At 34.1% G+C, this 72,089-nt stretch overlaps 1 protein-coding gene and 1 pseudogene across 1 annotated transcript; both read left to right on the top strand.

The window, feature by feature from the left end:
• Positions 1–28,928: 28,928 nt before the first annotated feature.
• LOC133201941 (uncharacterized) lies at positions 28,929–30,108 on the top strand (annotated as a pseudogene).
• A 543-nt stretch (positions 30,109–30,651) lies between these two features.
• On the top strand, positions 30,652–32,157 carry LOC133201940 (uncharacterized). Its single transcript, XM_061337729.1, has one exon. It carries the CDS (start codon positions 30,652–30,654, stop codon positions 32,155–32,157), a length of 1,506 nt encoding a protein of 501 aa, XP_061193713.1.
• Positions 32,158–72,089: the final 39,932 nt, after the last annotated feature.

Raw genomic sequence — 72,089 nt, 5'->3', positions numbered from 1 at the left:
TTTAGTGCATATTATTCTATAATATTTGGTCAATCAAGATTGTTTTCAACATTCTTGAACACTTTATCAAGTCTAATACGGCGATTTCCACTAGCCACAAGCAACAATTGCACAGCATTTTTTCTTAAGATCAACTTAACTTACTAGGAGTCGCCCACGTGGCGCAGCGGTTAGAGCATCTGCTCTAGAGTCGTGAGGTAAGGAGTTGATCCTTATGTCGCGGGTTCGAATCCCACTGTGGAACGTGGAGTCCGGTCCTTCAGATGAGACCATATAAACCGAGGTCCCGTGTCGCAGTAGGTGTTGGCATGAAAAAGACCCCTCACTGCTCAATGGCCGAGCATAGGACAAAATTTGCAGCTCTCCACCGGCAAGTGGTGGCGTCTCCATATGAGTGAAAAATTCTCGAGAGGGACGTTAAACAACAAACAAACAAAAACTTACTAGGATACTTCAGTAGACAATTTGAACAGCACATGAAGTAAAGGAATTATCAAAATTATCATTCTTCACATTATATCGAGATATAATGAGAACTATAGTGTAACTAAACTCATTTTTATGCCCCTGCTCCGAAGGAGAGGGGGGTGTACTGTTTTAGTCTTGTGTATGTGTCTGTCCGTCTAACCGCATTTGCTTGAAATTTTAGAACACTTTTTATTTAGGCATGCGATATGGTGTAATTCATTTTTGTACAAATCCGATTTCAACTTCCTGTTTCTCCGTGCGTGTTTCCGTACCATTCATAACAAATTTTCGGCGCAGTTTTCTCAGCAACTACTCATCGCAGATGCTTGAAATTTTAGCACATGTTTTATTTAGGCATGCCATATGGTGTAGTTCATTTTTGTACGAATCTGATGTCAACTTCCTGTTTATCCTTGCGCCTGTCGTAATTGAACTTGACATGTATATTCACATCAGAGGGTATGTTCACATCAAAGTGGGGGTATTACTAGTGATAGTAATATAACAGCTAGTCTTGTTTTTCATCAGGAACAAGATGAGAAAAATAAACTTGGATATATAAATTTTTGCATCGGATGAAAAAATGTTCTAAAAACTTCAGTAACAATTCATGAATCAATCATCCATCAGCCTCTTTAGGCAGGGAATATATTCAAGTTAGGTCACCCGCATGATGCAGTGGTTAGAGCATTTGCTCTAGAGTCACAGAGTAAGATCCAGTTAATCTTTACGTCATGGGTTTGAATACCAATGCGGGATGTGGAGACCGGTCCTTTGGTTGAGACCATATAAACCGAATTTCCATATAACAGCTGGTGCTGGCACAAAAAAATCCTTCGCTGCTGAAGTGCCAAGTACAGGTCTTAATTTGCAGTCTTCCACTGGCAAGTGGTGGCATCGCAATATGAGTGAAAATTTCTCAAAGGGATGTTAAACGGCAAGCAAACAGATATTCAAGTTAAAGTTCTAAATATGCTTCCAGTTTTTAACTCTTCTGGGCCGAGGACTCAAAGAACTAATGCTTTTGCCATTTGTGTGGTGTGCATAAACTTTTTGGAATATGGACCATATCTCAAGATCCGCTTGGCCAACTTTTGTCAAATTTGTCACAGAGTATCTTTGGCCCAAGTGCTCTTGTTTATACTAAAAACAGGGATGTGACCCTTAAACAAGGGGAGATAATTAGGGAAATAAAAACAAAAGTAGTGGTTGCTAAAAAAATCTTCTGAAGAACCACTGGGCAGATTATCACCAAACTTACATACAGGATGAGTAGATTAAAAAATGTTCAAGGCGTTACCCTGGGGCAAAGGGCGCGGTCTCAAGGTCACTTCAAAATTGACCAAAATTATGTTTTTTTTAAAACTTTGATATTGTGCTTACTACATGTATAAGGACTAAGATCATCAAATGTTGTCATTTGATGCATCTAAGGACCTCATATTGACTCAAAAGTAGGTCATAGTGACCTACTTTTTGAATTTTGCAGGTAATCATTTTCAATTTGATTTTGATGCATATCTTGGACACTTTGAAGCCTTTGATCATCACAACTTGTCAGTTTATGCATCATGGCACCTTGAAGTGTGTCAACCAAAAAGTAGGTCACCATGTCCTACTTTGTGAATTTTTTTGCTACTCATTTTCAAAACATTTAAGGTCATTATTTTGGATGTGACATCTCTATATGAGTGAAAAATTCTCAATGGGATGCAAAACAACATACAATCAATCGATCAATCGGATAATGAGAGGTTTAGAATCATCAAACCTTGTAAGTTGATGCATCTTTAGGACAAACATATTTATCAAAAAGAAGGTCACAGTGAACTACTTTTTGAATTTTATGGCTATATTTATATATTGCAGATACTAATTGGCATAGAAGCATCAAACTTTGTCAGTTGATGCATTTTGGATCCTTAGAGTATTTCAATCAGAAAGTAGGTCACCATGACCTACTTTTTGAATTTTATGGCTATATTTGATATTTCAGATACTAATTGGCTTAGAATCCTCAAACTTTGTCATTTGATTAATCTTGAGTTCTCAGAGTGTATCAACTAAAAGGTTATTCAAAGGGACCTACTTTTGGAATTTTATGGCTATATTTTAATATATCAGATACTAACTGGCTTAGAATCATAAAATTTTATCACTTTATGTATCTTGGGTTCTCAGAGTGTGTCAACTACAATTGTAAAGAGTAGATCACCGTAACTTACTTTTTGAATTTCATGGCTATAATTTAATATTTCAGTTACCAATTGGCTAAGAATCATCAAACTTTGTCAGTTGGTGTATCATGGGTTCTCAGAGTGTTTACCAAAATGTAAGTCACAATGACCTAGAGTACCAACCAGACCCAACCTGACATCTAAGCAGTCCCAGAAAGCAGTCCCCGGGACTGCTTTGGGACCGCTGTGGGACTGCTCTGGGACCGCTGTGGGACTGCTCTGGGACCGCTATGGGACTGCTCTGGGACTGCTCTAGAAAGCAGACCCAGCAGTCCCTAGGACTGCTTTCTAGGACTGCTTTGTTCATTCATGCATGAAAAAGGTTCTGAGTGACATGATTGCTCCGCCCCTTGTGTATTCTGAATTTGCAGCTCCCTGTTGTTGTTTTGTTTACTTTCTGCAGAGAGGTGTTTAATAGGGATGGCAACGAATATTCGAACATTCGAATATTCATTCAATGAGTTGATATTCGAATATGAATTTAAGATTCGAATATTCGGTGTTTTTCAGATTTCGTAAAAAGAAGTACTGTGATTAATAAATTTTGATTAGAACATGCAGTGCTGGAATTATCCCTGTTTAATTTACTAACGATCAATTTCGATCGCCTGATTTCTTTCACTACTTTCTTATCTTATAGATCTACTAAATTACATGTATTTTGTTTTGAGCAAGGTGTTAATGAATTGTACAATAATGCTTTATGTATAATACAAAACGTACTTTCATAGTTTTTATTAGTTAGATACTATCGGATCTAGAATCAAGGACAACAAAATGAAAACCTTCTTAGAATGTCTCAAAGACGCGAGGAGTATACTTTTCAAAATAAATTTAATTGATCATTGAATGAATGTCCGATAGAATTAGACAAGTCTGTATTCAATATTGCTGAATTTCAGAATAAATGTGTAAATTACTTGTCAATGATTATCTCGGGTTGTACATAATTCTAAATTTTATATTCATTATCGGGAAATTAGTTAATTACCTAGGAAAATTGTCTATGGAAATATTTGTTTACATTGTATCAAAGATTATAATAATATCTCTTATTAGGCAGATAATTGTAATTCATTACATGTATTGAAATCTGAAAAGTACACCGTTACGCCTACATCTCGCCTTTGGTAAGACGACTGGTTCCTCAGTTGGAGCCACTATAAATACACATGTTTCCTTTGTTAAAATTATACTTTTCTACATTGAAATCAATCATTTATTTCAAACATTGACAAATATCAAATGGAATTCCTTATTGTACACCTACAAAAGTCTTCATACAATTTTACTTCCAATATAAGTATACCTACACTAAACCTTTCATGAGAGTAGGATGATGCATTATATAAATTAAACAGATTTTATTTATTTTATCGAATATTCGAATATATTCAAATACTTGCATTGAATATTCGAATATGAATTATTGACAAAACTGACATCCCTAGTGTTTAAGATAAAAAAGTATTTCTTACAAAAATTTAATAAGTAGAGATAGTTATACATGTAATTACTAAATGTCTTCAGGGGCTGTAAATTTACACAATTGTAGTTTAGAATTAATTTTTGAAAATGAAAGTATAGTTAAAAAGGGAAGTAAGGGGATGATTTTTAACCCTTAAATTAAACTTCAGTACAGGTGTTTGAAAAAAAAAATTATCTAGGCCAATTTAATAAACTAATGCTGTCAAATTATGTATTCAAAGTTTGCATTAGTGCTATTTAAAACAAACAAACAAAAACACAAACTTGTCATTTCAGTAAGATATTAAGAGGGACGTACGTATTGGATTTTTTCCTTAATTGAAAAAGCTAATACCATGCTTAAAAAAGAGCACTCCATGCTATTTTTTTTACTGCCCTCAAAAAAACCTAATAATTTATTAAATGACCATAAAATAAAATTATTCTACCATTCTTCTGTCACATAAACAATGTGAACAATTATTGGGGGATTTCTTTATGAATTAGTTTTTAATTTACAAACAAGTTATTAAAAGAGTACATTTATATATATTTAAAAAATAAACATTTGAAAATATCGGGAATTGCGACTTATTTCTATTTAAAGCTAATTCTGGTAGAAAATAAACAATTCAAATTTAATTTTCTATATAAAAAATAAATATGAAAACCAATATCAATCACAGAAAATAAAGAAACTGATTTATTTTGGTGAAAAATAAATATACTGAATAATTGTCTTTAAATATTCATGTTTTTAATAGATGTGAAGATCTTCTTCGTTCAGTAATTATTATTTGTTTCTACATGCATACTGTGATTTTCTTAACAGTTCAGAAATGACTGTGCATAAGAATTGTAAATATTTGTTGATACTACTCAAAAAGAAATGATCATCGATTTCAACTGCCTTTTATAGTTACTTTGTTTTTTTGTAATCTCATTCTGACTAAGCTCCGCCCATTAAATTAATTAACCCCGCCCACTGGGACTGCTGGGACTGCTTTCTGGGACTGCTGTGGGACTGCTTTAGCAGTCCCAGAAAGCAGTCCTCGGGACTGCTCTGGGACTGCTTTGTGTCAGTTTGGGTCTGGTTGGTACTGTACTTTTGGAATTTCAAGGTTATATCTAAATATATAGAATACTAAGAGGCTTCAAATAGAAGTGATAGGTTGTACAGTTTATCAGAAGAGCAATTCAAGGCCCTTGGGCCTCTTATTTAAGTAGAAAGGACAAGATAGGCTAGGACCCCTTTTTGGCCCCTGGTTCCGGGTGTCTTTTAGAATGATGCAACAGTTTAAAAGTTAAAAACCTGTTGTCACCCCTGCCACAAAATGAGTACTGGTTCTAAGTTATGGGATACATAGAGGTCACAGGAAGGTCAGAAAATATGTCAATTTCCGAATTTTCTCATTTTTATGCAAATTTTCATCGATTTTACAGCACATTTTGGTTCAGAAAACATAGAGCACAACCTTGCCTATCTACCAAATTTATATATTTCATATACTAGCATCAGATGCATCTTATGTATAAAAGTCTCAGATAGGTAAGCTTCGTTGTGCTCTATGTTTCCCGAAGTGAAATGTATCTCAAATTTGACGAAATTTTACCAGAATTGAGGAAATTCGGGAAAATGTCCCACTTTTGCACCCTCTTGTGGCCTCCGTGTAAGCTTTGAATCAAAATTAGTGCTGGTTTTAAAACAAGCATCATTTTAAGTTCTTAACTACAAACTATCACAATTTTAACTGCATGTGTTCTGATTTTTACATCAAATAAGGGGCCAGATTGGGCAGCTACCATACATTGTCCTTAGTAAATCTATTATAATGATTTCTTTGTAATTAACAAGGCTGAAGGAAAAGAAATGTTGAAGCATTACATGGGATGAGATTTTTTTTTCAAAAAGGATTAAACTGTTCAAGATAATATTAATACATTTAGAAATGAGACTGCATGAATTCAGGTGAGTATTTAGCCCTTTTTGTTCCTGATAATTTGGAATCATTACAACTTCTGGGGGTCAATGTTTGTAGGCAACAAAGGATTATACTGGTTCTTGTAGAATATGGAATTCCATGGGTAACTTATTTATTCAAGAAATATTTAATGTACTTGACAAGTTATCATCCATAAGAATAATAATTTATGAACATAAGGGTGACACACAAAATCCATGAACAATATCCCTTCACCATCAAAGGTGATTCCATAGTAACACAAAAAAAGATGTCAGTCTTTTATCCTGCAAATTGGGGGACCCACGGCCTTGAGTGTCCGAACGGTATTGTTATTTAGACAATATATCTCATTACCTAACCTGAGCCAAAGACTACTGCTTTTTCTGTGTTCCAACTGTTGTTGTTGTCCTTTACATAAGCTTATTTTTAAATAGCTGCAATAATGTAGTCCTCTCCGATTTTTTAATCTGATATTTTATGGAGAGGGCTACAATTCCACAGCATCTCCGTAATGGTGCAAATATATTTTTTAGATACGGGCGGCTGCAGGCAAAATAAATTGTTTTTGCATTCAACTTACTTCCAATAAGATAAAAATTTTATTCACTGTCAACAGCATAGCCCATACAAAAATACAGAAGAATGCATGTATTTGGGTGGGTGGGAGGGGGGGGGGGTCTGATTCAGAACAGTAGGGCCAAAGTTCCTCAGGTGAGTTTTGTGCCCCATGGTCCTCTTGTTATGTATACAGATCTTGCTTTTAAATCATGAAGAATATAGTGTTATAATTAAAGCATAGCTAGGGTAAAAGTATATTCACTTGATTTCCTCCAGATGTATAGAAATAGAAATTAATTAAAGAACAATTAAATGTGGGTTCGGTTTCAACACAAATCTAGCCCCATCTTTTCTACAATATGAAAGTTATATAGGAAATTACAACTGGCATGCTTTTTTAAATCATTGAAGATCAATCATATTGTTTTTTGCATGTGACCTCCTAAATGCTAATTGTAACATCATTTTTCTGTATTTTCTTTAAAAAGTTGTAGAAGATATCAATTTTTAGAGGAATTATCGTTTTTAATAGAGAGATAATAATTAGGTCTACCACATACATCGCCCACAAGATTTTGAGAAATGTTTTTACACAATGTATATATCCGCAAACTGAAGTGAGGACTGGATGGACGCCGTTTTCTTATGAAAAATAACCACTGACGTGAGTTAATTTTAGGCTTTTACTGTTTAAAACATTTTTTGAGTTGCTGCTTGATTTGTACATGTCAGAAAAAATAAAATATTGCAATTAATCTTATATTTAGTAATTCTTTATTTAATGTATTCGTCCCATACGAAAGAGTCTGAGTGGCACTAGTTGCAAATCTCACAAAAAAGTGCGCTGTTTCTCGATTTTTTTTTCACCATTTATTTCAAAATATTACTAACTGTGTGTCTCTAACATACTCTTTTACTACTTCCACAACAAAACTGCATGTACAAGTCATACACATAGCGCATTAGACCGAATTATCTTGCCACCTATTATCAGGTCTAGCACAATCTCTTGATTTAGCTATATAGCTTGAAATAGCTATATAGCTTTATTAAGCCATTCAAAATAGCTTGATAAAGCTATTTATATGCAGTTTTTCAGTAAAAGGTTTTTTTGTAAGAAATAGACAGAAAGTCGCAAGTATTTGACTTTTCATATATGTACTATGGGCTATCAAAAGAAAAACCAAAATCAAAGATAGTTCTAACATTGCAGCATTTGAATACTTTTAAGCAAAAGATGTATTTCCATTGTTTGAGTAACTGTACACTACCTTAATTGTGTGCGTTGAGGAGTGGATAAGTATGATTGCTTCTCATTGTACTGAATTATTACTGATCAATTATCTTGTTGACCATAATTAGCCTCCTTTATAATTTCGTCGCAGAAGTAACTGTATCAATTGCTTTATATAGCCCCAAAACGTTTGGAACTTTGAGTACAAAGTCTTTTAAGGAGACAAATTGATGAGTGATTTTTACATGCATTATTTTCAGAAGAGTTCAAGGTTGAATATTATCAGTGCACCAAGGTGCGACTTTTTTTGCAAGCTGAGAAAATAACAGATTTAAGAAAAAAGTGTGGTAAAATAGCTAAATCAAGCTATTCTGAATAGCTTTATAAAGCTATATAGCTAAATCAAGAGATTGTGTCATACCTGATTATGGCAGTATAATAGGCGAAATTTTCGATGGTCTTAATTTCAGGTCCATTGGGGCTATAAACAATGGTTTTTGGAAATGTTTAGTTGTGGAAGTAGTAAAAGAATATGCTAATAGGAACACATGGTTAGGAAAATTTTGAGATGGCAGCATAAATAAATGGAGAAATAAACCGAGAAAACAGCACACTTTTTTGTGCGCAATAAATATACACTTTTTTCAATAGGTGGCACTGTAGCTCTCTGGTCGTCCTTAAATCCAGTTTTTTTCAGACCAGCTATGTAGCTACAGATCTGCAGCTAGAGTGGCACAAGCACGGATTCCACTTCTAGAAACCCTTGACTGTAGCATTCCTGCTCCTGTGTAAGATATGTATGGAAAACCATGCCAAAACATGATCGAGGCAGGGACAAGGCACATGATATTGGCCAAATTATTTAACTGAGATTACAGTTTTACAAAATTTCCCATTATAATGTGCAAGAAATCTATGCAAATTTCCTTATGCGGACTCACGGATTCTGAAAACTCGATCATGTCAGAAGCCTGCTGCTATATATATGTCATTTTCCATACATAGAGACAAGTATTTTTAGAAACCTGTGTCAAACAAGATGTGTTTGTGAAACACTGATGCCCCCATATGGCAACTTATAGCAAAGGTTAAACTTTCTCAAATGCAAATCAAATATGTTGAAACCCAAAGTAAGGTCATGTCTCGAGGAATAAACCTGTGAAATATGAAAGGCCTAGCAGCAACCATTGAATAGATATGGAAAAGGTTAAAGATTTTTTCCAAGTATGTCAAACATCAAGGTCAAATGGTCAAAATTAATGGTGCCAAAGGAAAGGCCTTCTCCCAAGAAATAAACAGGTGAAATATGAAAGCCGAAGCACCAATCATTCAAAAGTTATGGCCAAGGTTAAAGTTTTCCAAAAGTAGGTCAAACTCCTAGGTCAAGGTCAAAGGGTCAAAGCTGTTGGTATCCAAAGGAAGGTCTTGTCACAAGGATTACACATGTGAAGTATGAAAGCCCTAGCACCAACTGTTTAAAAGTTATGGTCAAGGTTAAAAGTTGGGTAAAATTTTGCAAAACTGGGTAAAACTCCAAGGTGAAGAAAAAAAAAAAAAAAAAAAAAAAAAAAAAAAAAAAAAAAAAACAAACAAACAAACAAACTAAATGCTACAAATTTTGAAATGACTTGACCACTAGTTGACTAGATGTTCAAGGTTGGAAATAAAGGGTCACAATTTAATGGAAAAGGTCTGCATGATGCTGAAATTCCAGCAATTACAATGTACTCAGTAAAAGACTCTTTTATTTTATAAAAACAAAAACAAAAAGAGCACATAAAGCAAGGGTCAGTTAATCCCATGAGGGGTCATTAGATCCTATAAATAAATCAAAGGTTTGCCTTCAGTTGAATAATAGACAGTGAAGTTTCTGTGTTTCTGTGGTTTCACAGGAGCTATACATACATGTATGTATGTGCAAAAGATGTTTGAGACAGGGAAAAGAATTCTTAAATTCAGAATGACCTTGACCTATGACCTTAACACCATTTCAAGGTATTCCGTCAGTAGGTTCATTGTATCTATTGGCAGTCAGGTGGATCATCCAGAAGGTTTAGAGTCTGGGGGACATTTGATTACAATAAAATATTCATTTTGAATACTTAATCTTAATACACATGTATATTTTTAGTTACAAAAGGGGACCCCCCCCCTCCCATCCCTCTCTGAAATCTGCCAGTCATTATGGAGTACATTATTTAAAGATTGGTCCCATTGCAGGTGGTCCCAGTTTTAAAATTTATGGAGTTAACTTAAACAGTGAAACTTTTACCGGGGCATTAACTCTTAAAAGGGATCATGGGGTCATGAATCTTTTCTTTCCAGTGAATGAATCGTAAATTCACGAAAAAAAATAAAGAACTTTGAAACAAACAAAAAACTTTTTTAATTATACAAGAGGTCAATTCCAACAGTAAAAAGTGGAAAAGTCTAATAACCCCCCCCCCCCCCCCCTTAAATCCAAATAAATTAGATCGGGATCGGAAAAAGATGTAAACGATAAATTGACCTTTTTTTTTTTAAATGAATATTAAAAGTTTCATTGTAAGATTGGTAATTATGGTGTAAAACATCCACAAAGTACTCAACAATATGTCATTATTTTATGTATAACTAACGCGCCCTAAATATTACTCAAGCGTTATTCTGCTTTAAAACAAGTAGGACCGTTCGCGGAAGTATCCATGTATTGTGGGATAGCAGAAACAAAGAACGACCCTTCTAAACACGCGTTATCAAGTGTCTGCTCAAAGGTAAGGATGATTTTATTACGTGGTTGTTATTTTCTTCGTAAATTTTGGTATCAAATCTTACTTTTGTTAAAAGTATGGGTGGTCACGTTCGTCCATTGTTCTTTTATAAAGTGTTTTTTATAAAAAGAAGAATAAGTCGACGATTACCGCAGTTTACCTTCTACTTTAAAATTCTACCCTATGTAGCTCAATCTCTAGTTTAACAGGTCCAGCACTATACCCCGATAAAGGTATATCAAGGTATTACAAATACCTTGATCAAGGTATTTTATGTAATGAAAATACCAAAAAAAATCCTAGAAAAATAAACATGATAAATACTGAAAGTCGAGTTCTGAGTTGTCAGTAAATTCACTCATGCGTGTAAAGTACTCAAACACAAAGAAATCAGTATAAAAGCATGTCGTGTGAGGAGACATTTTTCTATGCTGTCTTTTTGATACCTGCATGAGTACTTTTCATGCACGAGTGAACACTGACCACAACTCATAATGCGACTTTTAAAATTTATAATTTTTTAAGATTTTTTTTTTAATTTTCATTACATAAAATACCTTGTTATACCTTGATAAAGCTATATAGCTTTATCAAGCTATATACCTTTATCAGGGTGTTGTGCTGGACCTGTTTAATTTTAGTCTGTCACACAGTACCACTTAGCTAAAGGGTTCATTATCTGGAATAACATTGTACATAAAATCTATAGGCCCTAGACATCAGTTCAACATGAACATGATAAACGTTGGGCGTGCTTGATTTGTCTACACCATAGTACACCCGGTGTAAAAGATTTACACCTCACAGTCAAGGATGATGTGACATAACTGCTATCTGGGGCCCCCTTTTCTATGATGAATTATATATAATCTACAACGATTTTGATGGTTTTCATACATGAGTGAATAAATACGATGCCTTTTGAATAGTTTCTGAATCAATAGTTCCGACACATTTTAATTATAATTATAAAGATTACTGCATTATCTATGATTTTTTTTACCCTATGACAGCAAAATTTGGCCTGGTTTGTGACAATACGTTCTTTTATGAAAAGAGAGTAGGTGGGTCTTAGTACAATAGACAGATATGCATGTTTGAGGAATCTACCTTATATGGCTATTAATTGTTATTATTTCGCACATAGTCACTTACCGAGAACAATTGCCAATCCGATGACAGAATGACAAAACATGCTGGTTTACTATATGTTTACATTTTATCACAGGCACGTGGTTTAGGTCAATTTACACAATATCTTTACTACATTTCAAACTTTTAATGGTCAGCCAAGGCTATTTATACATAATAATATGCATGGAACCACAGTGTTTACTGTTTAGGGTCAAGAATGAAATTTCTATTCACTGATTCTCGGGAATACGGTGTAGACCTAGCGAATTGCCCACCGAACGCTTTACAAAACTTTTAACTATGTATATTAATAATCTTTTTTCCAAGCATAAAATGTCCTTAGTATTTTTCTGGTACTCACTAGTTATGCAACTCATTTAGCTGATTGGTCAGTTAGAAAGTATCGCCAGTGCCTCGATTAGCATATGAATTTATTCTTACAGCAGAAAAAATAGTTTTGTCGATCTGTTCATAATGGGAAAGGACAGCTAGATTTTACAATTTTTTTTAAAAACAACATGTGAGCACAGGTAAATTTTTCTCCTTTCACATATAGGTAGATTTCAATAAAAGACAGTGACCAGCCAAAGGAGAAAAATGTACCTACTTGCGCTGGTATATTTTAAGAGCTTTAAAGAGTGGGGCAGGGCCAAAATTCAATGGGAATTGGATGTAAACATGGTACCCCTACTCAAAATAAAGACATATCTCTTCCAAATCGTGTTTCTATTTTCGGTAAAAGTAGTATTTTATGAGGGTATACATATCAGTGAATAAATGCATGCAAAATTAGAGTAAAATTTAGATATTTAATTTTTTGTCAATTTACCAGGGGCCGTATGTCACATCATCCTTTGGCATAGTGTAGCATATTCAATATGGACTGCAAAATATCAACCAGCTGAAGGGGTCCTTTTTGCCGCAGATTTTTTAGAATATTTGTTGCTATTGTGAACAAATTTCTTAAATCCATTAAAAAAACAAAAAACAAAAAAAAACAACAAAACAATCTAGTTTATGAAAAGGCAAAGAATTTTGTATTAAACATATTTATATCCACCCATAAATAACCACTTTAACCAATTAAAATATCTAGCCATACTCTAAATTTTTATACCCTTATAAATATCTTTCTGCATATTTATTACAAATAAAAAGTCCAACAAAGTAAATGTTTTTTTCATCGGTCTAACAATTTCATTGTTGACAGGTCTGTCAGTCCAACATAAGAATTGTTAGACCGCAACGTCACTGATGCTATTTGAAAGATGGCGTCACGGGGAAAATACAGGTAAACTTCGTTATCTCGACATCGACGGGACCATCGGAAAATGTATAGATATCCGAGGTGTCGAATTATCAGAGATGAGACTTGACGTACAAGATTTCACTGCACAGCAAAACAGACAAGCTTATTATATGTATATGACTTCAATATAGGCTCTAGCTCAACATATTTAAGCAATCCCTCTATTTTTATTAAAAATCTAAGAAGTTATTTTTAAAAAGCTTGTATATAAAACATGTTCTTTATCGAAATCTTTCTAAATTTAGAAAGTTTCAGCACAAACTTACAGCATTCACATGTAACTTGCTTTTTTTTGTCAGAACAGGATACGAAATGCGCTCTATAAACTTCGAACCATATAAAGTCGACATCCAAAATACGGAAAAACATTAAATGCGTATTATTTTTTCCCCCTTATTTTATTCAGGAAGAATGTGCATTATAATCATTTTTTAAAGAGATTTGTTTATCTAAACTAATGTAGTGATGTTACAGATGCATGAATTACGGCTGATTCAGTTAATCGTGTTGTTAATTGGATTGTTTCCTGTTGAATGCATTTTAACTACAAAATATCATTTAAACATCATTTATTTCCTTAGTTTTAGTTATTCAATGTGTTTGATATTCATTGTAATTTAGTTATACTTACCTATATCACATGTAAAAATTATGCTAAGTTTTGATATCAATAACTGCCTGTACATTAACGCAGAATCATGTCAGTTTATCAATGATATTACCCAAGCTGAACATTAGCAATTAACATCTCAAAGACGCTGAGGGGGCTTTGGATTCACCTACATACACAGCCTATAGAATTAATTAAGCAGTGTGCAGTCAAAACTTGAGTGTGAAAGGTGTGAATTTTTGACAATGTCGAGATAACCAGAGTCGTCCGTGCGTGATGAGCGACCCTATCTGACAAACAGTAAGGTTTAATAGAGCAGAAAATTGCCGATGTCGACATATACCAGGTAAATTTTGCTTTTGGGACTGTGACTATACGTCGAGATCAGTCTATGCGAAAGTCTAAAATTTTTACAGGACACAATGTCTGGTAAAAATATATATTTTACCAGACCAAACATTTACTTACCAGACAGACCTTTTTTTCTTTAAATTTAATCATACATCATTATGATAGAGATTGTTAAAAGGAGGGAGGATTCTCACTGTTAAATTGAACCTCAAATAAACCCAGATTTGAGATTATAAAAAAAATTATTTTATTGAAATGATCAAGCTTACTATTAATAATTTTCCTTTTTAAAAGGTGATATACAATTCCATACAATTTTCTCTTTTTTCTGGTTATTTGACACATACAAACGAAATACACATTGTCAAATATTTTTTTAAGCTTAAAATGCACTTTTAAAATATATTTATTTCTTTCCTGCAGTTACTCTTGTTTAATAATGAAAATAATTTTGCTCAACTGAATCTACGTATGAGGTATCTAAGGATCTATGTTCCATGACAGAGGAAATTCGAGTTAGAAATAAACGATCATGACAGGATTCTTACAGATTAAAATTAAACATGTATTACTGCTAAATGGATCAAATAAAGGATATGTGTGGACAATAAGACCATATGTACATGTAAATTCAGATTTTTAGGCCTTAATTTTTCATCGGACAATTGGTCCTGTATCCTGAATTTTTTTACCGTCCCGAACCAAATTTTACCGGTAAAAACCGACGGTCCGGTGACTTTCGCATAGACTGCGAGGTAACTGGGGTTGTCGACATTACCGAGGTCGACATATCAGAGTTTTTGCAAATCATTTATATAGTAAATACTGCCGGGACCGCGGACGTACATCGACATATCCGATGTAGAGATACCGAAGTTTACCTGTAATGTTTTGTGATAAATAATTTCTGTGTTATAATAATTTAATGATTATTTTTTCATGCTTTGTTGTTGTCATTTTTATTTAAAAAGCCAAAATATTACTTATAAAGAAATTGTTTAATTATATGAGTAAATCTGTTTAAAGGTTTTAATTTTAGTGTTCTATCTTAAGTGAAGGGTATAACAAAACAGTTATAGACTGGGATTCGGGCATCATATGATTTGTTGGACCTGAAGGTGAAAATATTGCCCTTAGCCTGTGGCCTTGTGCAACATTTTCACCTTCAGGTCCAACAAATCATATGTTGCCCTCATACCTAATCAATAACTGTATAATATACACGATTCCTTTTCACAAGTTTTACAGAGTTATCGCTTTTTGCCAAATGGAGGCGTTGTCATGGGTCGCCATTATGGTGCTGACAGTGTGACAAGAGTGACACTATGCCCTCCAAATAAAGAGGTGGCAGACACTGTGTTGTCTTTGTTGTCCAAAGGCGAACACATTGGCCCTATATATAAAGCATGCCTGCCGAGAAAATCTATAAAGTTACGCCTTTTTAAAAAGTATGACTTATATGTATTGCCTTTATAATATTTGAACAGGAAAAATATTCAAACAAAAAATCTTTGTTCATATTAGAATGTGCGGTCTTAATAAAGACAAAGGGTAAATTCATACATAAATGATTTTCATTAATGTTGATAGTCATGAATGAATGCACACATGCGAGATCAGGATTATTGAAGAAATACTTTGAAAAATAAGAAACGTTGCATGTGCATTAAAGGACTTGTCTCATGCAATCTAATTAAAATTAGAAGTTCAGAATCCGTACCACTTCTCAAACATCTAACAACATCCCATTGATTCGGGTCACGTCAGAGCGACCTTTTGATTATGGATAAACATGAAAATTTTGGCCAGTCAGATTCTAGCTTCTGTGTACAATTCTAAAATTAGTTCCACAGCTACATCTTAACATTATTGATGCTTAATAGTCTGTCTTATGTTGATAAGTAATTTTGGTATAAATTGAATGCAGGCACGGATCCAGGTATTTTTTCCAGGGGGGGGGGGGGGGTCCACCCAAGTCAAAAAAATTCCAACCCAGAAATTTCTTGACAAGCAAAAAATAAATAAATAAATAAATAAAACAATAAAAAAAAATAAAAAAATAAAAAACCTTAAACTCCTTTCCCAAACGTAAAAACCATTTCCCAAACCTGAAAAAACCCTATTTCATGGTGGTGGTTGTGGGGTCCACATTTTCTGGGGGGGGGGGTCCAAAGTCTTTTTTTATTTGCTTCAGTATATACTTTAAATAACTCTGCAAATTCCAGGGGGGGGGGAGGGGGGGTCCGGACCCCGCCGATCCCCCCCCCCCCCCCTCTAGATCTGCTCATAGAATGTATAGTCCATCAATTTGGCATTCTTACCTGAATAACGCAAATGAAAATGCACAAACTATACAAGATATCCCACACGTCACATACATAGCGTGGCCTTTGCCATGCATATTTTCTTTACTATGCAACTTCTCGGGCATTTAGGTTTGGCAGTGAAAAAAGAACGCATCCGAACTATAAGCCAAGATTTTGGAGGCAGTGATTTCATTGGCTAACCGAAAGCTCTGACGTGACTCCGAATGGGAGGTTGTTAGATGTTTGAGAAGTGGTAGCGGATTTGGAACGTACATCTAATTTTAATTAGATTGTGTCTCATGCTCTTCAAAATATCATAATTTTATGAAAAATATACCTACAACCTTGTTTAACAAAATACTGAATACATACTTTGAGAAAAACATTTTAAAAAAGGAGCATATGTCACACATGAATATATTTATGTACATATATACGTTTATAAGTCATTGAAAACTTCCATCATGTTTCACTCAAAATATTGGGTACCTGTAAACACTACAAAAAGATAGAAGCACCCCCCTCCCCCTCCATAAAAAAGGAGATGTATAGTTATAATTAATTTACCATAAGTTTTTGGGTATATGTCGATGGGGTGTATAGGTCGGAAGGCTCATTTTCAGCCGTAATTTTTTAAAAATCCTTAGATAGGACGAATTTGGAAGATAGGACGAGGCTTTGTTTATCGATTTCTAGAGATTCTTACGTAGATACTACGTATCAGAACATGTAACCGTCTTTAACTTAACCCGTGATATTAACGTATTGAGAAAATAAACTAGTATTTTTATGAGTACAGCATTTTAATAGTGTTTTATACAAACGTAGTTAAAACTTCCTTGAATTTTGATATATTTTATATAGCCTGTTCAATGCCGTCGTAGTTTGACTCTGTCGTTAAACACATAAATACGGTAGTATACAACAACTATAATTAGGGAAATACCCGAAATCAAACAATAATCATTTCCATTTTAGAACATCGTGGGCACATTCTTTTATTCCGACATTATTTACTGGGGTAAAAAATTAACTTCGATGACCGCCATTTTTATATTTCTTGTCCAGGGATTTGCTAAAACACGCAAATGACTATTACATGTAACAGTGCGCAATTGAAATTAATCATTAACGTGCTATAATTTTGCATGAGATATTGCTGTAAAAAATAAATTTAATTGAGAGTACATTCGCAATTTTACAGTCATCAAGAATTTCACAGTTTTGTTTGTTCAGTGATGTATAGCACTAATACCCCTGTAACGGCACGTGGATCTGTTAATCATGCCCCGCAGGTGTTTTAACCAACACAGGTGTTAACACCTTTGTGTACACAGTGTATATCCCTTTATCTGTCAGACAATTAAAATTCTATTAGAAGCCAATCTTTGTATAATTCAGTGTACCCCTTGGGTACGAGGAAGCTTTCAATTCTATCATTTAAAAAAAAAAAAAAAAAATTATTTTGTAATGATTTCCAAGTCAACCTCATAATATCAGTTGAAATTATATTTCTGTCACCCGCATTTATTACTCATTTGTTGCTTGTAAAACTCCATATCAATAAAATTTCATAAAATATCACAAGACAATGAAAAAATATTTAGGTATTGCGATTGTGAAAACTCTTCCGTATTTTAAATTTTGATACGGCTGCGGTTTTCTTTTTAGTAAACGATTGCGACTTCCAACTTCACAAAATGGACACAGCATGTTGTAAATATACTTTGAGACATTAATTACTAGATGATATACCGGTATAAGTTTTTTTTGGTACATCGACGGATATTTAATGGAACTTATTTTGTAAGAAATCAATGGAATAAATATTCAATTCTTTATTGTTTATTATTTTTTTCTCGGTAAAAATTGACATAAATTTTACTGATTTGGGGGCATTTTTCGTAAACTTGAGCCTTAGATAGGTCGATTCGTTAAATAGGACGACCCCAGCGGTTTTGAGAAAAAAGTATCGTCCTATCTTCCAAAACTTATGGTATTAGTTCTGAATTTATTATAATATCGATTTCGGGGATCATTTGATAACACTTAAGTTTATAAACATAATATGATAGGTGTCGGAAGCAAATTAGAAAAGGAAGGGGGGGGGGGTTGTTAGTGGTGAGACTACATTGATCTGCTTGATCAGCCTGTATTAGGCCAAAAAAATAATAGTCTTGTTTCCTGCTCCCAGCCTGAAAAAAATAGGGTAGGTAGGTAGGAAAATTATTTTATTTTATATTTTCATTTTATTAAAATATTTTTTCCCGACAGCATTTTTTGGATATGAACTAATACAAGATGAAGTTAAACATGTCAAAGGTCAATATTGTGTCTTGAAATTAAATTTCATGTCTTTTTATGCACAACTCAAGTGATATTTTATGAAAGTCAGTATTTAAAACAAGAATTTCATGAAATGCTTGTTTTGTGTTAACACAGAAACCAATTACGGTGACTGAACGATGAAATTCCAGAAATTCCCAATTTTTTTCTTCCAAAGCTTAAAAAAAAACTTCAGGGTCGGGTGCAAAAAAATAGGGTAGGTCGGGTAGCAGGAAACAAGACTATTATTTATTTTGGCCCTAATTTGCTCTTGATATGAAATCACGTGCATGCCTAAAGTGTACACTTTTGCACTTCATTATAGAAAAGTGTACACCAGGTGAACCTTGTAGTGTAGACAAGTCAAGCGCACTCATTGTGAAATTTCAGGTGAATTAACGGTGATGTAGATTTTTAATGGGGAATGTTTCAAAAGTTGGTGATAGAAATCGATGATTACTATAGGAAGTTATGGGATATTGCCAGTGTAGGGTATAAGAGTGATCATTGAAAAAAATCTGCAATAGAATTTTTATTCATATTAAAGGACAATGTTAACAAGACAATTTACCAGCAAATTATGCCGAAAAATAAATGGATCATCAGCTTAGATTTTTCAAGGGGGCATGTCAAACTTGGGTGTAGGGCACATTTTGGGGGAAATTTTCAATGAAATTACCTTGGCCAAATAAATCATCTATTTATAAATTACATATGAATATAAATCGAAATTTTTACAATATTTTTGAATTGAGAGGAAAAGTTTGAATATCTTTAAAAGATTTAAAAATGTATATTTTTGTCTTTTGCAATACATAATTAAGTCAATTTGATTCAAGGCATATGCACGGTTTTCTGCGCATTGGCGCAAAAATTCGAATTAGTTCCGTCGTCCTTAAGTGACATACTATTGAATCATCAGGGTTTTTTTTGTGTCATTAGAGCTATGTGTATTATTCAGTTATTATACTTTCAAATTAAATACAAAAACCTGATTGGTTTAGAAGCATTTAACAATTTGTATTCTTAGGCCAAAAAAATAATAGTCTTGTTTCCTGCTACCCGACTGACCCTATTTTTCTGCCCCTGACCCTAAAGTTTTTTTTTTTTCAGTTTAAAATCGGGTATATCTGGAATTTCATCATTCTGTCACTGTAATCAGTTTCCATATTCAAACATAACAAGCATTTCATGAAATTCTATGTCTTAAATACGGACTTTCTTAAAATACCTTTTGAGTTGTGCATCAAAAGACATGAAATTTAATTTTAAAAGACAATATTGACCTGTGACATGTTTAATTTGATCTTGTATTTGTTCATATCAAAAAAATGCTGTTGGAAAAAATAAAATAAAAAAATAAAATAAAAATTTTCATAACCTACCTACTCTATTTTTTTAAGACTGGTAGCAGGAAAACAAGACTATTATTTTTTTTGGCCTTATACCTTTACTGTTATTACTCTGTATAAAATGAATACCATAAAACTGTCTATTTCCCTGAGAAGGCACTACTTCTCCCATCTGAGGACTACTCCTTTTAAAATTAGAGCTACTCCCTGGGACTACTCCTTCATTAATATTCATTAATATTTTTAACCAATCAAAATGCTCAGTGGGCGGAGGGTTCAAGGAATCTCAAGTCTGTGACATAATGTTATTAGCAATGACGTCAAAACATTTCGACAAACCATGTCAAAATCATACTGGAATTACAGCAAAATGACGAGTACAATAATTCTGTAAAAATATCTGTGAAATAATTTTGTTTTTTAAACATGTTACTATTTTCCTCAGGATTGATGCATTAGATATATATCTAACAAAATTTTAGTTACATGTATTTTGATTTATTTGAATGCCTCTATATTGCCTAAAATATGTCTGAGTATCTATGTTATTAAATCTTCATTAGATTATTTTGGTATAATAAAACAATTCTGGATTGGGTACTCGGGAAATAGCAAATTTATGGTTCCCCTCAGCAAGAAACTATTTCCCTCCCTCAGGGAACCATAAATTTGCTATTTCCCGAGTACCCATTTCATAACTGTATAATGTTACTCTCAGCATATTTTAGCAACACACTTGACAATATTAATGGGTAACACAACAATGTCACTTAATGCATGTAAATTATGCACTTAAGTATGTTTAAATCACATATAAAAACAATCATTCTCTATATTTTAAAATGAAATATGAAGATAACAAACGGTAATCATGTATGTGATGCTAAAAAGTCATTTTAAACAATACAAATCAGGAGCAGAGCAAACACACTTATATCATTTGTTATTTGTTAAGAGAATCATTGTATGCTTTGCATGTGTACATATAGGCCTATATAGCAGCATTTCTATTTTTAGCTCACCTGAGCTGAAAGCTCAAGTGAGCTTTTTTGATTGAAATTTGTCCGTTGTCTGTCATTGTCGTTGGCCTTGTCGGTGTCGTAAACTTTTCACATTTTCATCTTCTTCCCCAGAACTACTGGGCCAATTTCAATCAAACTTGGCACAAAGTGTCCTTGGGTGAAGGGGATTCAAGTTTGTTCAAATGAAGGGTCATGCCTTCCTCCAAGGGGAGATAATTACGAAATAGCAAAAAATTAATGGCATTATTGAAAAATCTTCTCCTCAAGAACCAATGGGCCAGGAAAGATGAAACTCGTGGAATTATTGTCAAGTAGTGTAGATTCAAATTTGTTCAAATCATGACCCCCAGGGGTAGGGTGGGGCCACAATGGACGATCAAAGTTTTACATAGGAATATTTAGGAAAAATCTTCAAAAATTTTCTTCTCAAGAACAGCAAAGCTATGATTGGTCATATTTAAATGGACGCATCCTCAGGTGGTGTAGATTCAAGTTTGTTCAAATCAGTCACTCACTTGACTTATTACCATCTTCAAATTCAAAAAGATCTTTTAAAATAGTTTTTCTTGTTCGACACCATTGAAGCCTTTCAGGCTTTTGATTTCTTTTTTCCTAGCCCCAGTGCTCAGGTAAGCGATGTGGCCCCTGGGCCTCTTGTTTTCTGATGTCATTATGTTTTCGTGGTATTTATAAAAATTAATAATCTAGTTGGGCAAAACACATATATATATAGACTTTACAGTGTCAAAAATACTTTATTTGTTGAAAAGATACATTTATTCACATATATTTACATCCACAAAATACAGGGTGTCTGAAAAGAAAGGTTACACTTTCATTGGGATGCTTACTTGATGTTGAAGAATATATGGTTCAAATCAGGACTGTGCGCAAGCCAAGGTTGTCCACAATCCTTCACTTCAGGGTGTCGTCGGGAAATCACCTTGCCACCGAAGATTTCATTGAGACAATCTGATACAATATTAGATGTATACGTGCCGTTGCACCATCTTGCATGAACCAGACATTTTGCATATTTGCTGTTTGCATTCGAAGTGCAGGAACAAATTTGTTTTTCATAAGATACAGATATCGTTGTGAATTAACAGTGTCCATAAACACATATGGGCCAATCACTTCATGTGACGATATAGCACACCAAAAAGTTAATTTTTCACTGTGCAGTGACCTCTCCATGTAACATTGAGGCTATCTCATTTCCCCAGAAACTCATGTTTTGTTTGCATATATATATGGCCAGATAGGAGGAAATGTGATTCGTCTGAAAACCAAACATTCTGAAATGTATCTGCGTAATTGTCAGCAACGTCAGATGCCTACTGACAAAAATCAAAAAATCAAATCTTTGAACCTGATCTGAGATACTCAAACTCTGCATTATCTGAATTTTGTATGGAAAAAGTTTGAGATCCCTCCTAAATTAGCTGCAATAATGTAGCCCTTCCTGTTCTTTTGTTATCTGATGTTTTTAGGAGAGGGCTACAATTCTACAGGAACTCCTTAATGGTGCAAAAATTTTTTTTCACATGGGCGACTGCAGGCAAAAGAAATTGCTTATGCATTCGACTTCCTTCGAATAAGATTGAATTTTTATTCATTATGAACAACCTACTGGACTAGCCCTTTATATGCTAACTAATGTCAGAGACCAGAAGAGCTTATGCGATAATAAGGTGTCCATCATCCGTCCGTCAGTCTGTCTGTCCGTCTGTCTTTAAACAATTTTTCAAAATGCTACTCCTCCTACAGTATTATAACTTGGCACACAAGTAGACTACACTAAGATACATAATACTTCGGTTTTTGATTTTGATGAATGGTGTTGCCATGGTTACTAAAAATAGAAATATCTGGGGCTTGTGTATTTTCCTTCCAATATTTATCTCTGATACATGTTCATTCTTGATATAAAAGACACTAAAGAGGAAGCAAATAATACTAAATTCCATTGTACCTAAAACACAGTCAAGTGGAATTATACAATGCACCTCAGTATGGCACACTTTCTTGGAGGACAAGAATGATTCACTCTGTGTTACTCGTTACAGGTATTCTTTTCTGCAATGAGCTGCGATGAATTTCTATTGTATATTAATGCCTTAGAATTTAATCAATTCAGAGAATTACATTGCTTTTAATCTGTCTGTATTATTAGTGTTGGTTATTTGCACTGGAAAGTATAAGTATTGCTTATATTATTTGTAATGAGCTGAATATATTTACAATTAAATACATTAATATATTTTAAATTTACTTTTTTAGTCAATGTTCTAAATTCAAATCTCAAGTTTTGAAAACAGTAGGACTACATGTCAGAAACTTCTCTCCCTTGGATTTTATTTATATAATTTGTATACATTTATTGCATGTTTTTATGATATCCACAGAAATTTGTTGAAAAAGAAACACACATTTACCATTAAAATGTACAATGAAATGTAAAGAAGAAAGAATATCAAATAAAATTTGAAGATAACAAACTCGAAATGCTTTGACAATATCATGCTTCATAATTAATATCAATGAAAAGGATCCTCCTATCTCGTACTGAAATAAAATGATTTATGAGAAACAAATTAGTACATGTATGTAGCCTGAAGTCATTTACCATAACGGAAATCGACAAGCTTTTTGTAAAGACTAAAAACAATCCCAGCCCTATAGGTCAGGTCCCCATTTACAGAGAAGTGTTTAATAACGGAATGGTTGCATTTATAAAAGCATCACACAAATTGGCAATACATGATTGGTAATTAAAAAAAAAAATTCTAAAGTGGAATGTCGCCCGTGTGGCGCAGTGGTAGAGCGTCTGCTCTAGAGTCGCGGAGGAAGGAGTTGATCCTTATGTCGCGGGTTGGAATCCCACTTTGGGATGTGGAGACCGGTCCTTCGGATGAGACCGTATAAACCGAGGTCCCGTGTCACAGTAGGTGCTGGCACGAAAAAGATCCCTCACTGCTCAATGGCCCTGAGTGACGAGCATAGGTCAAAATTTGCAGCTCTCCATCGGCAAGTGGTGGCTTCTCCATATGTCTTGAGTGAAGATTCAAGTTTGTTCAAATGATGACCCCAGGGATAGGGAGGTGCCACAATGGGGGATAAACTACTAATTAACTCAATGCTTATGACCCTGCATATTGTTGTCTGTTAACCATTCAATCAGCTAAAGAGGTCATGTAGCAATAAGTTGGAATTTTCTGCTTTTGATATTTTTTCTACAAAGGTTTAGTAATGTCATTTTTTATACAATTTGTAAAGAAAACATCAGGTGTGTAATAATTCTAAAACAAATAAAAGTTTGCAAAACACTGATGCCCCCGTATGGCAGCTGAAGGTCAATGTTAAAAGTTTTTTGAATATAGGTACTCCAGGGTCACCGTCAAGAGTCAAACAAGAGGCCCATGGGCCACATCGCTCACTTGAGCACACTAGCTAGGCAAAAGTGCAAATAAGTTCAGTATTGAAAAGATTACAAGGGGTTGGGGGGGGGGGGGGGGCTTGAATTTTAAACTACCTGATGATGCTTCCATGTCAATATAACAAATGGCTTTGTTGTACAAATAGAAGATTTAAAAAAAAAAAAGATTCCTATATATTCCTTTGTAAAAAAGATCAAAAACATGACGAGTAGATGTGTGTTAAGGGGAAGAAGGACCTTTGGGAAAAAATTGTCATTCATTTTTTTTCATATTTTGTATATTACTAATTTAGGATGTCCCACAATTTTCATTAGGTTACTTTCCTTTTTTTTTTTAGAGATATTGATTGACATATACTGTGCCCTGCAGTGGCTAATTGGATTTTTAATTCTCCATGTTTACAGGCCCATTATTCTGTCCATTCCATTCCATTGTTGCCTTATCTTTTACAAATTGAGGATAAAAACAGATCCAGTTGAGAACTATGTGAATTATTATTTGTTCCAATTTATAACTACACTTGATAAACACACTACTAGGAGATGCACATCAAACATTAAGAATGGAAAAAAAAATCATTGAAATCTTTGTACAAAGGTTGACATTATTGTCTTCCTTGCATTCCAATCTGTTTATGATAATTAAGGCCAAAGTTTTTATTTTTTTTGGTTTACGATTTTCTGTCTCAAAAAAATGCATTGGGTGGTCGAAAAATAAAAATAAAAATAATTTAGGATTCAACAATTTCATTTTAAAATACCAGCAATGTTTATTTTAATAAAAATAATACACGTCAATAGTACTTTTAAGTTTTATTGTCTAGATCACATAACTCTTTTTATTCAATTTTAATTCATTTCTAACTTTAGACTGAATGTCATTTTCATTGACATAGTTCTGATTTTTGTTTGTCAATCAGTGCTTGGTTCATGATGTTCAACATTTTGTGCTCTTCAGTGATATGTGATGTGTTATAAACCTTGGTATCCCCACAAACTAAAATATAAGGATCCAAATTCAAGTTAAATTTAGATTGAAGAAAAATACAATTTAAGTGTTTAACAACATTAAAAGTAATTGACGCTGAAATAAGTTTATAATAATTTGATCATGCAGCTATCAAATTTAATGTTCAACCTGCGGCAAAAAAGCCTAATAATTTCTCAATCGAGTCCTTCTTTAAATGTTTGTTATGTACCTGCACAGTAGGCAATGCTCATTATTTACTTAGTATTTCAAAGGGCTTTAATCTCAATTGAGTATGAAATTTGCAAAGATTTGTATATTGAATTTACTTCTATAAACTAACAAATGTTTTATACACATTTGAATTTATCCAGTGAAATACCAGTCAACGTTACTTCAACTAGGATGCATCTCTCAACACTAAATTGGCCTAACTATTATCCATGGATTTATCAGCCTTTTTTGGGAAACACCATTTTTGGGGAATTGGGAAAAAATTATCGGCTATTTGATGAAATTGCAAACTTTTTTTAAAATGTTGCTTAAATCATGTACTCAGGGGTAATTCATTTAACATTTCAGCACGAACTCTAATTTGGGCAACCAAATGACAATTAAATATGGACCATCTTATTCGTACAAAATCAATTTTGAATAATAGACTAATAAAAGTAAAATGGACTTCAATTAGTATAAAGCATTTATACAACTTAGGTAGTACATGTACATCATGTACATGTGTGTATGAGATTTCAATTTAGATCATTATAGTATCTGTTTCTGGAGATTATAAACCTCCTGCAAAAAATTATACGAAGTACACATTTTCTAAAAGTCCTCTTTTAATATGTATTAATGCATTGAAAATATATTTTTCTATCTGAAATAATGCCTTAAGTCCTTACCATTAACTCGCAGATCAAATGAGTAGGTGGAAATAACTTAATAAATCTATATAATTTCACAATATCATCATTTTTAGAAAAACAGAGGAAATTCGGATTAAAAGTTGGCGGTGTTTTTACAGTGTTTTTAAAAATGTGTTATGACTGTAGCTTTGCTAAATGAGTTAAATATATGAAAATTACAGACAATCTGACAATTTTACTTTGTGTTTTTCCAAGATAATTAAAAATAAAAGCATTGTTCACCAATTGAGAAAAAATACTGCCAAATTGGGAAAAAACTGAACTCATTTTCAATTGGGAATGGGCCGAACTTCGGCCCCTGAGAAGGCACTGATAAATCCTTATTATCTATAGGTGTATCCGTGTCTGCTAGGTCGATCAGGGTTGGGCATACACTCTCCAATATTACGGTATGAATTTAGCCAGTTGAGACATTGCAATTTGAGAAAGGGATCATTTATCCAAGATTTTATTCACTTTTCCATGCAGAAAAAGTTCTTTAAGTGTGTGTCATTGCTTTCAGTGAGGAATTACCTTGTTACATGACAGAGCCGCCATTTTTGGTTTGCACGTGTTTATTTACGGTCACCTAAATGTTTGTAAAGGTCTCATAAATTTATAGGCGCTTATTTGACTAAGATGCATTCTAAAATTTAAAACCCACCAGTTCAGCTGAGAAAAACCCGGAAATATATGTCGGAAAAAGACATTATTTTTATTTTCATGATTTGTGAAAATTAGGGTCGGCGGAATCGTAAACCAAACGAAAAAAAAACTTTGGCCCAATTGAACAATATTTGATGGGTTTTATCATATACTGAGGCAGTGCAGTTTATTGTTGTTTTATTTTGTAGATTAAAAAATGGCCGCTGACGTACCTGAGCCCTTGGCAAATAGGAAAAGGAAATTAGAGGATCCTGAAGAGGATGACAGTTCAAACTCTGTAAGAATTGTAATCTTTTTAGGTTACTCAAGACAAAAGCTGTGGTGACAGGGACCAACCCAGAATTTAGGGAGACTTACTTCTCCATCAGAGAAAATTAGGGAGAAGTTTCCAATTTTAGGGAGATTTCTAAGCATGAGCAGCTACATTGATTATTAACATGATTAAGTTTCAATTATATTTTAAGCTCACCTGAGCTGAAAGCTCAAGTTAGCTTATCTGATCACAATTTATTAGTTCACCTGAGCCAAAGGCTCAAGTGAGCTTTTCTGATCAAAATTTGTTCATTGTCTGTCATTGTCATAAACTTTTTACAATTTCTTCATTTTTTCCAGAACCACAGGGCCAATTTTTACTAAATTTGGCACAGAGTATCCTTGGGAAAAGAGAATTGAAGTTTTTTTCAAATGAAGGGACACACTGTTTTCCAAGGGGAAATAATTAAGAAAAAGTAAATAATGAGTGAGATCATTTAAAGTCTTCTCAAGTACCACTTGGCCAGAAAAAGATGAAAATAATGTGAAAGCTTCTTAACATAGTGTAGATTCAAATTGGTTCAAATCATGACCCCTGGGGGTAGAGTGTGGCCACTGTGGGCAATTAAAGTTTTATATGGGTTTAAATAGGAAAAAATCTTTTTTCAAGAACAAAAAGCCATAATCCGTCATATTTATGTGGAAGCATTCATAGGTAGTGTAGATTCAAGTTTGATCAAATCCTGACCATCGGGGGTAGGGTGTAGCCACTATGGGCAATCAAAATTTTACATGGATATATATAGGAAAAAAATCTTTAAAAATCTTCTCAAGAATAGGAAAGCCATGATTGATCATATTTATATGAAAGCAGATCTGCATAGAGGCTTACCATAATTGCACAGAAAGTCTAGAGAGAACAAGTTTAGCATATTTTCTGACCTTTCTAGACATTCCACTCATTTCCGGGACGCATCTACACTTTACATAGTTAGAAAATGTCACTTCCTTCAGTTTCAGTGCTAGGTATTGAGGACATTTTGGTTTACTGCATGTTTTATACCGCAAGTGTGAATCTGTAGATGATAGAAGTGAGTGAACTTATCAACCCCATGGAATCCAAAATGGCAACTGTCGAACCTTTTGTCTTTTTATACGCCCTTCTGAATACGGGACGTATTATGTTATGGCGTTAATGTCCATCTGTTGGCTTTTTTGTGTCCAGCTCATAACCTAAATACTATTAGACCAAGAATGATCAAACTATGTTATCTGATACTTCTTAGGCAGAAGGTGTGTCGCACATTAAAAGTAGGTAGCTCGACCTTTAATTTTATTACGTCACAACACTTCCGGAATCATATGAGATGCGTACTTCGAGCCCGATACGTCAGTGTACTTCCATTTGTTTTCGAGAGTGGACGTGGTCGACTCTCGGTGTCAGTTTCTAGTAACTTAGATAACTACGTGGTAGTTATCATATATATATAACTACGTGGTAGTTATAATATAATTAATTTAAATATTCGTTACGCGGTAACGAAGAAAAAATTCTCCAGTTTGCTGGTGAATTTTGTGACTTTGGTTTTGAGACTATAAGTGTGAAAAAATGGCGGGTGTCACGTCGGAACGGGACCGCGCCGAAAAAGAAAAAACTAAGACGAATGAATCGTCGAAACGTTCCTCTAAGAAGTCAATTGAGAAAAAGGTTACTAATGAAGAAAGTGGAAGCTCTGTTTTGTTGGAAAATAATGAGGAACGAGTTGTTACTGGAGGTAACATTGCGACTTCATCTGTCGTTACACCAGGAATGACAGAGGTAATGAATTTATTGAAGTCTATTAAAGAAAATCAAGATAACCAAGACCGGAAGATTGAGAAAATGAATAACAGAGTTAACGATATCTATTATGGTGATATTAATGAGTTGGAAGAAGAAGAGTTGTTGATGACTCCAATAAACCAGTTGTCTGATGTTGAGGGTGATAGGGATTCAGGTGAACCCCCTTGTAAAAAACGTAAGGAGGACGGTGAAACGTCAAGATTTAAACAACTGGGCGTAAAGTATAAAGTTAAGGAAGACTGTGATGAAAATGTAGACGAGGAGTTGGCCTCGATGATAAACGAACTGTTCAGAGAGGGGCTAAATGATGACTACTTTAATGAACTGTTGAAAAGTATTAAAAGGCCAGAAAATTGTACAGCTTTGATTAAAACAAGAGTAAACCAAGCTTTGTGGAGTATTTTAAATCCAGAAACACGAAGTTGTGATGCCAAATTTCAGATAATTCAATCGGCAGTGATAAAAGCCTCGGTAAACTTAACAAAATTAGCAAATAAACTGAATGAAATGGATTCCGAGGTCATTGAAGGATTACAGAGCTTGGTAACTTTGTCTACAGATGCTTTAGCCCTTCTGGGACACACGAACAAGCTGATTAATGTTAAGCGCAAGGAACTTCATAGACCTGATTTAGGTAGGGAGTACTACCATCTTAGTTCACCATCTCTGCCCTTCTCAGAATTTCTATATGGAGATGATGTTGCCAAATCTGTGAAAGAAATTCAAGATGTGAATAGAATAAGTAGTAAAGTACATGGAAAATTTCACAGAGGAAATTTCGAGCAGGGGCATTCTTTAGGGCACGGGGACGTCCCTATGGTCGAGGAGCATTAGGAAGACCACGGAACCAAAGATCTACTAGTAGTTGGGGTCGATGGTCAAACAGCTCTACCTCTAAAGAGAGCTCAAAAAACTTGAAAGGGGAGCACAGCTCCAACAAATAGATAAAGAGGTAAGTGCTAAATCTAAAGCAGACATTAAAAATTTTTGTGCAGGAAGATTAAAAAAATTTTCCTCTGAATGGCAAAAGATTACAGAAGATAAGGTCATCTTAGATATTGTTGAAAATTGCCATATTGAATTTGATGAAGAATTAGGTTTACCATCTCAGAATAGTATACCTCATTCTGTTTTTGCAAAGTCTGAAATAGAAAAAATTAACACGCAAATAAATGAATTTTGTGAACAGGGTATCATTAAGGAATGTGATTTTGTAGAAGGACAGTTCTTATCTCCAATTTTTACCATACCTAAGAAAGATGGAGATTTGAGAGTGATATTGAATTTAAAAGAATTGAATAAGTACATTCCTTACCAACATTTCAAGATGGATTCTTTTGAAAGTGCTATAAAATTAGTAAAGAAAAATTGTTTCATGGCATCATTAGATCTTAAACATGCTTATTATTCAGTATCAATTGCAGAGGAACAAAGAAAATATTTAAGGTTTATTTGGCTTGGAAAATTTTTTGAATTTTCCTGCTTACCAATGGGCATTGCCTGTGCTCCCAGATTTTTTACAAAGTTAATGAAACCTGTGTATTCTACTCTTAGAATTATGGGTCATTTGAATGTTGGGTATATTGATGATTCTCTTCTGATTAGTGATACATTGGAAGAATGTTCGAAAAATGTATTAGATTCAAGATGTTTGATGGAAAGACTAGGTTTGGTCATAAATGAAAAGAAATCTGTATGTGTACCATCTCAATGTATTACCTTTCTTGGAAATATTATTGACTCAGTCAAAATGATTGTCACATTAAGTCCAAGTAGAGCAGACACTATTGTTGAGGAATGTAGGAAAGTGTGGAAAAAAGGAAGTTGTTCAATTCGTCTGCTAGCTAGAGTAATTGGTCTTATTGTGGCAAGTTTTTCTGCAGTAGAGTATGGTCCATTATTTTATAGAAATTTAGAGTTGGACAAAATAGAGGCGTTGAGGAAAAATAATGGAAATTTTGATGCCAATTCAAATTTGTCAGAAAAAGCTAAGAATGAGTTGTTTTGGTGGATAGAGAATGTTCACAGTCAGAAGAGAATCATAGATCATGGAAATCCAGACATTGTTATTACGACAGATGCTTCCACTATAGGGTGGGGAGCAGTCTGTGGTAAAAGTAGTGCAGGAGGAAGATGGAATGAAGATGAAAGTAAAAATCATATTAATTATTTAGAACTTCTTGCGATATATCTGGCACTTAAATCTTTTTGTAAAGATGCTTCTGATATACATGTAAAGATAATGACAGATAATACATGTGCAAAGGCATATTTAAATAACATAGGTGGCATAAAGTCAGAAAAATTGAATAGGTTATCACAAGAAACTTGGTTTTGGTGTATGAATAGGAAAGTCTGGATTTCTGCTGATCATGTACCTGGTGAAAATAATATAGCAGATAAATTTTCTCGAGAATTTAATGACTCTGTGGAGTGGAAGTTAGAAGTTGGAATTTTTGACAGAATTTCTGTTATTTTTGGACTCCCAGAGTTAGATCTGTTTGCATCTAGGCTGAACAAACAGTTGAAGCTATATTGTTCATGGAAACCTGATCCTGATGCAAAATTTATTAATGCATTTTCATTTCAATGGACAGGTTATTATTATGCTTTTCCTCCTTTCAGTCTAATCAGCAGAACATTACAGAAGGTGAGGACAGACCAAGCAGAGTGTTTGATTGTGGTTCCACTGTGGCCAACTCAGTGCTGGTATCCAGTGCTAATGGATTTGTTGATAAGAACTCCAGTGATTCTTCCGAAGGGGATTCTGTCTTTACCTCACTCGAGGGAGAAACATCCACTACACAAGAAACTAACTCTAGTAGCGTGTCGCTTATCAGGAAAACTTTGGAAATGCGAAAGATATCGCGAAAAGCTTCAAACATCATCTTGGCTTCCTGGAGATCAGGGACAAGACAACAATACTCAAGCTATATTCGAAAATGGATTTCGTTCACTAATAAAAGGAAAATTAGTACAATTCAAGTTCCTGTAAACTTTGTCCTTGACTTTATGACAGAACTTTTTGATTCAGGGCTTGGATACAGTGCGCTAAACACAGCAAGATCATCATTAAGTGCTCTAGGAATTTCATGTGATGGTTTTACAGTTGGAAAGCATCCACTTGTGATTAGATTTTTAAAGGGTGTTTTTAACTTGAGACCCAGTGTACCACGCTATTCTGTTATATGGGATGTTTCTTGTGTATTGTCTGTACTTAGAAAATTATCTCCATGTAAATATTTATCATTGAAAGATTTATCTCTCAAATTATGTATGTTAATTGCATTAACTACTGCAGCAAGATGTCAATCTTTACATTTGTTGAGTATAGATGGAATTGAAAAAAGTTGCAATGTATATAAGTTGTGTTATAAAGGTCTTCTTAAACAAGATAGACCTGGGTGTCATACAAACTGTGTAGAATTGAAGGCTTATCCACCAGATCGAAGATTATGTGTGATTACTGTGTTAAAAGAATATTTGAAGAAAACAAGTATTATTAGAAAAGACTGTACTTTTTTGTTTATTAGTTATGTGAAGCCTCATAACAGAATTGGTAAGGATACTATTTCAAGATGGCTTAAAACTGTTATGACCAGGGCAGGTATTGACACTAAAAAGTTTTCAAGTCATAGTGTTAGAAGTGCTGCAGTGTCCAAAGCTAAATATGCTTCTGTACCTGTTGATGACATTTTGAAAGTTGCAGGGTGGAGTAATGCTGGAACTTTTGGAAAATTTTATGATAAGAGAATTGTACAATCGCAGTTTCATTCTGCAGTGTTGAGTTGAGGTGTTTTGTTGCATTAACTTTTGCAAAAATAAAAAATTTTGTACTTCATCAGCGGGCTTGTGCATTTTTGCTTTAAAGTCTCATATGATTCCGGAAGTGTTGTGACGTAATAAAATTCCCCAATTAAACAAGACTTACCTTGGTAAAAGTCGAAGTTTGATTGGAATTTTATGAGTCACATAAACACTGAAGGGATCAGATGCCCGCCACAATGTTGTCTTGATGTAGTACCCACCCTTGAGGAAGGGATGTTTTAATGAATATCTATGGTAATTTTTATTAAATGATGTAATCTGTTCGGAAATGCACAATCCCTTCCTTTCAAGACTGACGTATCGGGCTCGAAGTACGCATCTCATCTGATCCCTTCAGTGTTTATGTGACTCATAAAATTCCAATCAAACTTCGACTTTTACCAAGGTAAGTCTCGTTTAATTGGGGAATTAAGATGCTATGTCCAAATATGAAAAAATCCTGTCCGGCTCACAACTAGAAAATTATTAAACCTAGAATCATCAAACTTGGCCATTTAATGCATCAGGTAGAATGTGTGTTGCACTAGGGATGGGTATCGCCAAAAATTTTGTATCGCGATATATTATGATTTTTTCCCAAAATTTCATGATAATAACATGATTTTTTACAAGCAATTTTTATAATGATTTTAAATGAATACAGGTAACTCTTGATGGCTTGAACTTCGACCTCTCAAAGTTCTTGATCGCTCGAAGTGAGTCTCCGGTTCCGAATTTTTCCCCTACATAACTAACCAAATTTACTCTTGATTTTTCGAATTCTTGATCTCTCAAAACCCTTGATCCCTCGAAGTCAAAATGTGGTCCCGTTATGCATATTCTATTGGAATTTACCCTCGATACCTCGAAGTGGCTATGTGTATACAAGGTTATATAATTAGCACCTCTACCTGGACATTTAAATGGCCCCAGGCAGAAGTCACAGGTCTTGAGGAACGAGATGTTTATTCAGGTAACACTTATGCTGCGAGGTGATAATTGGTTTATAATTAATCATATTTAGCCTATATGCTGTTTAAATATTTATCAACGACTGTCTTACGATAATTTAGAAACGCAGTGTAGTGAAAAGTAGTAGTCGGTTAAAAAACGAAATACTAATTTAATTTTAATTTCGAGTCAGTGTCAAAGTTAAACAAAATATGAAAAAAGCAGAAACAGCCTCAATGTCAGTACGACGAGTATTAGACAAATACAGAATTGCGTTCAATGATCATGTTTGGAATATTCAGTGCTATGTATGACGCTGTAAAATGTCATTTTTATGTAACGAATGTGTAGTATGATGTCCGTATTACAAAGAATAAATAAATATATATGAAATGAAGATGTACATTTTTTGCTTTACTCAGTTTAATGAAATATTCATCTAAATTACGAAAAAATATCATTGTTTAATAAAAACCACATGTAAGAGGTTAGCACTGCATGAAAATCATTACATCCAGTAAGACTAATTTTAAAACCTGTCAACAAATCTGGAAAATTCCGGACTCTTGAACACTCGAATGCTTGATCTCTCGAAATTTTTCGTCAGTCCCACAGACTTTGAGGTATCGAGAGTTACCTGTATTCCTAATTTTTCCAAAATATCAGTTAAGGGCATCATGGAAACAAGTTATTTTTAAGTTATTTAATGTTATTATTTTGGGTTATCTTTCCCTGATTATGCTTTTCTTCAGTAACTTATTCCAGTTATTGATACTTTACTATTCATTGTTTTAAACCTACTGGTATCTGAAAAGCTTTATTCATGCTGTACTTGGGTTATTAAGTACATGGAAAAGGTTCATGACAGTAAAAGTAATCTATCTTTAAGATTTAACAAGTTGAAATTCAACAAATCATAACTTGTATCAGTTATTTCAACCTTAATCAACATCACTTTAGAACTCTTGCACAAAAATCTACAGCTTTGCACAAAAAATGCAAGACATAGAGATTGTACTGTAATATCCAAGGATTTTAGGAAAATTAGTCTCACTGTTGGCAAAATTGGCAGAAGTTGTGTAATTGACATCTGAAATGTTCATGAAATGGAATTATTTTCCCCTGAAAAATATCATGATATTTTGGTAAATATCATCATATATGCTCAGGAGATATGAAGTCTGTTGAGTCTATTAAAAGAAGTACATATATTTACAACTTTCTCAGCCTTACGTCATCTTAAATCAGCAGCAAACTCAAAATATTGATTTTTTTGGCAAAATTGATAGGCATTTTACGTTTTAAGAATTAACTCAAATGAGTTATTTCTTTGTTTAGTAATGAATAAGTGCAGTAACCTAAAAAAGTTATTTTAAAAAATAACTTGATTCCATCATGCCCCTGAGTGATATGCTGGAAAAACATAACTTTTTAGGTCACCTGAGTCACTCAGGTGACTATTGCTATCTGTTTTTGTCTGTCGTCGTTCGTTGTACGTGGTTCGTCGTTCGTCGTCAATCGGTCATAAACTTTTAAACATTTTTAGCTTCTTCTGAACCACTGAACCAATTTTAACCAAATTTGGCATATAGCATCTATAGGTGAAGGGGAGTAAAAATTGTGAAATTCATGGCCCCTGCCCCCCTGGGGCCTGAGGGGTGGGGCTTAAACCATCAAAATTAATGCAGTCTTTAAAAATCTTCTTCTTTACTCCTGGACATCAAGCAGTCAAACTGTTGGCATGATTGTAATAGGCATTGAGCCCTCTACCAAAATTGTGAAATTCATGGCCCCAGGGTCAGGGGTTCTGGTGCTAGGGTGGGGCTCTAATGATTATGTAGTGAAAATGCGTTAATTCTTTAAAAATCTTCTCCTCTGCTCCTGGGTATTAAGCCGATGAATGAAGTACATAGTTATGATGAGCAAGGGTGCCTCTTCCAAAATTGTGAATTTCATGGCCCCAGGGTCAGGGGTTCTGGTGTTAGGGCGGGACTCTAATGATGATATAGTGAAAATGCATTAATTCTTTGAAAATCTTCTCCTCTGCTCCTGGGTATTAAGCCGATGAATGAAGTACATAGTTATGATGAGCAAGAGTGCCTCTTCCAAAATTGTGAATTTCATGGCCCCTGGGTCAGGGGTTCTGGTGTTAGGGCGGGGCTCTAATGAATATATAGTGAAAATGCATTAATTCTTTGAAAATCTTCTCCTCTCTCCTGGGTATTAAGCCGATGAATTAAGTACATAGTTATGATGAGCAAGAGTGTCTCTTCCGAAATTGTGAATTTCATGGCCCCTCTTGGTGAGGGGTTCCATGTGGGGGGGGGGGGGCTTTTTTTCTATATATTGAAAATAAATTAATGCTTTGAAAATCTTCTCTGCTCCTGGGTATTGAGCTGATGAACTAAGTACATAGTTCTGATGAGCAAGAGTGTCTCTTCCAAAATTGTGAATTTCATGGCCCCTAGGTCAGGGGTTCCATGTTGGGGGGGGGGGGCTTATTTATTATATACTGAAAATAAATTAATGCTTTGAAAATCTCCTCCTCTGCCCCTTGGTATTAATTAAAACAAACTAAATACATAGTTATGATGAGAAAGGATGCCTCTTCCAAAATTTTGAATTTCATGGCCCCTGGGTCAGGGGTTCTTGAGCTTGGGTGGGTTCTATTGATTAATTAGCAAAATGCATTAATGTTTTGAAAAACTTCTCCTCTGCCCCTGAGTACTAAGCAAACAAGCTAAATACAATAATATCAATGTAAATACATGTATTAAATTTAATTATAAGTAAATTTATCTTTTGTTGGGTATCTAGGAGGCAGAGTACACAATTGTGATGTGAAGCAAATGAGAGTTACTCCCCTTTGCTAAGTATTATTAATCAAGAAATCCTTGTATATAATTTAATTAACAGGTTATTTGATTGAATGAGAATACAAGAAAGAATGTTATATATATATATACAGAAACAAAATAAAAATGAATGTTTAGTTTAAATGAGCAAAGTATGCTCAAAGTCAGATTCTTGCCTGGAAAGCAGTATAAAAGATTGACATAAAGATTATTTATATATTTAGCAAAAGTTGTAATTGTACGCAGTATGTATACTCTGTGGTGATCTAAGTTAGTGTCACTTGTAGAGGAGTTGTGGTTGACAGGAGACTGGATGTTGTTTTATACTTTATCAAAGTGAACAAAGAATCACAGAGAGCCAGAGTGACTTATTGTAATTAGTGACAAGTGGCAAATAACCACGTTGTATATATACCCAAGTCTGTGTGCACTGAATTGTAGCACTAGGCAAGTGACAAAAAAATATCTGTATATATTGAGTACCTTATACAATAGGCAAGTGTTCTTTGTATATTTTGCATTCATTATCATCCCTGTAAGACTTGGAAAAACCAAGTATGATCCAAAGGAGATCAATCGGGTCTAGCACATTACAATAAGCAAGGGTATTTTTACCAGATTTTTAGCTCACTTGGACGAAGTCAAGATGAGCTCATGCTATACCCCCGACGTCGGTGTCCCGGTTAAAGTTTTAGGAGCAAGTCCACTCCCAAATAACTATAAGCCCTACCTGAACCAAACTTGCATGGATGATGCATCTAGGGATGGACACTACCACACTTGCTTCGGATGCTGGATCTGACCTTGATTTTCCAGATGAGTGACCAGGTTAAAGTTTTGGAGCAGGTCTTTTTCCAAGTAACTATAAGTCCTACTTAAACCAAACTTGCATGGATATTGATCTTGGGATTTACACTAACTAGAAAAAAATGTGGTGTGAGATTTGCCTTACTTATAGATAACATTTGTCAAGGTGAGCTTTGTAATCTTTGATTACCTATGTTTGAAATTCTTGGGCAACATTGCTTCGTCTATCAGTTAATTTTGTTTTATACTTCCATGGATCCTTTAGTGTTGTATTATACTCAGGTGACCGTTAAGGCCCTTGGGCCTCTTGTTTCATTTTTTTAAATTTATTTAATATCAAGCAATTCTGGATGCTAGGATGCCGTTCTTTTACCATTTTCAACATTTTTTACAGTTCCTGGAATTATAATTTAAAAGATTGAACAAATAAAAAATAATTTAGTCTCCATATCATGATACGTATCATGCAATTAAAAATCACGATAAACCAGTATATCCATAAAATCGCACATCCCTATGTTGCACCCTACTTCAAGGTCATTTGTGACCTTTAATTAGGGCCCCACAAGGATTTGCGGGTGCTCTATAGTAATCACTCTGTCTGTCTGTCTGTCTGTCCGTCTGTCAGTCCGTCTGTCATTCTTCCATCCACAAATTTTCTGTTTTTTTTCTAATAACTTTTTTTAGGGTTGACCAATTAAGTTCAAATTTGGTATGTTGGTTCAGAATAGGCAGTAAGACATATTTTGATGCTAAGTTTGGTTCTCTATGTCATCTAGTTTGGAGCTGGGGTGGTGGGGTATATTTCCTTAACTTTATATAAGAGTGAATGGGCAAAGAGAGATAACTGCTGAGAATGTTCCTATTTTAAACTATATGAAAGGCTGCAATGAGTCTCTTGGGATTAATTAACTTTCCTCTTGAAGAAAATCGAAAGCATTTATCTTTATCTGCCACATTGAGATTAATTAACACCTCTGTCTGCAAATGAGTTTGTTTTGAAGTTAAGGTCAATTCTGAATGATGTTTACATTCTCTGAAATGTGGATTTAAATAATGTTCATAGTTTATTTTGTTAAAATACACAATGAGTTATGATTTTATTGAATTCTGAAAACAAGATATATAGATAAAGATATCATTTTTATTATTTTCTTTTTTCTTTTTTATGCCCCGCCATGAATATGGCTGGGGCATATAGTGTTTGTCATGTCCGTCTTCCGTCCTTCCGTCCTTCTGTCCTTCCGTCCTTCCGTCTGTCCTTCCGTCACACTTTGCGTTTAGCTCTGTTCAAAGCTCAGTTTCAAAGAAACTATCCAAGATATTTTTATCAAACTTCATATGCTGATAGATATTGATGAGGGCTATGCAACTGCATCAACATTTTTTGACCTTGACCTTTCCTTTGACCTTGACCTCACTTTTCTTAAATTAGTGTTTAGCTCAGTTTTAAAGATACCATTCAAGATAGTGTCATGAAACTTCATATGTTGATACCTACTGACGTAAGCTATTCAACTGCATCAACATTTTTTGACCTTGACCTTTCTTTTGACCTTGACCTCACTTTTCTTAAATTAGTGTTTAGCTCATTTTTAAAGATACCATTCAAGAAAGTGTTAATCAAACTTCATATGTTGATACATACTGATGTAAGCTATTCAACTGCATCAACATTTTTTGACCTTGACCTTACTTTTGACCTTGACCTCACTTTTCTTAAATTGGTGTTTAGCTCAGTTTTAAAGATATCATTCAAGATAGTGTAATCAAACTTCATATGTTGATACATACTGATGTATGCTATTCAATTGCATCAACATTTTTTTGACCTTGACCTTTTCTTTGACCTTGACCTCACTTTCCTTAAATTAGTGTTAAGCTCAGTTTTAATGAAACCATTCAAGATATTTTTAACAAACTTCATATCCTGATACATACTGATGTAACCTTTTCAACTGCATCAACATTTTTTGACCTTGACCTTTCCTCTGACCTTGACCTCACTTTTCTTTAATTAGTGTCAAACTTCATATGCTGATACATACCGATAAGAGCTATTAAACTGCATCAATATATTTTGACCTTGACCTTTTCTTTGACCTTGACCTCACTTTTCTTAAATTAGTGTTTAGCTCATTTTTAAAGAAACCATTCATTATATTTTCATCAAACTTCATATGCTAATACATACTGATGTAACCTTTTCAACTGCATCAACATTTTTTTGACCTTGACCTTTCCTTTGACCTTGACCTCACTTTTTCTCAATTTGTGTTAAAATGTTGCATTACTAATATACCCTCGGCGGGGCATTCATGTCCTATGGACATATTTCTAGTTTTTCTTTTTTTCTGCCTTATGTAAATTCAAGAATATTAACTATTTTAACAGGTATTCAGATAATAACCTCATTCTATCATTGCTGAAAAAGTTCTTATTGTAAACTTAGAAGAAAAGGTTGAGAGAGCAGTATAATTAATCCCTTGTTAGGTCACCTGAGTCACTCAGGTGACCTATTGCTATCTCTTTTCGTCCATCGTCGTGCGTCGTCCGTCGGTTGTAAACTTTTGAACATTTTCAACTTCTTCTCTGGAACCAGCAAACCAATTTCAACCAATTTTGGCATATAGCATCTATGGGTGAAGGGGAACAAAAATTGTGAAATTCGTAGCCCCTGCCCCCCTGGGGCCTGAGGGGTGGGGCCAAAACCATCAAAATTAATGCAGTCTTTAAAAATCTTCTTCTGTACTCCTGGACATCAAGCAGTCAAACTGTTGGCATGATTGTAATAGGCATTGAGCCCTCTACCAAAATTGTGAAATTCATGGCCCCAGGGTCAGGGGTTCTGGTGCTAGGGCGGGGCTATATACAGACCCTGAAACGTGCTACTACCCCACACGCACGCTGCACGAACGGTACACGCTCGCTACACGGTTTGCACGAAACGCTGCACGGTTTACACGAAACGCTACACGGTTTGCACGAAACGCTACACGGTTTACACGAAACGCTTTGCACGAAAGGCTGCACGGTTTACACGAAAGGCTGCACGAAACGCTTTGTACACGTTTCTCACACGCTTTGTACACGATTCTCGCACGCTTTGGCCTCGATCTGGATTTTCTATTCGGAATCTCTCGGGCATTATTTTTTTACGGGTTAAATATAGATTAATTAAGAGTCGCAATCTTTCACAGTACGATTTAAATTAAAACTCGCTACTCCTGTACTACATGTTTATAAACTGATAGAAATATTCAAAGTTAGGTAGTTAATAATTCATGATTTTCTTTCTGTTTGTAATCCACTTGTTTTAAGGTGATATGCCCAACATCGTCAGTGTACATCCTTTTTTCTCTAAATTTTACACTGCAAGAGAAAGATTTATATTTGCCCCTCATTATTTCTTTCGGCATAAATTTTTTTAAGTATTATATTAAAAACTCGTTTATTAGCGAAATCTAACTTTAGTAATTAATTTTAATAAATATTATACTGTGTTTATTTCCGTGAACGGATCGATTTTCTTATGATTTAGCAGTTAATTTATTTTATTTAATTACTTCAGGTTCACCTCTTTAATATGCAGAATTAATAAGTACATTGCAGAAAAGAAGATGCATTTTCTTTCCGTCTCTCTTTTGGTCGGGAGCGAGAAGGGGGGGGGGGGATTACCGAGATCTTACTTGTGTATCTGTAAATCTGACATGGCTAAAGACCACCGGCAGTCATTTCAGTAATTATACTATCGGGAAAAAATTATTAAAAAAACAAGTAACTGTGCTTAAGAATATTCATGTCTCCAGCGAGATTTAATAAAATAAAACATTTTATACCAAATGGTAGTTTTAACATTTAAACGTTTTATCATAGAGTTTAATTTAACATTAGAATTCTATATGGAAGAATGGAAGAAAAACCCGCGGGGAGGGGATATAAAGGATAATTATCTCTCTCTACATGTACCTAAAATGACAACAATATACATGTACCCATCACCTTGTAAATTCCTTCATTATAAAACTCGGTAGAGGGGAAATTTTATGTAATTTACAAAAAGTCACGGCACAACTTATCATGCAATATTCGTGTATACATGTCCAAGTACATTACATGAAAACTCCAATATTTTAAAAAATACAAATTAAAGCTGCCTGATTTATAAGACAACTGATATGTAATTGTTATTTATAATTTATTTCTAAACTCTTTTATATTGTGACTGCCGAACAATCCACTGATCACAGAAATTCGGGTCGATTAAAAATAAAATCCACGGGTATTATGTGTACCAATTAAATATAAAAAAAAACAAACAAAAAATAAGCATTTAATATCACAAATTTAAACTCAATCGTTATTCTCGGGTGTATTTTAGACATGATTGATAAAAGATAAAAGTAGAACAAGTTTTCAATTCCCTGCTCGTGGAGCCCATGGTTGCTGTCGTAAATGACCTTGATCACATTCGCACATTGCAAATGGGAAGTTGAAGATTTATTTTAAGTGGTGCATCCGATGCACCATATAAATTAAGTATTTATTTCTTTATACAAAACAAAGTCAATTATGCTTTTTAACACCCGGTACCGACAAATATTGAAATTTAAAGCTTGCGTTTTTGAAATGCGCCCCCCCCCCCCCCTCGGTAATTTCTAATCCTGCATTCGTAAATGCATGTGAATTATACTCATATTTTTCAATTATTAATAAACCAATGCTTTGTGTTAGAAGACTATTAATGACACACAGTTTTGATTAAAATTATTTGATACAATCTGGTAATAAATAGACAAGAGCGGAGACCTGATAAAATTTCGTTTGAAATTTCGTTTGTTGCTTTCTTTGGAAAATAAAATAAAAAAGATATGATCACTCCAATTGTGCATTAAAATCAATTCATTAAAAATGTTGCACAAACACTGTAATTACATATAATTAATTTGAATAAATTTCCTGTCCATTTTTATTTTTGAGAGAAAAAATAAAGAAAAACAAATTAAATATACAATACCGTGTAATTTTATTTTGTTGTTCTCATACTTTTTTTTTTAATTTCACTCTTAAAATACATCCAGTATAATATCTCCGAATAATATTAGCTATAAACAACACTATTTGACATCCTGACCCATCGATAGCCATATTTAAAATGAAATGACTTCCGAATGAATCGTACACGTTTCTCACACGATTCTTGCACGAAAGTCGCACGTTTCTCACACGGTTCTTGCACGAAAGTCGCACGTTTCTCACACGCTTCTCGCACGCTCGCTACACGGTTTGCACGAAACGCTGCACGGCTTACACGAAACGCTACACGGTTTGCACGAAACGCTGCACGGTTTACACGAAACGCTACACGGTTTGCACGAAACGAAAAGCGCACGAAAGTTACACGCTTTATTGGGGTAGTAGCACGTTTCAGGGTCTGTAGATCATATAGTGAAAGTGCATTATTTCTTTGAAAATCTTCTTCTCTACTCCTGGGTATTATTGAAACAAATTGAATACATAGTTATGATAAGCAAGGGTGACTCTACCAAAATTGTGAAATTCATGACCCCAGGGTCAGGGGTTCTGGTGCTAGGGTGGGGCTATATAGATCATATAGTGAAAGTGCATTATTTCTTAAAAAATCTTCTCTACTCCTGGGTATTATTAAAACAAATTGAATACATAGTTGTGATAAGCAAGAGTGACTATACCAAAATTGTGAAATTCATGGCCCCAGGGTCAGGGGTTCTGGTGCTAGGGTGGGGCTATATAGATCATATAGTGAAAGTGCATTTTTTCTTAAAAAATCTTCTTCTCTACTCCTGGGTATTATTGAAACAAATTGAATACATAGTTGTGATAAGCAAGGGTGACTCTACCAAAATTGTGAAATTCATGACCCCAGGGTCAGGGGTTCTGATGCTAGAGCAGGGCTATATAGATCATATAGTGAAAGTGTATTATTTCTTTGAAAATCTTCTTCTCTTCTCCTGGGTATTATTTAAACAAATTAAATACATAGTTATGATAAGCAAGGGTGACTCTACCAAAATTGTGAAATTCATGACCCCAGGGTCAGGGGTTCTGGTGCTAGGGCGGGGCTATATAGATCATATAGTGAAAGTGCATTATTTCTTTGAAAATCTTCTTCTCTACTCCTGGGTATTATTTAAACAAATTAAGGACCCTCTATACTAGAGGAAAATATTTTTTGGACATTTAGAAAATTATAATGTGTAAAGGTGTAAATATTGAGCTTATCTATCACATTTTCAATAAAGGGTGCTTTGCATTTACCCCCAGGAAAAATGTTCAAAGACAATGAAGTACTGATGAACATAAATCACTGTTGTTTACTTAAGTGGGCAAAATACCTGCAAATGAAGTGTTCTATCTATTCATCTTGGCCTATTAAAGTGTTATGAATGCTTGATTTGATCACAAATTAAGTAATAAACTGTCAATTTCAATTTATTTTATTCTTGATCAAAGAGCAGATCACTCTATCTGCATAAACATACAACAAAATCAGAACTCTCTAGTGTGCAGTGTATAGAGGGCTCTTAAATACATAGTTATGATAAGCAAGGGTGACTCTACCGAAATTGTGAAATTCATAGCTCCAGGGTCAGGGGTTCTGGTGCTAGGGCGGGGCTATATAAATCATATAGTGAAAGTGCATTATTTCTTTGAAAATCTTCTCTTCTCCTGGGTCTTATTTAAACAAATACATGGTTATGATAAGCAAGGATGCCTCTTCCAAAATTGTGAATTTCATGACCCCTGGATCAGAGGTTCTGATATTAGGGCGGGGCTCTATTTATTATATAGTGAAAATGCATTAATGCTTTAAAAATCTTCTCTGCACCTGGGCATATCAGAGGCAAAAAGAGTAAAAGTTTTAATAAGGAAGGGTATTTTTACCAGATTTTTGAACATCAGAACCATTTGGTCAAGTGTTCTGGTCCAGGCCAGGGCTCTATTAATTTGTATTCTACTGAGAGGAGTTATTCCCCTTTGCCATTTACTTGTGATAATTAATCACTGTAAATAATGTACTTGGAAGGTTAATAGAATAAGAGAATTATGCAAGAATTTTTATTGTATAATCCAAAAAGTACTTTCATAGTTTTAATGATCAGGTAGACTTGTAAGTAACAGATAAATAAAAATGAGACAAAAATAACTTGTCTTATTAAATGTTCATCAAAGACCAAGAGAGGCCAATGTAAGAGATTTCAACAAGGAATTAAAAGAGTACAGAAGCACTGATTATAAGTCTGTCTGGTGAGAGTGATAAATAGGGAACAGATTAGAACCTAATTTATGTACTGTTAATGAACACTAGTCTAATTATTTTGTTGATCCTGATCACCCTATTTTTCTTGCTTTTGGGCAACAAAGCTTCACCTTTCAGTTCATTTTATACTCTATGGATCCTCTAAATTGTTTTATTATACTCAGGTGACTGTTAAGGCCCTTGGGCCTCTTGTGTTTGATTATCTTGCTGGTTTGCAGAATATTTTAGAGGGTTATCTTTCTGTCACTTTAAGATTAATTAACACCTTTGTCTGCAACTGATATTTGTTTTGAAGTTAAAGGTGCTAAGACACAGATTTGAAATTAATATTTACTCAAATTTTTTGTATAATTTCATGACTTATATGTTGCTATAGCATTTCATACGAAAATTTGATAAAAATCTTATTTAATCTGGAAGTTATTGAAACTTCGAATTTCTGGACGCGTTTGATAGACACATCCTTGCACTTTCACAATTTTAACATTATCCTTATTACTTTAGAAAAGTAGCAATTTTATTTTTTATTAATGAAAAATATTTAAACTATAATGCAGAAATTTCAGAGTAGAAATGTAGAAAGCGAAATCCTCTCACCAGTATTGTCAGTCCGTGCTCAGTGGTGTGTGCAGAGTTTAACAATTGAACACACCCGGTGAAACGTAAACATTAATAACAACAGAGCTCGTGCCCTGTTTACAAAAACAGTTTACGTTTCACGGGTGTATTCAATTTGTTAAACTCTGTACACAACTACACAATACTGAGCACAGGCTGACAATACTTAAGTGAGTGGGTTTTGCTTTTGCACATTTTTAATCTGCATTTTCTGGATTATAGATGTAATATTATTCATTGATACACAACAAAATTGCTACTTTTCTTAAGTATTAAGGATAAAGTTAAAAATTGTGAAAGTGCAAGGATGTGTTAATCAAACACCTCCCGAAATTCGTAGTTTCAATAATTTCCAGATTAAATAAGTTTTTAATTTTATTTTCTTGTGAAATGCTATAGCAACATATAAGTTGTGATATTATACAGAAAAATTGAGAAAATATAAACTTCAAATCTGTGTCTAAGCACCTTTAAGGTAAATCCTGGGTGGTATTTGCATTCACTGAAGGCTGGCATTTTAGAAAACACATGCTTCATTCATTTTTAAATATTATATACATTTAATTGAGTTATTATAGATATGATGTTTTTTACTGCCTTATGTAAATACAGGGATACTATTTACAGATTGTTGGATATTTAGCAGTTGCTATTGCTTATTCTTTATATATTTTGAAATTTTTTGGAATCAAGTAAAATTCTCATGCCCTAATCTGCACCCTTATATTTCTACCCCTCAGCGGGACCCTTGCTGACTGGTCAGATTTCTAGTTTAAGTGAAATTTTAAAATTTAAAAAAAACTATGTCTTTTAACTTTTAAATTACACAATCCCAAAAAATGTAAGAGTATTGCAGTATCCATATTAAAAAAATGTTAAATCAAGAAAATACTGTAAACCAACTTTTATTCGCGTGCGAGAAATTTTCGTGAGGTTCGCGAGAGCCTCATCATTGTGAATATTTCTCGCCGCGAACCGGTCCTTAAAGTCTCTCTTTCTATTAACAACAGATAAAAAAAAGGCTTGATCGCGAAAAGTAATCATCGCAACTAGTTTGCCCCCGGTAAATCGCGAAATAAAGTCGTCGCGAATAAAAGTTGGTTTACAGTACTTATTTTTTTTTTCATTATATACTTTACAGCAATCTATAACAAATATAATGTTATAAGAGAAATTCCACCTCTTCCATGGGTGTAATTATCAAGCACTGGTCAAGGAGAATTTTGATAACAGAAGATTGCTTGTCAAATTAGACAGAAAATTAATGATTTTACTGTGAGGAGATAACTGCTAGAGCATCTCTGATCAAGCAGGTGTTATTAGCTCACCTGAGCTGAAAGCTGAAGTGAACTTTTCTGATCACCCGTTGTCCGTCGTCCGTCTGTCCATCGGTCTGTAAACTTTTCACATTTTCAACTTCTTCTCAAGAACCACTGGGCCAATTTTAACCAAACTTGGTACAAAGTGGGTGAAAGAGAGTTTAAATTGTTAAAATAAAGGGCAAAGTCCCCTTACAAGGGGAGATAATCAAGAAAAGACAAAAATAGGGTGGGATCATTAAAAAAACTTCTCAGGAACCACTGGGCCAGAAAAGCTGAAACTTTTGTGGAAGCATCCTGGGATAGTGTAGATTCTAAATTGTTAAATCATGACCCCCAGGAGTAGGGTGGAATACAAGTTTTACATTGAAATATATAGGAAAAACCTTTGAAAATCTTCTTCTCAAGAACCACTGAGCCAGAAAAGCTGAAACTTATGTGGAAGCATCCTGGGGTAGTGTAGATTTTAAATTGTCAAAATCATGACCCCAGGAGTAGGGCGGGGCCACAAAAGGGAATCCCAAGTTTTACATTGAAATATATAGGAAAAGGCTTTAAAAATCTTCTGCTCAAGAACCACTGGACCAGAAAAACTGAAACTTATGTGGAAGCATCCTGGGGTAGTGTAGATTCTAAATTGTTCAAATCATGGCCCCCCGGGGGTAGGACAGGGCCACAATAGGTATTACAAGGGGGAAGTCTGGTAATGAACAGCATGGCCAAAGTTACTCAGGTGAGCGATGTGGCCCATGGGCCTCTTGTCTATATCTCCTGAGAATTTGGCAAAGGAATCAGTCTCTTAATTGCTTGTGTTGGATTAAATTATAGTTCTTGTTGGCTAGCCTAACTTTCAAAGTAAATTTGGTGTAAAGTAGTTAAAACTAATTATACCCCCCGCAAACGAAGTTTAGGGGGGGTATATTGGAATCAGCATGTCCGTCTGTCTGTCCGTCTGTCCGTCTGTCTGTAGACGAGATTTTGTCCGGACCATTTCTTGGAAACTGTTGGAAGGATTTGTCTGAAAATTTGTACACTTATTATTCACCATATGAAGGTGTGCACCTGGTATTTTCATTATGATTGGATAATTATTTTGCATTTAACAGGTGTTTTTTTTTCATTTTTATTACCGTAAGTTTTGGGGTATAGGTCGATACTTTTTTTCTCAGAACCGTTGGGGTCGCCCAATTTAACGAATCGACCTTTCTAAGGCTCAAGTTTATGAAAAATGCCCCCCAAATTAGTGAAATTTACGTCAATTTCAAAACAAATCTGTGCCATTTTCGTAACTTTTTAAATTATTTTACCGAGAAAAAAGTACTAAACAATAAAAAAATTAAATATCTTCCATTGATTTCTTACAAAATAAGTTCCATTAAATATCCGTCGATGTACAAAAAAACATTATATCATCTAGTAAATAATGTCTCAACGTATATTTACAACATGCTGTGTCCATCTTGTGAAGTTGGAAGTCGCAAACGCTTACTAAAAATAAAAACGCAACCGTATCAAAGTTTAAAATACGGAAGCGTTTTCACAATCGCAGTTGTAATCTTTTTTTTTTCCATTTATTTGTAACAATTAATTGAAATAGTATACCTAAATATTTTTTCATTGTCTTGTGATATTTATTTAAATGTAAAATACGTGAAATAAATTGTTGCCAGTAAATTCCTAAAATTATTTACCAAATATACCGCTAGTAATAACTATTTTGTTTTATATCCCAAGGGGTACACTGAATTATACAAAGATTGGCTTCTAATAGAATTTTAATTGTCTGACAGATAAAGGGATATACACTGTGTACACAAAGGTGTTAACACCTGTGTTGGTTAAAACACCTGCGGGGCATGATTAAAAGATCCACGTGCCGTTACAGGGGTATTAGTGCTATACATCATTGAACAAACAAAACTGTGAAATTCATAATGACTGTTAAATTGCGAATGTACTCTCAATTAAATTTATTTTTTCAGCAATATCTCAAGCAAAATTATAGCATGTTAATATAACTAATTTCAATTGCTCACTGTTACATGTACTGGTAATAGTCATTTGCGGGTTTTAGCAAATCCCTGGACAAGAAATATAAAAATGGCGGTCATCGAAGTTAATATTGTACCCCGGTAAACAACGTCGGAATAAAAGAATGTGTCCAAGATGTTCTAAAATTGAAATGGTTATTGGTTGATTTCGGGTATTTCCCTAATAATAGCTGTTGTATACTACCGTATTTATGTGTTTAAGGACAGAGTCAAACTACGACGGCATTGAATAGGCAAGTTGGAGAAAATACGTTATATCACAATTCAAGGAAATTTTAACTATGTTTGTATAAAACACTATTAAAATGCCGTACTCATAAAAATACCAGTTTATTTTCTCAATACGTTAATATCACGGGTTAAATTAAAGAGGTTTACATGTTCTGATACGTAGTATATACGTAAGAATCTCTAGAAAATCGATAAACAAAGCTTCGTCCTATCTTCCGGATTCGTCCTATCTAAGGATTTTTTAAAAATTACGGCTGAAAATGAGCCTTTCGACCTATATACCCCATCGACCTATACCCCCAAAATTACGGTATGTGGTTTTGTCTGGATCTGTTCCCAGAGACTATTGCATAGATTTGTATGAAAATTTGTACACTTATTATTTACCATATGAAGATGTGCACCTGGTATTTTCAACATTATTTGATAATTTTTCTGCATTTTACAGGTGTTTTTTTTTTCAATTTAATTTATTGACTTAGTCATTTCAGGTTCATGTCTAAGGTTTGAGACATAGAATCTAGAACATCTGTACAAAAATGTGAACTACAGCTTAAAACTACTCATTAGAACTAAAAAAAACCCACAAAGTATTAAAGGTCATAGGAAACGATTCTTAACACTAGGATTTCACTTTTTAAACCTCAAGCTATGTATGAAAGAATGTTAAATTACGAGTAGTAATATTTTTTGGCCTTTGTTCTACTGAAAAATGAAGGTGAAAACTTTTCCACTTGTTACTTCTCTAACTCGCTTATCGTTCTTGATTTTGTGGTTTTATGACGTCACAAGAGCCCACTGATGTAAACGGAGCATTAGACTAATGTATTTCTACCATATTTTATCTAATTAATTTAAACTATTTTTGTAAATATAAATGTGTCTATGTTTTCAGGTGAGTTATCGGATTTCGTAGTTCAGTCAATTCAGTTTGAGCGAGTCGTTAATAAGGCACGGCAACTCAAAACGGGGGCTTTTTATCGGAGGATGATCCTGATGAATATCCTATATAAAACTACGCTTAAATTAAGCTACAACTTCGATTAACTTACTCTACCTTTAGAAACCTTTAGAAACAAAAAGATATTTTCCTAGCTGAATAGAGCAATTTATTAAAAGTGACCTTTTCTGCTTAGAATAAACATTTTGATTAAGCCTATAATATTATGTTAAAGAAAGATATATGACACGTATGTGGGGAATATCCCTAACGTGAATCCCCAAAATAAACATGGGGGGCCAGTGGTATTGAAGTCCATGATAAGCGCGAACCACTTGTCAGCGTCTTTGAAGTTTCATTTTCCCCGTATTACTGTAAAAACGATATAGCAGTAGAATCCCTAAGTTTATGACATGATCGTATACATTCATTGTTTAAACGGCGTTTGTACTAACTCGCATATAAATACAAGTTTACGTATAGTTCTTGCCAGAGTTGTTTTTAACCCATCTGCAGTGTGTTTAAAAATGACGCGATTAAGAACTTTCAATTACTAGAAGAAAGAAATAATAAGGGGGGGGGGGGGGGAGCGCCAGAGATCGGGCATTGGTGGTGTTGTTGTACATGAGTAAGTGAATATAAAGACAGTGTCAAATGATAAGAATTGATAAAATTGTATAAAACAGTAACACAAGAAATTTTTTTCTTGTTTTTTTTTTTAAAGCCATGTGATATTACACAGCAGGTACGTATCGTTTGTCAAGAAAAGTGTCATACTGACAGTACGTGTTGGATTCTGTGTGAAAGTAAAACTAGGTTGTAAATAAATGATTTCATTAAAACAACTGCACTGGTCATGAAAAATGAATTCATTCTCACTCTCCTTCTTTCTCTCTTCCGATCGCTTTATTTTTCTCTCAATAGATCGAAGTGTAAAACAATGAAAATGATCACATTTTGACTGACAAAACATGCAAACATCTTGCAAATATGCAATGGAATTTTTAAAAAGGAATACTAGCCTGTTTGAAGATCGTATATTTACACAAGGTTTTCCCCATGATTATGATATTCTTTAAGATTAAGCTGCAAAATGACATGATAGTTTGTAAACATTGCATTGCTTTGAACAGCGACTGGGCCTTTCTGACGTCATATGCTAAGGGAGATAAGCAACGTTAGTCAAAGTGAATTTTCACGACTGAGTAATTTTGATTGACTGTGCTGTAGCTATCTTGCGTAAAAAATCCAAAAAATAATTTCAGTCTTATTTTACCAGCTCAGATGAACTTATTCCCGTATGCAACTCAATATGTTCAGGTAATTGTCTCCTATGACCTTTAAAAACAGTTTTTACGTTACACAGCAGATAGTGTAAATCCATTTGTCCCTTGGGAGTAATGAGTGGACATGCATCCAGTTAAAGATTAATTAATGAGTTCAGTGTGGGAAGCTGTTAGGGCATCTCTAATCAAGCAGGTCTTATCTATATCTCAGGGGAATTGGGCAGAAAGAAATAAAGATCTCTGTTGTCTAAGTCTCTTAATTGTAATTTATGTCTGTCAAAATACATAGTTACTAAAACCAGCCTTTTGTTTGAATGACATCTTAGCAAGACAAGGCAGTCTGCAATTTGTTGTAAAGATATAAAAATTCAAATAAAAAATGTACAATAAATAATTAGTTTAAATTATATTATACAATATCATATAACTTTTAATTATTATATACAATATCAAATTAGTTTTAATTACATCAAATTTATCTTGAAAGTAAGACTAGCCAACAAGAACAATTCAATACAACACAAACAATTAATTAAGAGACTGATTCCTTTTGCCCAATTCCCAAGAGATGTAGATAACACCTGCTTGATCAGAGATGCTCTACCAGTTATCTCCTCACACTAAACTCATTAATTTCTCTCTAATTTGACATGAAATTTTCTGCTATCAAAATTTTTCTTGACCAGTGCCTGATCATTACACTCATGGGAGAGGTGGAATTTTTGTTGTTACAGATTGCTGTAAAGAACATAATGAAAAAAAATAAGACTAGTATTTTCTTGATTAAACACTTTTTTAATAAAGATACTGCAATACTCTGACATCTTTTGGGACTGTGTAATTTAAAAGTTAAAAGACATAGTTTTTTGATTCTAAGTCTAATGGTTTTCTAGTTATGATTTTTCCATATCTGGCCATAGCGTCTTTATTAAAGGTCAGAGCAACCTGGTTTTAATGTGCGACACACCTTCTACCCTAGATGTATCAGCTGACAAAGTTTGATAATTCTAGGCCTAATAGTATTAAAGTTATGAGCCGGACATGAAAAAGCTAATGGACGGACAAACATGAACGCTATAACATAATACGTCCCGTCGTAAGACGGACGTATAAAAATATATAATGAGTAATTAAATTTTCACTGTAAATGTTTAAGGAAATTGTGAACACCTCTCACATCTAGAAAACATTAGTGATTTGGTACTTTCTCTGAAAAACCCAGCGGGGGGTATTTGTCCCTTTTGGACAGTTCTAGTTTGATATTGTACAGTGGCGGATTTAAAGGAAGGGCGCACCCGGCGCGTGCCCCCTAAAATTGTCAAAGCGTAAATCTTAGTTTTGTCGAGAAAACGTAAAAATGTGAACTCGGTAGACCTCATTTTTACCCTAAAATTCTCTAGAATCCAGGAGCTTTCGGGGCTTTGCCCCTGGGTCCCCAGCAGGGCTTCGCTCTGGACCCACTGGGGGCCTGAAGGTGGCCCCCAGACCCCTGTCTACTTTTGGCACCCCCTCTAACTTCAATTCCTGGATCTGCACCTGCTGTATCAAATAATTAAAACTAATTATACCCCAGGGGAGCATGTCCTTATGAATTGCAGCTTAAAACCAGTTTTTAAATCTAAATAAAAAAATCAACAAGTATTAAAAAAATGTTTTATGGTATATAGTCCCTACAAATCTAAGAGTCATGCAGTAACCTTATTAAAAATGTTGCTTCAAGATTACACAAATTCAATTTTTTTAATTTTATAAATCTTTGTAACAAATTAAAAAAAACTTTTGTTTTCAACAGAATGGCAAAAATATGCATTTTTATTGTACTAAGACTAAAAAGCAGATAATGCATATCCATTCATCCCTTGGGAGTAATGAGTGGACATGCATCCAGTTAAAGATTAATTAATGAGTTCAATGTAGGAAGGCTATCTGTCTCAATCATTTATGTTAGAGCATCTCTGATCAAGCAGCTCTTATCTGTATCCTTTGGGAATTAGACAGAAGAACTGCTGGTCTCTTTCTGAATTGTAGTTTATAGCATATGTCACTTGATGGCCAGCCCTTTGTTTTCAAAATTAATTTGATATAGTTTGACATAGTTGTTAAGACTTATTTGATATTGTTTAATATGATATTTTTATTTAATTTAGCTTTTCTGAGCCAAAGGCTCAGAAGAGTATTAATTGGCTTAGAATCATCAAACTTTGTTGATGGGTCCTCAGAGAATGACAAGTGATAAGTAGGTCACTATAATCAACTCTCAGATACTAATTGGCTTAGAATCATCTTGGGTTCTCAGAGAGTGAATTGGAATTTCAAGGGTTTATCTAAATGTACAGGATACTTAGAGGCTTCAAATAGAAGTGATAGGTTGTACAGTTTATCAGAGGAGCGATTCAAGGCCCTTTTTATGCCCCGTCATGAATATGGCGGGGGCATATAGTGTTTGTCATGTGCGTCTTCCGTCCTTCCATCTCCTTCCATCTCCTTCCATCACACTTTGCATTTAGCTCAGTTCAAAGCTCAGTTTCAAAGAAACTATCCAAGATATTTTTATCAAACTTCATATGCTGAGCTATGCAACTGCATCAACATTTTTTAACCTTGGCCTTTCCTTTAACCTTGACCTCACATTTCTTAAATTAGTGTTTAGCTCAGTTTTAAAGAAACTATTCAATATAGTGTTATCAAACTTCACATGCTGATACATACTGATGAGAGCTATTCAACTGCATCAACATTTTTTTACCTTGACCTTTCCTTTGACCTTGACCTTACTTTTCTTGAATTAGTGTCAAACTTCATATGCTGATACATACTGATGTAAGCTATTCAATACATACTGATGTAACCTTTTCAACTGCATCAACATTTTTTGACCTTGACCTTTCCTTTGACCTTAACTTCATTTATTTTAAATTAGTGTTTAGCTTAGTTTTAAATAAACCATTCAAAATACTTTTTATCAAACTTAAAATGCTGATATGTATTTGTCAGAACTATTCAACTGCATCAAAAACATTTGACCTTGAACTTTCCTGTGACCTTGTCCTCACTTTTCTTAAATTTGCATTTTGCTTAAGGTATGTCACTCGTGAAATTTGTTATATCAAGGATTTTTTGAGAAGTATATTTTAGATAAGTACACATATAGCATGACTCAAAATTGCAAAGAAAATGGGGTGTCAGTGTGCATCTTACTGAGCTATGGTACAATTAAGTTGACCTTTTTGCACTTCAGCTGTAACTCTTTGGTTAATTACTTTAATCTTTATCATATTTAATCAGATGTAATTATGGCAATAAATATCTTATTTTACGTAAAATACTTTGAATAATATTTATGATTGAACAAATCATGCAAATTAATGTGCACAAATATTGTGTGACCTTTTTGCACTAAAAAAGTGTCATATTTGGGGTATAAAAATCTAAAGAGGCAATAAAATATTCACTTGTATCAAACTTTTTATGACTTAAGTGCAGACAGGTTGGAATTATCGTGTTGTTTGAAATAATGAAAGAAAAAGTTGGGGTCAGTGATGTACATTTTGAGATATTGGTCAAAATGTGCGATTTTCAGGCAAAAAACGGTGTAAATTTTAACTTGACTTCTTTAATATATCTTCATTTCTTGGCAAAGTCTGTTCAGTGAATGTGTAAAATCTGTTCTAAAAATATAAATTGGGACCTATATTTAATATTCCTAGCATATCATAACGGAAAATATTCCCTAAGTAAAAATATGAGGGGTTTAAGTTCCAAGATAATTTGAGAGCAGTTTTTTAATTGAATGTTGAATAATTTGCACTGTTTAATCTAAATTTGTTATAAAAATTGAATTGTAATAAATAGTTTTGAAGTTAAAGGTTCTGACTGAACTTTTCTAAAAAGCTGACGAGTGACATACCTTAATTTCAAAGAAACCATTCAAGATATATTTATGTAAGCTTAAATGCACTTATACATAATTTGGTGAGAATTTATCATCTATATCCAACTTTTTAAATTTCAGTTTCAGTTTTAAAGAAACAATTCAAGATATTCTCATCAAATTTCATACACTAAAACAAATTTTCATGTTGCATTATTAATATACCACCAGCGGGCCATTCATTCCTGTGGACATATTTCTAGTTTTTAGCTCACAATTGAGCTGAAAGCTCAAGTGAGCTTTTCTGATCACATTTTGTCTGGTGTCCTTCTGTCTGTCTGTCTGTAAACTTTTCACATTTTCGACTTCTTTTCAAGAACCACTGGGCCAATTTTGACAAAACTTGCCACAAAGCATCCTTGGGTGAAGGGGATTCAAGTTTCTTCAAATAAAGGGCCAGGCCCCATTTCATGGGGAGATAATTAAGAATTAGTGAAAATTTGGTATCATCTTTCAAAAATCTTCTTCTCAAGAACCATTAAGCCAGAAAAGTTGAAACTCATGTGAAACCTTCATGACATAGTGTAGATTCAATTTTGTTCAAATCATGATCCCTGGGGGTAGGGTGGGGCCACAATAGGGGATCAAAATTTTACATAGGAATACATAGGAATTTTTTTAAAAAAATCTTCTTCTCAAGAACAACAAAGCTGTGGTTAGTCATATTGATATGGAAGCATCATCAGGTAGTGCAGATTCAAAATTGCTCAAATCATGACCCCTGAGGGTAGGGTGGGGCCACAATGGGGGATCAAAGTTTTACATAGGAATATACAGGAAAAAACTTCTTCTCAAGACCAGCAAAGCCATTATTAGTCATTTTGATTTGGAAGCATATTCAGGTAGGTAGTGATGTTTCAAGTTTGTTTAAATCATGACCCCCAGGGGGTAGGATGGGGCCATGATGGGGGATCAAAGTTTTACATAGGAATGCATAGGAAAAAAATTTAAAAATCTTATTCTCAAGAACAGCAAAGCCATGTTTAGTCTAATTGATATGGTAGCATACTCAGGTAGTGTAGATTCAAGTTAGTTCAAATGATGACCCCTAGGGGTAGGGTGGGGCCACAATGGGGGATCAAAGTTTTACAAAAGAATGTATGAAAAAATCTTTTTCTCAAGAATAGCAAAGCCATGTTTGGTCATATTGATGTAGGAGCATACTCGGGTAGTGAAGGTTCAAGTTTGTTCAAATCATGACCCCCAGGGGTAGAATGGGGCCACGATGGGGGATCAAAGTTTTACGTAGGAATATACAGGAAAAATTTTTCTCAGGAACAGAAAAGCCATGTTTAGTCTTATTCATATAGAAGCATCATCAGGTAGTGAAGATTCCAGTTTGTTCAAATGATGACCCCTGGGGGTAGGGTGGGGCCACAATGGGGGATCAGAGTTTTACATGGAAATATTTACGTGAAAATTTTTTTCTCAAGAACAGAAAAGCCATGGTTAGTCTAGTTGATATGGAAGCATCCTCAGGTAGTGTAGATTGAAGTTTGTACAAATGATGATAACCCCTGGGGATAGGGAGTGGCCACAATGGGGGATCAAATTTTTGCAAAGGAATAAATTACAAGAAAAATTCTTCTGCAATTTGTCAGGTAGTTTAAAATTCAAGTCCCCCCCCCCCCCCCCCTTTCTATGTAAACTTTTCAATACTGAACTGATTTGTGCCTTTTTCTTTGCCTATTTGCTCAGGTGAGCAATGTGGCCTATGGGCCTCTTGTTTTAATCACAGTACATTTTCTTTATATTGATACTCATCTTTAATATTTACAGTTACACTGCATGGAAACTATACATTTTTCTGTTTCTTGAAGGATAACTCGGAAAGTGCAAACAGCTCAAAACAGACAAGGACTTCAGATTATTCTACATATACTGTTGATGAAGGAGGAGAGGGTTCAAGAAAATTAAGTAGTCCACTTGCAAATAAGGATGAAGGGAAGTATTCTGCAAGTAAATGGAACAATGCAGATCTGAAGTATGTGCATATCTTTTATGAAGAATCACCAGTCACTTTGGAAGAATTTATGAAAGAAGTGAAAGATACTTTTAAGAATGTTAAAGGCTTTTGTCCTGATCCTTGCAAAATAATTGACACTTTGAAGAAACATCTTGAAAATTTGGCATTTTCATATGATATGGCAGGACTTAGAAATGACAGAAAGTATAGTAAACCTAAAATGGAGCTGCAGATAATGGAAAAGGAGATGAAAAAATACTTGCAGGAATGGAGTAAAAATTCAGAAAAAATGCTAGATAAGAACCAGTGAGTTTTTAGTTACATGTGTCTTTTAAGTCATATTTAGCTCTAATGGTCAGAGACCAAAAGAGCTGATGCAGCAGTGAAGTGTTCATTGTCCCTCTTTTTTGGTTTTAATATTTTAGAGTCAAAATCAGCAAGCATCGAGCATTTCATGGAAAGTCAAAAAATTATTTTTTTAAAAGCTTTTGGTATATAATTGATGTTGTCCTACCTCATGCTCAAACACAATTAAAAAAATATTTTGGACATCATAATTAAGGAAGCTCTAAACACTAATGAAAAATGTTTTTTGGACTTTAAGAAAAATACAGTAAAACTTGTCTAATCCGGCGATCAGTGGTTCCAAAATTTTTGGCCGGATTAGACAACATCCGGATTGGAGAAAATTGAATCGTTATAGCAAGTTAAAAATTACATAGATATAAACAAAGAGTGGTAAATAAATACTTGATCAAATGTGTCATTTTTTACGTTTCACTTGAAAAAATCGTCTATTTCCATTTGTTTTGAACTCTGTTTGTTCTTCAGAATTTTAATTTCTGTTAAGTTTTTTATTCAGTATCGAAATATAATATCTCTAGGTCATTTATCAAAAATCGTTAAGTGTTTAAAATACAATCAAAAACCTTATTGTAGCTGTAAATATTATTTTGTTAGGGACAGATTCCTAATTAATTTCTTTCTTTTAAAATTATTATGTTTGAATATTTAGATACTGTATTTGTTAATTTCAAATATTCTACATGTAATGAATATTGAACAAAAATCTTCTGTCGCTTTGGTCATTGTAAACTAGCGACACAAAGGGAAGTAATTCGAATTGCACGTCGTGCACGCAAAACGAAAGTAGAAAAGAGGTCATGAATAAGTCTCTAAGTTTTTCTACAGACATGCTACACACAACATTCCTCGCCTTACTTGAGCCATTAATGATTCTTTTATCACGTTTGTTAGAATCTAAACTGTCGATACAGGTTAGATCATTAACGGGACAATAATTACCCCACGCGAGACTTCTCTAATGACCAGCGGGCACAGGTAAAAATAAGTGGCCGGATTAGAGGAGATAATTTGTACTAATTATGAGCAGTAAGTTCTTTAAATAGCGGCCGGTTTACAGAATAGGCAAGATCCGGATTGCACAACATTTATTAAACATAAATTATAAAGAAAATTCAAGGGACTAAAATATTACGCCGGACTGAACAACATGCCGGAATGCACAACATCCGGATTCAACAAGTTTTACTGTATATCATATAAAGGTGCACATATTCAGTATATCTAGTTCATTTTCAACATAGGGTACCTGCCTTATTTCTGCAGAAAAAAATGTTCAAAGGCAATGAACTATTTGTGAACAGAAATCACTGTTTACTTGCATCGGGAAAATTAATGGAATTAATATATTCAATTACTTAATCTTGGTCAAACATAACATTAAGAATACTTTAATTCATAAGAAATTGTGTCATTAACTGTAGATTCCCATTTATTCTATTTTTCTTCTAAGGGCTGATCACTCTCACTTAATAAAGCAACCCTACAAGGCTAAAATAAAAAATACCTTTGTTTCCCCTAACGCGACCGACCCACTTAAATCGTGCTGAGTGAAAAGTTTTTTATACCCTGCGCAACAAGTTGCGGGGGGTATAATGTTTTTGACCTGTCCGTCAGTAAGTCAGTGTGTCAGTCAGTCAGTCAGTGTGTCAGTCAGTCAGTCCGTCAGTCCTGTTTTTTTGTCAGCGCAACTCCTCATAAACCGCTGCACAGAATTTGGTTAAACTTTGCAGATATTTAGGACACAATGTGTAGATGTGCCTTTTACCAGGAAATTCCGATTCCTTTATTTTTCTGGGAATTTCGGCACTTTCAACTTAGATTTTGCCATATCTTGAATATAGAGATGAACAGTTTGTCAGCGCAACTCCTCTTAAACCGCTGCACAGAATTTTGTCAAATTTTGCAGATATTTAGTACACATTGTGGAGATGTGCATATTACCAGGAAATTCCGATTCCATTATTTCTGTGGGAATTTCGGCATTTTTCATCTTAGATTTTTGGCCATATCTTGAATATAGAGATGAACAGTTTGTTAGTGCAACACAAAATCTTGGATAGTTCTCAACCCTCCTCCCCCCTCAATTTGGTGCTTTGCCTTAAATAATTTCATAAGTACAGTATATAAACAAATTCATATGACTACATCATAATTTTGTTTCCATCAATTATTTAAATGTGTAAATTGTCATGTGTTGGACATGGACTTACACTCATTAACAAATGGAAATCACTGAGGAATTTAAATAACAGTTTGTCAGCATAACTCCTAGACTGAATTTCCTGAAACTTTGTAGGTATTTCAGACATAATGTATGGATTTGTATATTACCAAGAAATTTTGATTCCATTATTTATCTAGAAACTTCAGCCCAATTAAATTTGTAACATACAAAGATTTGAATCTCCTTATACATGTATGCAAGAACTTTTGATGTGATGATTTTTTGCAAGTAATGCCCCTTTTTAGCTCTTCTGAGCCAAAGGCTCAAAGAGCTAATACTATGGCCATTTGTGCGGTGTGCGTAAACTTTTTAGAATATGGGCCATAACTCAAGAACCCCTTGGCCAATTATTGTCAAATTTGTCACAGGGTATCCTTGGCCCAAGGGCTCCCTTTAATACTAAAACTGGGGTTGTGACCCTTTAACAAGGGGAGATAATTAGGAAAATAGAAAAAAAAGTACTGGTTGCTAAAAAATCTTCTTCTCAAGAACCACTGGGCAGATTATCACCAAACTTACACAAAAGGATGAGGATATGTTGTAGATTAAAATTTGCACGGGGATTTACCCTGGGGCAAAGGGCGCGGTCTCAAGGTCACTTCAAAGTTGACCAAAAATTACATTTTATTAAAATGTTGATATTTTGCTTACTATAAGGACTAGGATCATCAAATCTTGTCAGTTGGTGCATCTAAGGACCTCATATCATGTTGACTCAAAAGTAGGTCACGGTGACCTACTTTTTTAAATTTTGCGGCCATTCTTTTTCAAAATGATTTAGAGGCATATTTTGAACAATTTAAGGCCTATGATCATCAAACTTTGTCAGTTGATGCATCTTGGGTCCTCAAAGTACGTAAACTAAAAAGTAGGTCACCTTGACCTACTTTTTGAATTTTATGGCTAATCTTTTTTAAAACAATTAAGGTCATTAATTTGAATACGGGGAGGCTTAGAATCATTAAATCTTGTAAGATGATGCATCTTGGGGCCATAAAACATATTTATTAAAAAGTAGGTCACAGTGACCTACTTTTTGAACTTTGCAGGCATTCGATTTCAAAGCGTTTTAGAGGCATAATTTGGACATTTTAAGTCCTATGATCATAAAACTTTGTAAGTTGATGCATCTTGGGTCCTCAAAAAAGGTCAACTAAAAAGTAGGTCACCGTGACCTACTTTTCAATTTATATGACTATTATTAAATATTTCAAGTACTAATTGGCTTAGAATCATCAAACTTTGTCAGTTGATGCATCTTGGGTCTTCGGAGTAGGTCGACTAAAAAGTAGGTCACTGTGACCTACCTTTGAAAATTTATGGCTTTAATTAAATATTTCGGGTACTAATTGGCTTAGAATCATCAAACTTTGTCAGTTGATGCGTCATGGGTCTTCAGAGTAGGTCGACTAAAAAGTAGGTCACCGTGACCTACTTTCGGAAAATTTATGGCTTTAATAAAATATTTCGGGTACTAATTGGCTTAGAATCATAAAACTTTGTCAGTTTATGCGTCATGGGTCCTCGGAGTACAACAACTGAAAAGTAGGTCACAGTGACCTACTTTTGAAAATTTATGGCTTTAATCAAATATTTCGGGTACTAATTGGCTTAGAATCATTAAACTTTGTCAGTTAATGTGTCTTGGGTCCTGGAGTACAACAACTGAAAAGTAGGTCACGGTGACCTACTTTTGAAAATTTATGGCTTTAATCAAATATTTCGGGTACAAATTGGCTTAGAATCATTAAACTTTGTCAGTTGATGTGTCTTGGGTCCTCGGAGTACAACAACTGAAAAGTAGGTCACGGTGACCTACTTTTGAAATTTTATGGCTGTATTTAATATTTTCAGGAATTATTTGGCTTAGAATCGTCAAAATTTGTCAGTTGATGCATCTTTGGTCCTCGGAGTAGGTTGACTGAAAAGTAGATCACGGTGACCTACTTTTGAAAATTTATGGCTTTAATTAAATATTACAGGTACTAATTGGCTTAGAATCATCAAACTTTGTCAGTTGATGCATCTTGGGTCCTTGGAGTAAAACAATTGAAAAGAAGGTCACTTTGACCTACTTATAAAATTTTATGATTATAATTTTAAAAAACATTTTAGGTATTAATTGGCTTAGAATCATCAAACTTAGTTGATGGGTCCTCAGAGAGTGACAAGTGATAAGTAGGTCACCATGACCAACTCTCAGGTACTAATTGGCATAGAATCATCTTGGGTTCTCAGAGTGTGAATTGGAATTTCAAGGGTTTATGTAAATATACAGGATACTCCAAAGCTTCAAATAGAAGTGATAGGTTGTACAGTTTATCAGAAGAGCGATTCAAGGCCCATGGGCCTCTTGTTGAATTATTATACTGTGTATTTAAAACATGTTGCAATGTTGAGTTTTGGGGGAGCGTGCGGTTTGTGAGCTTGCTCACTTTTTCTTTCATTTAATAAGATTATTCAAATATTTTTTTTATTGTTTATCAACTTTATAAAATAAAATTTCATCAAAATTCGTTTTTATCAGAACAACGGCTTTTGTTTTACTCTCCTTTGGCGCCCACAACATGTGGCCACAGAGGGTTAGTTCATGTTATAAAACATATCAATCTTATGATATATCTTTAACTTATAAGAATCCTTCACTTTTGAAACATTTTGTGAATTAAATGACTAAGGAGTGTTAAGATGGTATTTACAAATGTGTCTTCTAAAAACAACGTAACATAGTAGTAAGCATGGCAAAGCCTGCCTCATGAGCAGATGAGGGGCCCACCTTGTGTATGCATATCAATAAAGTTCACTGCATTTCATTCGTTTTGATCTAATAAGCAGTTCCTATTGACTCTATTTTTACAATATAGGGCCAGAGGTGTTGTAAACATGTCGTAGTATAATTATTTTATCTTGATAAATATAATTCAGATATCATTTCTTCATTCCTTTTATTTATAGGGTAAACTTCATGACTATAACATTAGATTTATGAAACTTTTATCATTTTAGATATGGTTTGGTTAGATTAAATATTGTTTATACATCATGTACAAGTACACTCTTTCTAAATAGTGTTGAAATCTTTAAAATTGACTCCTGAGACATACAGTGTATTTTTCTTTAGTTAGGCCCTTGAAAAGAGGTTATTTCTTTGCTTTAAAATATACCTTTAGAAATTGTTGGGGCGACAACATTTGAACACCTGCCTGGTGGAGGGCTCCTAATATTCAGTTGTGTTCATTTTATTTAATTCCGTGTAAATGCTTATATATAAGAGGCATTTGTATACATGTATACATATTATATAAACAATTATATACATGTATGTCGGTTGGTCCGTCACAAGCCTACCCCCATCAAATGGGTTTTTCCACTTTTGAGAGTGTTGGAAAAATTTTTGGTTATAAAAATTATGAGCCGTTTCTTTTGCAGCAGTAAATTTGATTTTCTTATGGTATAGGCAAAATTCCCTGGATCCATCCTTGTCATAAACATATTACATGTTAAAAGAAAAATGTAAATGAAGTTTATAAATTCTTTTTTCATCATTGTTACATGTAATACATGAAAACTTTAAACATATGGAATTGTTATAAATTATGAACTCATAACATGCAGAATGGGGAAGGGGGGGGGGCCTTTTCACATTCTGCGTATCCCCCATCATTATGCAGGTTATAAATAAAAATACCACAGAAAAAATAAACTTAAAAGTAGATATACATGTATTGATTTTAAACTGTATTACAACTGTAAAAATTAAATATTTTTGGTTCAGATACCTTAACTTTAGAAAGTAGATGTCGGTTTTCTGTTTAGCGCGTATTGGTGACGTCATAATGAAAAATTACGTCAATTTTGTACCTGTGGAACTTAGTTCGCATCTTACTTACTTCAATGCTCAACATAAAAAGATGAAAAAGAAAAGTTTAAAGTATTGAAAATTATGCGGCAAATTACTGCTAATACCGTACTTTGTTCTTTGTAACTGTGTCCAATTTTTTTTACCTTGACCTTCCCAATAACATTTGACTTTACTATTTATTGTTAATTAAACTCAGTTTTATAGAAACTAATGAAGATGTTTTTCTTAATCAAACTTTATTCATTTATACAAATTTTCATGTTGCAATCCTCATGAACCCTGGGCATGGCATTAAAATTATGTCCTTTGACATATTTGAAGTTCAAAATGCTACTCCTCCTACAGTTTTGGTCTGAGTTTAATACAACATAGCACACAAGTAGACTATGCTCAGACACATAATTCTGTATATCAGTTTTTAAATTTGTTGAACAGTGTTGCCATGGTAACTAAAAATAGAAATTTCTCTGAAATACCGTCAAAATGCTTCCCCCCCCCCCCCCCAGTTTTGGTCTGGTTTTATTATAACTTGGCACACAAGTAGACTATATTAAGATACATAATACTCTATAACAGTTTTTGATTTGATGAAGAGTGCTTCCATGGTTATTATGAATCAAAGTTTTTGTAAAATTCTAGCAAAAGGCTACTACCCCTACAGTTTTAATCTGATTGCATTCAATTTTACCACAAAAAGAAACTTAACCAAGGATCATTATTCTGTTCACTGTTGTTTCAAGTCCAGTGCTACTTTTCTCTTCCTTTGTTTTAAGTGCAAACCAGTAGGGCTACAATCTAGCCAGATACTTCTGGTCTGAAGAAGGTACGCCACTCTTAAAAAAGTTATATCAATGTGACATTTAATTAAAACAACAGGATGGCCAAATAAGACAAAACCCTGTCCAGCTGTTAACTGATAACCCCCCCCCCCCCTCCAAAAAACCCCCCAGATATTAAAAACATAGCAAATAAGGAAAATAAATGTGATATTTCTCTTCTAATTCAGATCTTATGAAGCTTTGGATTCATCTTTGAAGAAAAGTGCTCAGAAGCTGATAATTGCAATGGATTTGGCTGTGCAAACATTTGCAGGGGAGACTATGCAACTTGTCAGGAAGGTACTACTTGGAAATCCATCCTCTTCTTCAAATGAAAAGGAGAGAGGAAAAGGGAAAAGGAGAGGTGGAAGAGCTAGAGCAAGGTACAGAGGGTTGCATGGTGGTCGTGAGAGTACTGGATATTCACATATAGCAACCACTGAAAATTTTTTCCAGAATTACTGTGACATATTTGGAAGGATGTTCTTTTTAGCAACAGGGTTAGTATTCAGACAAGTCTTGCCTTGAGTAGCCGTTTTTCTCATAATTCTCATAAAAATTATTTGAAATTTTATTCCTAAGAACTGCTATCAGGGATAAGCAATTTAATCGGTTTATTGTGATTTTTTACTTTTTGATATGTTGAGATACAGAGACTTAAAGGACTTATCGCATGATCTTTCAAAAATCGTAATTTTATGAAAAATATTATCTACAGCCTTGTTTATTAAAATACTGAATACAAAAAACGTTGATGAAGTCATATTTTAAGAGATATTGAGAGTTGAAATTCAAATAGGCAATATGCATATTTCAGTCGGATTTCGGCGAAATACTGCTCTGATGTCATAGGCGACAATTCAGTGATAGAGAGATGAGAATATGCACACTATTTACGAAGTTAAATGCAGCTTAATTATGAAAAATGCTGAAAAAAAAAATTCCTAACATGCTTTTTATTAACTATAGAAACATTTACTAGTTCTAAGGTTTAAGGCTTTTGAGATATTTTCGTTTTTTATTCCAAACATTTAGAATCTGTAGCTCTGATTACGGCAATGTTTCGTAATTGGAAAATTATTTTGCAAGACCGCCATCCTTTACAAAACATAATTATTTAAATTAATGTTATGCTAAAAATGAAGAATAACAAAGTTACATAATATTAAATGTGTGAATCAAGTAAGTTTATACATGTGATAAGATGACAAATCAAATTGTATTGTGATGGCGACTTTCTTCGTCTTGGTCGCATCTCCCTTGCTATCTTCGCTGCTATTTTTACAATGTTAACAGATTTTTCAGATTTTTTTTTTTGCTGACAGTTCTAAAATATAAGGTTAGATATTCAATTTCATATCGATAAAATCGGTGATTTGGTCATCCACAATGCAGAAAATTCAGGTTGTATCACGTATATTTTAGTAAGAAGAGCTGATCAGCCATTGTCGCCTTTGACATCACAAGGTCACGTGATCGCTATCGAATTAACTTAGATTTTTAATTCAGGGGTTTTCATTTGAGTCAATAATTGGTTAATTACAGCGGTTTATCGGCAGTAAAAACACTTAGTTTATAAACAGTGGTCATAAGGAACGTTTTACGCTATTAATTTCAAATAATTAAGAAACATGCGATAAGTTCTTTAAAAACTAGTATTTAGTATGTAATTATAAATTATTTTTAATTATTTATTATTATTTCGTTATAACTCTTCATTTATAGTTAAATGATTTGTTTAAAAAAAGTGTAAAACAACTGCATCCTAACATCCAAGCATGCTTTATTTATATATAATTAAAGAATGAAAAAAGGAAAGTTATGTTTCATTTAAAATCCTAGTAAAATATCATGATATTATTGTATATATATAAATTTGGGGGGGGGGGGGGGGGGGGATCATGATGTTTCACGATACAAAGTTTTAAGTGATATCCATCCCTAATTGTTTTGCCAAGAAAAACCCCTGAAAATTGCTATACTGATCAGAAATACAACAAGCCTTTATTATAAATGTGAAATGTGGAGATATCGAACAGTAATCAAGCTCATAACAGGCCCGTAGGAAGCAATTTCACTTTGAGGGGGCACAACCATACATTTTCAGTTGAGGGGGCACTATCGACTACCAAAATTCCTTGACAAGCAATAAAAAAAAAAAAAAAAAAAAAAAAAAAAAAGTCTTCAAACATTATTATAGAAGGGCCACAAGCATGTAGTACCTATGTTTTCTATAGTATTCTATATATCGGCAAAATTATTGGGGGGGGGGGGGGCATGCCCCCCCCCCCCCCAGCCATGCATGAGTCCATTCAAACAATACAAATCAGTAGCAGAGCAAACAGACCTCTAAAACATCAGAGGTGGGATCAGCTGCCATGGAGGAGTGAGCATTGCCTGTCAAATGGTCACACCCACTGTGCGCTCCTTAATTGTCATGATCGGCCAAACGAAAAATCTGTTGAAGTCGTCACATTTATCATGAAGCTTTGTTGTTAGGTTAACATTGTCTTTTCTAGTAAAATATCCAAATATGAAACAGATGTGTCAGACTTACGGTATCTTTTATTTCAAGCTTACTGGGATGTATCAAGTGGAAATATGAATGGAAGTAACTATTGTTTAAAAAATAAAGTTTGCATTTTAGTGAATGTCGCAGAATAACCTCGGTCTTGAAATGTTGTTTGAAATATAAAAGCCGAAGTGTTAGCCAAGGCTTTTATATTTTGAACAACATTTCAAGACTGAGGAGGTAATCGTGCATCATTCACGACAAGAACTTTATTAGCTCACCTGAGCTTTTCTGATTGAAATTTGTCCGTTGTCATCGTCGTTATTGTCGTAATTTTTTTCAAATTTTCATCTTCTTCTCCATAACCATTGGACCAATATCAACCAAACTTGGCACAGAGTATCCTTGGGTAAAGGGGATTTTAGTTTGTTCAAATGAAGAGCCACACCCTCTTTTAAGGGGAGAAAATAAAGATAAAAGTAAAAATTGGTTGGGGTCATTTAAAAATCTTCTCAAGAACCACCAGAAAAGAAGAAATGAAAGCTTCCTGACATAGTGTAGATTCAAGTTTGTTCAAATTTTTACATGGGTATAAATAGGAAAAATCTTTAAAAATCTTCTCAGGAACAGCAAGCCTTGATTAGTCATATTTATATGGAAGCATCCATAAGTAGTGTAGATTCAAATTGTTCAAATCATGACCCTTGGGTTTAGGGTGTGGCCACTATGAGCGATTTCGTCCCAGTTCCCAAGTAACTATAAGCCCTACCTGGACCAAACTTGCCTGGATATGCATCTAGGGATGGACGCTACCACACTTTCTTCGGATGCTGGATCTGACCTAGATTTTCCAGATGAGTGACCAGGTTAAAGTTTTTGGAGCAGGTCCATTCCCAAGTAACTATAAGCCCTACCTGGACTAAACTTGATGGATGATGCATATAGAGATGTTCACAACGTTACCACACTTGCTTCAGATGCTGGATCTGAGCCAGATTTTCCAGATGAATGACTAGGTTAAGATTTTGGAACAAATCCATTCGAAAGTAACTATAAACCCTACCTGGACCAAACTTTAATGGATGATGCATCTAGGGATGTACACTAACCAACCTGCTTCAGATGCTAAATCCGACCTGGATTTTCCACATGAGTGAATTTTAGCCTAAGGATGGAAACTTCCAGACTTGCTTTGGATGTTGGAACTGATCAAAATTTCTTGATTAGTAAACAGTTTAAAAGTTATTTTGAGCAGGTCTTTTTCCAAGTAACTATAAGTCCTACTTAAACCAGACTTGCATGGATATTGATCTTGGGATGTACACTAACTAGAAAAAAATATGTGAGATTTGCCTTACTTATAGATAACATTCGTCGAGGTGAGCTTCGTAATCTTTGGTTACCTGTGTTTGAAATTTTTGGGCAACATTGCTTCGTCTATCAGTTAATTCTGTTTTATACTTCCATGGATCCTTTACAGTGTTGTATTATACTCAGTTGACCGTTAGGGCCCTTGGGCCTCTTGTTTGATGATGTTCATGATTTATTGGAGAATAAAGTCTGTGGCATTTCTTTGATCTTGGCAATTACTGGAGTAGAATACTGTATAATGGGTATTTTTTACGTGCTGCTAATTTTTACTCATTTTTACAAGTTTTATAAATCCGTGAAGTTTAAACGCGTAAAATTTCACAGAAGAAAAAAATGCCTCACGTAAATTTTCAACATCCTATGTATGAGAGTGATGGTAATTACAGTCCCTGAAACATTCTACTTTCCCACTTGAATGGTGAGCGAACGCTGAACGAACGGTGAACGAACGCAGAGCGAACGGTGAATGAACGATGTTTGAACGCTGAACGCAACTTGGTGAACGATGTGTGAACGGTGAGCGGTGAGCAAACGCAGAATGCAGAATGCGAACGGAGCAGGAATGCAAAGTGAAAGGTGAACGAACGGTGAACGCAAGATGAACGATATATTCGGAATGCCTCTGGTCTTTTCCTTGCATTGAAACTATTTTATTGTATTATAATGTCAGGTGCCAAAAATAAATAAATAATAAATAGGTAAACCAATAAATGAATGAATAAATAAGTCAATAAAATAAATTCTCCAAAATTGTCCTAAGAAAAATGATGCATGCACATTAAGTTTTTAATCACACGATTTTTATTGCATTTAAACATTGCAATCGTTGCCGAATGCTGAAGTATAAACAAATCGGAGAAAACTTCTGACTTATAGAATGAATTAAAGCGGTTGTAACATCCATTCATATATCTCCGTGTCAGGGCGATTTCGTGTAAAGTAATGAAAAAAAAATTAATTACAAAGGTCAGTGGACGTTTTGCATTTATACGCTCGTATTTTAAATTTTTAATACAATAAAATATTTCGTGTCATTTCTATTTTTCATGATGATTTATTTAGCAGACTTCTACATGTATATGTAGATGGCCTTGGTTATACTCGGACAAGATAATACAAAGATACATATTCATATTATGTGTTATAAATTCAATTTTCAGAACTTGATATTTAAGTAATATGCTGTTATAGTTTTTATTAAACAGACAAATGAGAGAGAGAGAGAAATATTCCGTTTTAGCCCCCCCCCCCCCCCTCCTTTCAGGCTTCACTAAATGTTTGTACCTATATCAAACAAAAACTGAATTTTTTTTCTAAATATATCAGACAGTGAAAGTAACTTTTTTTATCAAATCATATCCATTTGTTTGACAGTCATACTCGTTTTTATTTTCCTGCTTCAAGTTCACACGAAGTCCACGTGATTGTCCTGTGAAGCAAAATCATTTGACACTGTGCAGGTGTGAAAGTTTCGTCACATCGAAGACGAAGTGCAAGTATTTCCAACAAGTTATAACATTTATTTTTATCATTTCTAGATTTGATCCCAACATTTGTATAATAAATGAATAAAATACATTGGGCATTAACACTTGAATTTGAAACATACTCTCTGCCAATTTCAAATACCACCGCCGACACGTGCATATTTTGAACTACTATTGTTTTGTGACTTTTTTTAGATGCATGTTTGTTTTGAGACTGAAAATTTTGTTCTAAAAAAGACCTTAACTTTTTATGCCCCGCCATGAATATGGCCGGGGCATATAGTGTTTGTCATGTCCGTCTTCCGTCCTTCTGTCTGTCCTTCCGTCACACTTTGCGTTTAGCTCTGTTCAAAGCTCAGTTTCAGAGAAACTATCCAAGATGTTTTTATCAAACTTCATATGCTGATAGATATTGATGAGGGCTATGCAACTGCATCAACATTTTTTGATCTTGACCTTTCTTTTGACCTTGACCTCACTTTTCTTAAATTAGTGTTTAGCTCAGTTTTAAAGATACCATTTAAGAAAGTGTAATCAAACTTCATATGTTGATACATACTGATGTAAGCTATTCAACTGCATCAACATTTTTTGACCTTGACCTTTCCTTTTGACCTTGACCTCACTTTTCTTAAATTAGTGTTTACCTCAGTTTTAATGAAACCATTCAAGATATTTTTAACAAACTTCATATGCTGATACATACTGATGAGAGCTATTCAACTGCATCAATATTTTTTACCTTGACCTTTCCTTTGACCTTGACCCCACTTTTCTTAAATAAGTTTTTAGCTCAGTTTTAAAGAAACCATTCAAGATAGTGTTATCAAACTTCATATGCTGATACATACTGATAAGAGCTATTCAACTGCATCAACATTTTTTGACCTTGACCTTTCCTTTGACCTTGACCTCACTTTTGTTAAATTAGTGTTTAGCTCAATTTTAAAGAAACCATTCAAAATATTTTTATTAAACTTCATATGGTAAAACATACTGATGTAACCTTTTCAACTGCATCAATATTTTTTGACCTTGACCTTTCCTTTGACTGACCTCACTTTTCTTAAATTAGTGTCAAACGTCATATGCTGATACATACTGATGTAAGCTATTCAACTGCATCAATATTTTTTCACCTTGACCTTTCCTTTGACCTCACTTTTCTCAATTTGTGTTAAAATGTTGCATTATTAATATATCCTCGGCGGGGCATTCATGTCCTATGGACATATTTCTAGTTTAAAAAAATGTTAATTAAAATATTCTGGAAATACAGTACTGACTAAGTAACCAATCTAGGGGGAAAAGGGGGGGTATTAATCGTATCTAAAGGCAAACATATAAAGTTACGGTGAAGAAAGAATTTTTTTCTCTATAAATATAGACTTTACATATTATAGTGGAGAAAATTCTGTAGTGCAGTACATTTCAAATAAATATTTCCTTTAACCACACTATCAATTAAATTCGCTCCAAAGATAATAAATTAACAGGATATCCGCAGTACTATGTATAACTCTCAGAACTAGTTCTGTCATATTTTCTGTAGTAATTGAAAAAGAAAAACATGTTAGAAATAAATATTTTCGTAATTTTGCTGCGTAATTATTTGACTTGGATAATTATATCACCATTAACGATTTGTCGTCTTTAACAAAACAACAAAATGTTGCAGTGCTTGAAGTATTTGCACATTGCCCTTAGTTAAATTTGATATTTCAGCATCCTTCTACATAGGTACAGAATGTGCTTATAACAACATTTATTTTCCAGAGTAATTTAATAAATTACCTAACAGCTAAGTTAGAATAATAAAAATATACATCGTAGATATTTTTTCAACATGAAATAATGATTCTTCAAACACGATATGTTAGTTATTAAAATAAAAAACCTGTAACTCTTTCCCTACAAAAAGATAAGTCCTTTCACTTCAGAGTTCCGAATGACAATGAAAACTGAAGGATAGGTGAACGCTGAATGCAAGGTGAACACAAAGTGAACAGAAGGAAGAGCGAACGCTGAACACTTTGTGAACGGTGAACGCGAGCGCACGGTGAATGCAAAACTGTGAACGGAAAGCGAACGGTGAACGAACAGTGAACGCACGCTGAACGAACGGTGAGCAAATGGAAAAATGGGAAAGTAGAACGTTTCAGGGACTGTACCATTCAGCTCAGTCCTTGGAGATTATAGAATTAGATACTGTTTGTGTTTTTGAG

The sequence above is a fragment of the Saccostrea echinata genome, unplaced genomic scaffold (genome assembly GCF_033153115.1).
Source record: "Saccostrea echinata isolate AGI-Se365-2 ecotype Australia unplaced genomic scaffold, CSIRO_AGI_Sech_v1 ptg000046l, whole genome shotgun sequence".
NCBI classification, from domain to species: domain Eukaryota; kingdom Metazoa; phylum Mollusca; class Bivalvia; order Ostreida; family Ostreidae; genus Saccostrea; species Saccostrea echinata.
Note: the sequence above shows the minus strand (reverse complement) of the source record. Positions and strands in the feature narration are given on the sequence as shown.

What these genes read in the sequence shown, in the direction of transcription:
- LOC133201940 (XM_061337729.1), top strand. Translation starts at nt 30,652, where the DNA reads ATGGGCATTGCCTGTGCTCCCAGATTTTTTACAAAGTTAATGAAACCT.